Source organism: Plectropomus leopardus, chromosome 10, assembly GCF_026936395.1.
Source record: "Plectropomus leopardus strain MGB_pleo_1.0 chromosome 10, ASM2693639v1, whole genome shotgun sequence".
In the NCBI taxonomy this organism is placed as follows: Eukaryota; Metazoa; Chordata; class Actinopteri; order Perciformes; family Serranidae; genus Plectropomus; species Plectropomus leopardus.
Window position 1 is genome coordinate 36655597 of NC_142185.1, and position 68574 is coordinate 36724170.

Genomic DNA, 68574 nt, shown 5'->3' on the forward strand with positions numbered 1-68574 from the left:
GTACACAGAGAGGAAAATTCAAAATAAGATCTCTTGTTTATCCATCGTTTTTGTCATAACTTCATTAAACACCAACATGAGATTTTTACCTTTTTTTTCTTAATTTCAGCTCCTGAGAAACAGCTCTTCTATCGTCTCAGTCAAATCCTGATTCAACACAACAAAATGCTCGTTTTCCTCTCAACTAAAGTTTATTTGTACAGCAGCTTTCATACAAACATGCAGCCAGAAAGGGCTTCACACAGAAAAAAAAAGAGTTGACAACTGATGACATTTTGCAAGACTAGAATATAACACCAAAAAACAAAATATTTAAAAGCAAGTACAATAAAAACATAAGTGAATAGAATAAAATGAGAATGAATAAATATGAACAACAGGGATAAAAACAAATGACCAAAGAGATAAAAGTGTACAGAGTAACATGGGTTTGGAAGGCATGTTTTCTTTAAGAAAATAAAAAAAAAGAAAGAAAAATCAACAAAAACTTTTCAATACAAAAAAAACACTACAATTAGTACAAAAGAAAAAGGCCAACATTTTTGAAAAGAATATGCCTTCTGAAGGAGTTTTCTTTAAAAATTGGCAATGAAATCATTTCAAAATATAATTCACAAGTGTTTTTTTCTGTGTATGTGCTTGTGGATGCATTTTTTACATTTTTTAGTCTTTTTTTAAAGCCTCTCGTGGACACGTGTTGCAAATAAGCATTTCACTGCAAACTTTTATCTCATGACATCTGGTTCTGGTGCATATATGCACATCTCTATTGTTACTGTGATGTCTTTATCAAATTGTGCGTCTGTGTAACCACAGATACGTTACACTGGATATGTTGACAGAAAAAAAAAGTTTAATAAATCAAAGAAACAAGAGAATGACCTGGAAAAGTGACACTGTCGTCCTCTGAAATGTGCAAATAAATTCCTTTAATCATGTTGGAAAACTACACGGACAATTTTCAGTTCAGAGCCTTAAAGTAATGCGTCTTCCTCCAGTGTCAAACTCCTCACTCAGTAACAGGAGCACTTCTGTCTCTTTACAGTAACACAGATGTCTTTGTCATACTTTATACTTCGTATCTGTATTTGTGAATGAGGCTACAGTGAGAAGAATTGTGTCTTCATTTGACAGCGTCTCCCTCCACGATGACTTCCTGTTGGCAGCTGACAGCATGTAGATCTGTCTTTAATCACAGATCGAGAAACATTACATGATCATTTTGAGGAAATGTCTGTAATAGTCTATATCTCTCTTTACAACCGAACGAATCGGCAAAATGATCAAATGTGTGATTTGTAACTCAGATTTTATGGTCGTATTTTAGGTGGTTGAAAAGAGATATTCATTCTGAATTAAGATATACTGAATATTCACACTTACAGTAATATCAGCCAGTTTTCAACCAGAAAGTTCGTTTTGTGAAAGTGAATGATTGAATGAATGAATGAATGAATGAATGAATGAATGAATGAATGAATGAATGAATGAGTGGACTTAATAAACTTTATGGTATTTAAAGCCTGCGCATTAACAAGCTCTGCAATCTTTTATCTCACCTTGTTTAGCTGCAGCTACCTTATTAGATGTTTGTTTGTTTGTTTGTTTGTTTGTTTGTTTGTTTGTTTGTTTGTTTGTTTGGTTAGCCATTTCCAGAGTGACCGACAGGAGGCGCTCTGCAGTCGGCTGATGCTCCGGTGATGCACCGGGAGGAGGCGCTGCGCTAAACTCACTCCTGCACAACACCGGAACCGACGTTTCCCAAATGTTTACGTTCAGTGGCGTCAGTGCGAGGACCGAGGACGTGCACCCAGGCCCGAGCGGGAAAACACAACATGAAATTACGCATCACGTCACTACAAGTTATTTTTGGCACTGATGCACGCTGATAAAGTACAAAAAAGTCGGGCTGATCAGTGCGTCAATTTGGGAATTTTTACCGTCAGTGAGGAGTGCTGGGAGTTTTCATGGCTGTGGAGCGCAGCGGGACAGAGAGGCCGCGTGGACTGGTTATACTGGGACCACAGAGACTTAGTGGACTGGTTATGCTGGGACCACAGAGACTTAGTGGACTGGTTATACTGGGACCACAGAGACTTAGTGGACTGGTTCTACTGGGACCAGAGAGCCTGTGTGGACTGGTGGAGTGGACTCTTGCAGTGGGAATAAACGAGCAGAGAAACTGGAGCGGACTTTTGAGGACCTCAAGATGCAGGAGACTCCCAGGATGACGTCAGACAGGTGAGTACAAACACGCGCTCGTTACCTGTTATAGTGTGTATAAAGTGTGCAGCTCTCTCTGTGTGATGTTTGAAGTGTGTTGTTGCTTTGTTGTGTTTTTATTCTGCTGTTGATTATGTAGTTTGTTTCATTTATGTGGCCTTGTGACACTTTTTGCATCCGGTCCTCCACAGACTTTTTATTTTAGGGGAGACCGGGATCAGCTGGCACATTTTTCACTTTACATCTCTGGCATAATTAATGTTAGAATATTGTAACCTGATGCACATGAAAGTTTAAAGTTTCATTTGGCTTATGGATTTAAAAAATATATTTTGATATACTTAAATGTTTTCTAAATTCAGGTGATTTGTAGTTAAAGTCATAATATACGTTTGTGCAAGCCAGGTCACCGGGTTAATGGGCACAATGTTAAGATTTTCTAATTACAAAAATTACAACAATTACAAACAATTTAGACATTTTATTCACACAAGAATTTGACAACAACAACATTTATTAAATTATCCGCCCGTTTTTTAAACCAAAAAAATGTCTAATTATTATTGTATAATATAATAATATAATATTGTCTTATTACTTTTGCCATTGACCATTAAAAATAATAATTATTAACTACTGATATAAACATAATCTGTCATAATACTTTTTAATTTCTTTGAATACAGTTACAACTGTTACCATAACAGCTGTTTGGCGCATGTCCCAACCAACCCTGCTCACATTTGACTAAACTTTGTGATGAAATATCAATATATATATATATATCTCACAATATATGTCAGATCACTATTTCTGTGGAGCTTAAAGGTCCCTTTGACTCCTCAGTGAGATATGAAGATATCATCAGGTTAACTTAGGTTAAATATTTATTTTCTGTCAGACATTGAACATGACAAATATACTGTAGAACAGCATCACCAGCTGGAGGACCTATTCTACTAAAACTCACAGAGGTCCAGGTACTAAAATGTCCTCCCAGCAAAGGTCCGAGCCTCAAACCTAAAATCAATATCACCATTAACTGAACATTTTACTCTGATTACGATTAAAGAACGATTATTTTGCTTTTTTCTCTTTTTTTTGTGGTTTGTTTTTTGCCCTCACAGTTCACTGACACAGTGTCATGTGACCATGGTGTGTTGGAGTGTAATAAACATATGATTTATTATTATTGATTAAACTTTCCAGCATTATATGAAAATGAAAAGCTCCATCTTAAACAAACTTCAGGTAAATTGAAGCACATTGTGCTGATAATAGTTCAACCTCTCCTGACTGCAGGACTCTGACTTCAGCTTCTGTCAAACTTCTGTTATTATCAACAAGCGGACCGCGGTCCGGATAGAACAAAGTTTTGGTCTGTATCCAGACCGTGGTCCGCCAGTTGATGATGCCTGGCTTACAGGTACATGTGATGAATCAGTCCTGTGGGCGCTAGAAGTAGCCACCTGCGTGCATATTGGGCGCGTGCAATGACAGGTGTTTTGTTGGAAAACCTGGCAGGAACGAGACAGTTTGTAAAACTGCTCCAGTCAGAGTGGGCTGTCGGACATGTCCACGCTGGAGCGGGCTGTCGGACCGCGCTGCCAGCCGCTGTGTCGGAGATCCGCACAGGGAGGGAAGATATTTCCAAGGAAAATGCTTGAACATTTCATGAAACCAGTCTAAATAACACTGGATGACCCACAGCGACATCCTGTCAGGGACTAAAACACATAATGTAACAGAAAGAAACTCATTATGAAAATTGAATACTGCAGCTGTTGTTCTGTTGGTTTATTTATGTGTAAACTAACATAAAATACATATAAAGAAACACTCAGCAGGTATATCAGGAGTCGTGTTCGACCAGCAGAGACTCAAAGCGTCAAAAACTGCAGGCTTGGTGTGCAGAGTCTGATAAGAGCCAGCGATGCATCTCTGCCCCCCAGACTCCTGCAAGCTCTTTCAAGAGGTCCTGCAAGCCTCGGGGCTGTCCTCCTCACTGCCTGTCACATTTCTAGGACGCCACACAAACATTCGCACACTGTTTTAAGTGCTTACGTAACAGTAGAGACACTCGGAGACTCTGAGCTCCTCTGAAAAGCTCACACATCTGCTGTTTTCTCGACTAAATGACTGAGGCACCTCTCTGCTGCTGCTGCTGCTGCTGGCAAAGCAAAACTTTATTTTCAAAGAGTGCATGAACAAGTGTGACTTTAAGGACTCTGAAACATGTACATGCTGTCTTTTTTATAGGTTCAATTGAACTTATCTTGGTGATTTTCCATGTTTTCCCTTTTTTCAACAAATTAAATCTAAGCAAAATTGGTGCAATTTTATTTTCCAAAAATATATGAAAATAAATAAATAAATTAAGAACTTGGTAAGACATTGCAAGAAATTTGTAGATTTAAAAAAAACTGTTTTTTTTAAATGGGTAAAGTGTCAAAGGTAAAAAGAAAAAAGCTAGGAAAAAATATATTTTTAATCCATATATATATATATATATATATATATATATATATATATATATATATATATATATATATATATATATATATTAGCTAACTATCATGATTATTTATTTAAAATATGTTACAGAGTTGTTCTAATTTTTATGCAGTCTTTACAGGTCATGTCAATTTCTTGCTAATTTTGGGGTCATTTCTTTTGTTGTTCATTGCCATAGCAAATAAAATATTTACATACAGCACCCAAATAATCTATGTAGAGCAACCAAAAAATGTGCATTCGGAACCAATAATGTAAATATATGGCATGCCATACACTTTTGTACCACAAATATTGTACCTAATGGAGCCCCAAATATTTGTGTTTGGCACGACAGATATTTACTAATTAGCTGCTGTAAACACAGCGATGCCACCCCACACAGTGTATGGCAGGCCAAATATTTATGTATAACAAATAGTGCTGCACAGCACCCATATATTTATGTATGGAATGCCAGTTCCTAATATTCAACACCCTAAGTTATATTAATATAAACTTCCCTGTGTATTTACGTACACGGCATCTCAAAATGTTCCACACAGCAATGCAAATATATTATAGCACAATAAATATGAATAAAACCTGTTAATATACAGAAACCAAAATGCAGCATCACAGATATTATTAACGACCATCAAACTACAGTCCTGTCAGTCATGGAATATTGAAACAAAATCTTTTTTAAAGTGGAAAAACAAAAACCTAGAGACTCTGTGTTCCCGCTGCAGTCTGTCAGCGCTGTGAAGCTCAGAGTGTATCGTCTCTGACAGCTGACTGTCCGGCTGATCGGGAGATGAAATATCTTTTCTGTCACACTGACATTTATTCTTGTCGCTTCAGTTTCCCTCTGCAGCACGTCAGGCTGCAGCCTCAGTGTTTCCAGACTGTTCATGCACAGTTTGGACTTACACAAACACAGTTCAGGCAACAAAATCCTGAAAGTTTGTTCCTGACAAGGTACCATCCTCTCTGAATAACAACACACACAGGAGGCAAAAATCCTCCTCTCTGATGAGCCGGCAGGGAGACATTTTGTTCCTGGAGAAACCGTCCCTGCTTAAATCTGGTCCTTTTTACCAGAGTTACTAACTTCTTTACAAGAATGGCTAACTTTTTACAACTATGAGTAAATTACCTCAACAGCCAATCACACTGAGACGGTGCATCAGGTGGCTTCCAACCATTTTCTAATCACCATAAAGTGATTGACACTGTGAATAGTTTTTGTCCTTTTAATCTTCATAAGGTGACAGAGACATAAAACAGCATCAAAATAGATCTTGTTGAACAAAAAAAGAGCCAGAGGAGGATCCCCCACACCCCCGACAGAGGTCCCAGATAAGACCCTAATGTCCTAAAATCATAGAAATGTCCTAAAATCCACAACACGTCCTGAACTCTGTCAAACATCCTAAAATCCCAGAAATGTCTTAAAATCCTTGAAATTTCTTGAAATCCTAGAAGTGTCCTAAAATCTGAGAAACGTGCTGAAATCTGAGAAATGTCCTTTGATTTGGGAAACAAACTAAAATCCTAGAAATGTCCTAGAATACAAGAAATGTCCTCAAATCCTGGAAACATCCTTAAAACTGAGAACCTTTCTAAGATTCCTACAAATGTCTTGAAATACTAAAAATGTCCCTAAAATTCTTGAGCCATCCTAAATTCAAGAAACGTCCTAAAATTGGAGAAATGTCTTAGATTCGAGAAACGTCCTAAAATCGGAGAAATGTCCTAAAATCCTAGAAACATGCACGGAGCTGCTGCGACTGGCCTCCAGTCTTTCTGCTTTACGGCGTCGTGTTTGTGCGTTTTCTGCTTCGTGACCTTGAGCGACCCGCCGCGCCTTCGTACAGAAAACATTATTGTTTTATTCTGATGGTCTTTACTTTGCGATGATGGTAATTCTCTCCTGCTGGCGTCGTTTATCTCCACCACCTGCCGCTTTGTTTTGGCCTCGGGCTGATTGAGCGGCGTCCACCTTCAGCAGCAGATCTCTGAGCCCGCTCTGTTATTATGGGATGTTTACATTGGAGGGGATGTAAAGACTGGAATAAGCTGCAGGCGTCGTGGAGCTTTGGACGTAACTCCCCGGGAGCCTGCGGCTCAGTGATGAGTCGCCGGTGAGTGTGCAGGCGGCTCAGGCGAACAGTTCACGCCGTTCAAGCCAAACATAATGAAATACCTCTTTATTCTCTCCTGCTGCTCCGACAGACGGAGCACGCTCACAGGAGCCGGAGAGCGAGCTGTCAATCAGCCAGTGTGTGTGTTACAGTGTGTGTACGGATACACTCGCTGGAGTGTGGAAGTCGTGATGTGGCGTTGGGCTGCCATGGTAACAGCTGCTGTCGCTCGGCTCCTGACTGACAGTGATTGGCTGTGATTGGCTGCCCGGCTGCTGTCAGACGGACAGGAAGCAGCTGTAATTGGCGGTGACACGATGAGAGCTGAGGCAGGCAGGTGGGGCTGCGCTGCCGGTGACCGACGCAAAGGTCAGCTGCTTATTGGACGTGTGTGTGTGTGTTCTGCCGTGTTTCCATCTCTGTGAGGACCGCCGCGAGCTTCAGACCGACAGCGAGGACGTTTCATGTGGTCCCGACTTCTTCTGAAGCCTGTCAGAGGGTTCGGACGAGCTTCTAGAGTTTCAGGAGTTCGGAGAGAACGAGCGGGAGTACATGTGTCCACGCAGAATTCAACATCAGGCGTGTTTCCAGCACAGATTACAGATTTTTACTTTCACTTCGTGAGGGAACTTCTTCAAATTTGGCTCAAACGTCAGAAGTCGAGGTCACTATGACTGCGTCCCATTCTCGTAATCACAATATCTCAAGAACACCTTGAAGGATTTTCTTCAACTTTGGCTTAAATGTTCACTTTCAGTCAACAAAAAAATGATTAAAATTAGTTGGTCAAAGGTCATGGTCTTTACAGGCGGGTTTCCTTTACAGATTTGTGCAAAACTTAAGCGATATATTTTTGAAATGTTGATGACTGCGTCTCCACTGAGTGATGTTCTGCAGCTTCTCCTCTGGTGATAACGTCCCAGTAACCATGGCGATGGATGTTCAAAACATTACCAGCTTTATTTCTATTGCAGCCACCGCACTAGCCGTCATTATTTCCAGTCCTGCATGACCTCCAATCCATGGAGGTCATGCAGGCTTAAGTCACTCATATGGGATGGGAGATTCTCCATGTAGTTGATAAAGAGTTGTCATATTTTATAGGAAAAAAAAGTATATTATTCTTCAGTGAGCATCGTCTTCAGAGGAATACGTCCAACAGCCGACGGGAGATCTGACTTCCGTCTTATTGCAGAGCATTTTTTGGCAATGGTCAGTGGGATTTCTGCTTTATTGAGTGGTTTTGCCTGATATTAAAGTGTGAGAGGTTGTCCTGAAGGCATATTTCGGGATCTGTGAGGAAAGTAATTCCATGGATTGAAGACAGAGTATCACAGATCCCCGGCCAAAAGCCTCGTGTTTTACTGCAATAACCAGGTGGTATGACAGGAAAAAAAAGGATCCTCAGTCAGGCTACATCTGAAACAAAAGACGGGGAAGATCGAGGTAAAAGGAGAATACTGACTGATTTACGTGAGAAAATCAAATAACAGACCAGAAAAAGAACAGAGAAGGTAGAAAGGGTGAAATAAACACAACACATAAAAGTAAAGCATTAAATAAAAGGGTGAAATTAATAAAAGAAAAGATCCCGCAGCTATGATTTGAGTCGTTGTTTGAATATCGGCTTTCATTTGGTAATTTGCTGTTAAAGCGAGAAACTCGTTTACTCACACATTCAGTCTCTGAGAGCGAAGGACAAAATAGAAATAATTAAAGATGATTTTTTTTAAGCAAAAATGAATTTTTCATGTTGTGATGTCATGTCAAAATCACAGCAAAAAATAAAAAAATAAAAAAAACTTTTTGAATTGTGTTTTTTTCCCTTTTTTCCTTTTTCTTTTCTCTTTCTTTTGTCTTTTTGTCTGTTACCTGCATTTACATTTGTATTTCATACTGATGGTCATTAATATGCTGTGTAAATAAATAAATAAGTAAAGTGGGAAAAAATAAATATAGTGGAAATAAAATAAATAAAGTGGAAAATAAATTAAAAGTGGAAATAAATAAATACGTAAAAGTGGGAAAAAATAAATAATGTGGAAATAAAATAAATAAAGTGGAAAATCAATTAAAAATGTAAATAAATAAATAAATAAAATGGAAATAAATAAATTGGAAATAAATAAAGAGGAATAGGGGAAAGAAGAGAGAGAAACAGAATAAGAAAGCGCAGAAAAAGAAGGACAGACAGACACACAGGAGGACATCAGTATATGAAGGAGGAAATAAAGAACAGGACATGAGTACGGAGAGAAAACCTTGAAAAGCAGTTTTTGATTGCAGCTTTCAGAGGCCTCTGAGTCAGCAGCAGCAGATTTGTGTCGAGGAGCGACTGATGAACTCAGTCTCTCTGAACTCCTGCAGCTGAAACTCGTCCGTCAGTCTTTTCCAGCCGTTTGTTGGAGGAACAGAGACGAGCGGATGTCAGAGGATGGAAACTTGAGTCTGATGAGAATTTAACAGACTTTTCTTCCCGTTTTCCCACCTTGAACGCTGAAGCGAGGCGCTGCCTGGAAGTTCGACTTCCCGCTCTGATTCCCTGGAATTCGCCGCCGTGCTGACACGTGGGACAGAGCGCCAGCTGTGGTGAAGAAGTGCTGCGTCTGTGTGCGCTGCTGACCACTGGAAATATTTAACCCTCAGCGCTCTGATCTTAACTCTGCTGACTCGTCTCTAATGAGAGAAAATAAGATTTGTCTCTATTGTCTCCCTTAGAAGAAAATTTGGACATACGAGAGACACAAGCAACACGGTCACAGTCCGACAAAGTGTCCTCCACGGATCCGCACACCGGGTTGAAAGAAACGCAGTCAACAAACACAACCTAAAGGACACATCTACAGGAACAGTGTGGCATTTTGGGAAACACGCTGGTTAATTTCTCTTTCCAGTCGTCAATTTTGCCGCTTTTACGGTGATTTCAGCTTAAGATTCTGACACCAAAAGACGCTTATTGCAGCTGTATGATACGCCACTGGATGGCGTCAGCTCAGGACACAGCCGGACAAAACCTGTCGCGTCCTAAACACGTGCCTCTTTCCTCTGATGCTAACCATCCAGCCCGTTTTAATGCCAAACGTGGTTCTTTATGTTTGTATTTTTACCCAGAAAAACTCTGATTTCTGCCTCAGCTGTCACATCGTTCTCTAAACGTCTCCATGAAATTCTTCCTAATGATGCAGCAGCAGCCATTCATCACCGCGGCGGACGGAAAAGACTCGTACAGCAGCTGGATGTATAGCGTAATGACTCGAGCAGAGTTTGTTTGAATTTAACAAGTCCCTTTGGGCCGGAGTCCGTGTTGTCTTCCTCTTCATTAGGACGCTGTTTGTTTCTTTAAGACGGGCCGAAGTGAGTCAGAAAGTAGAGAAACGAGGTGAAAATAGACTTCTTTATTTAACTGTTCTCCTCCGAAACTTCCGCACTTCCCAGAAGCTGCTCACACACGGCGTGGCCGGCGGTCACGAGCGTCTTCACACCTCATAAACCTCCGAGTCGATCCGTCACACCGAGCGGCAGAGAGGAATTTTCACCGAGCCGATGTTCAGAAATAAATGAAGACTGGAAGCTTTTTATTTCACATGTGGGGAAACTGACCCTGAACTCTGAAGCCTCCGACAGTTCAGTCATCGCGCGGGCAGCCGAAAGCAGAGGCCCCTTAATGAGCCCCGACTCTGCATCTCTGCTGCAGTAACAATACATCACCACCGGCCTCCTCAGCTCGGAGAAATTAAACACATGTTGATATCGCTCTCGTTATCTCTGATGTCCCTCCAGAATAAATAAATCGACCAATCAGAGAAAACAGAGGCTGCAGAACTTACCGGAGAGTCTTCATGTTTTTAACAAGATCCAGTGATAGACCTCACTGTCTGCAAAGACATCAGCTCTAAAAATAGAAAAAAGGAATAAAACAGGGAAAATATGGCTTAAAAATAGCAAAATTGTCTGCCAACAGAACAGGAAAATTCCTCGAGATTTTTTTTGGAAGAGGTAAAAATATCTCAGAGAACCACAGATATCTGAAAACTGGTGCAGCCAGACTAAAAAAAGCACATCTGTGCACAAGATTTAAGTTATTTTCTCAATATGTATGGCAAATGTTTGTCATTGTCTTGGAATAAGGCTACAGTATATGTTTGGGAAACGGAAAACCGGCACAGCTGCACTTCACACAAATGCTGTAAAACAGCTTTAAACAAGTCACAACATTGCCCCCAAAAAAGCACATATTGCCTTGATTTAAGATATGTCATCGTACTTGTGTATGTTCCCTCATGAGCACACTGCCAGCAGACGGACCGCCCGTTCTTCCGACAGCTCATCATCCCGACCCCGGACAGTCCATTAAGTGTCCTATTGGACTGAAAGCCTGTGTGACCCAAAGCCCATTTTCCACAAAACAAGGGAACATTGTTCTGACAGTTTAAGGCTACACACTCTCACAAACAGAGGCACCTGGCTGATTATTATCCAATCCAAATGTATTTTTAAAGCACATTTAAAGACACAGAGACCACAGAAACAACACAGTAGAAACACAAACACCAGTTTCGGCTGACGCAGAAGTTGGCGTCTCTCTGGTTCCCTCATCAAAAAGCCTGTTCTTTCGTTACATTTTGGATTATTGCAGAAGTTTGCTGAAGCATTTGTGTCCTGGAAGCAGCGTGCTGCAGGGACTGGGCTCCTGAGAACTTTCTGCAGCAACACTGATGGTTTCAAAAGCAGAAAAAAGACGACCAGAGTTCATTGTCACGTTGATGTTTTTTTTTTAACCATCTGTGACTTTGTTGCCGAATCCTGACTTTCGTGACAGTCCACGCTGGTCACCATGTGCTCGTGTTGTGTAAACATAAAGACGTGCTGCATCATCCATCATGTGCATTTGTTGGCATCACTGTAACGGCATCCCGGAGCATAAAAAGCAGACGCAGAAGGTCACTGTGTGACGAGTTGGGCTGAGAACATGTTGATTTTTTTTCTACCTACCATGTGACTCCTTTCCCTCATCCTAACATCCGTGCCAGCATGTGCGTTTGTTGACGTCAACCGCGTACAGCGTCATCCCACTGTGTGCTTGAGAGTGTTAACAGCAGACGCAGAAGGAAACCTAGAGTGTAATATGTAGATGCATAAGTCCACTGTGCAGCCACATGTGAAGACTTGGGTTGCGAATGTGTTGTAGGATTGAAAGCTGGAGAACATATATACACGGAGGGCCTGACAAGAAGAGTTAAAGTTAAACTAAAAGTTGATTTTAAAGCTTTTAGTACTGAGGCAAACTTGAACAAAAGCAAATCTGTGAAGTCTGAGTGTTTCTTCCAATCTTGGTTATCTAAATTGTATTATTATTTTCTTGCATTTTATTCAGATGTTCGAATGCCCATGTCTGTCGTCCTTCTCATCGAATAAAATGAAATAAAACTTTAAAAATTGCTTTCAACATTGGTATTCTCAGCAGTTTAATACCACACACATTTAATGTGGAGCACAGTGTTTCTTCTCTCCCAAATCAAATCAAAAACCCTCCCTGGGTGGAGAGCTCAGCAGGTTTTGTGTCGTGTCACCGTGAAGACAAAAAGCTCCAAACACAGATACGTCCCCGTCCTGTCGTCTGTCCACACGCTGTGATACAGTATGCATGGGCTCTGTTTTTAACTGCGCCTGCAGCGAGATGTGAAATTGGAAACTAGAATACAAATTAATTTTGGAAAGCACAGCGTCATGAAACAAAGCAGTGTTTGTAGTCGCTGCAGGGAAGCAGCTCGCGGCCGCAGAGCCCAGATGTGACGCTGATTTATTTATCAGACGCCAACAACCTGGGAGGTGAAGATGACGTGGTGTTAACTCGACATCACAGCGTCACGGCTTCCCTCTTTATCCTTTACCATGCTGCTATTAATGCACGCACGCACGCACGCACGCACGCACACACACACACACACACACACACACACACTGCTCTGCTCCTCCATTCAGTCCTGCTCATAATAATCATTCTGTTAATAACCAAAAATGGAGAATGAGATATTTATATCTACAAAGGGAGCAGGAGATCACCAGGAGATCACCATTTCACACCACCATGTTTCTACAGAAGCCCAAATTGGACTGTTTTCCCTCCAAACTTGTCAAATACCATCAGTTGGTCTCTAAGCGGGTTTCCATTAACCTTCAAATTGTGCAGATTGGAACTGCAAATATATAATGCACCTCATGGAAGCACTCTGAAAAAAGTTTTTAAATTGGCATGAGGTTGTATTCCAGGCGATTTGAAAAAGCCATATTTGTCAAAAATGCAACAGAAACCCTTTTTAGTCTTTTCATGGTCACATGACGCTGTGAGGTCACATGATGCTGTGTCTGTGTGCTTGTCAGTAGGAACTGGCTCCCTCATGATGCAGCAGGAGCTACAAGAGCTGTTACTGCATCTCATAACTTTGAGAAAGTTATTTCATATTATTAAACGAAGTTTGAAAAATCAAATTAAAGTTTGTCCTTGATGCTGCTGCATTTTTGGAGTTGAAGGATAAGTTGATTGAAATCAGCAGCTGCTGTGAAAATTCCACCTGGTTGCTGCTGATGGCGTCATACAGTTCCTGCAGTGCATTTTTGAATTTGCATCAGAGTCTTGTGTCCTGTCGGCTCTGAACAGTGCAACAGCTTGATCCGGGATGTAAGGGGTTAACCATGTCTCTGTGAAGATGTGTGCAGAACAGTCTCTGATTCGTTGCTGAGTGAGCCTCAATCACATCTCATCCACTTTATTGTCCGTTAGCCAGAAGAGGGCTTGGTAGAGGAACGACTCTCAGTCCAAGTCGGGTCAGCCTCGCCCTGATGCTGGCTCTCCTCCCTCTCTTCGTCTTTCGGTTTCATTTCTCTCCTCTGGTCTGACTGGCTGCTCAGCGGTTGGTGAAGATCCTCTCGCAGTCTGCTACATTCAGTCCAAACTCCACGCAACCTTTTCCCGATGTTAATAAGTGCTTCTCTGTCGTAGAAAAGTCGTGCTTCAGCAGAAGGGGCCATGGAGTTGAAAAAATAGAAAAATATAGCAAAAAAGTAGCAAGGATTTAAAGAGCTACAGGCCGCTTCATCTACATGCGTTGGCATGCTCACATCCACAATTCCTCTGTGAAATCGTGGACTACATCTCCCAGAAATCCCTCATACGTGGACGCTCCCACGTATGAGGGGCTCGCCTTTCCATCATGGCTCCATAACACGCCTACGTGAAATAATGACAGCTAGTGCGGTGGCTGCAATAGAAATAAAGCTGCTAATGTTTTGAACATCCATCACCATGGTTACTGGGATGTTATCACCAGAGGAGAAGTCGCATGACATCACTCAGTGGAAACATTATCGACATTTACGAAATATTGCTTAAGTTTTGCACAAATCTGTAACGGAAACTTGCCTTAAGTGACAAAAGTGTGCGTTTTGTTTACCTGGACACACTGATGCCAAGTGTGCATGAAGGATAATGTATATGTGTTTGCTGTGTTTGTATGGATGGGAATTATTTCAGAAATCTCACATATTGAGATTGTTTTGGGTTTAAATTTTAACAATGTGTGGATGAAGTCTAAGAGCTGGGTCGTCCTCCATCTCAAACTCTTCATTCACACTGATACAATATTACATATGTGTTAATATATAAGCGTGCTGATGACGCTCTGGGAAAATGTGTCAAGACGACCCACAGACCTGTCAGACGGGGTTTTTCAGGGTTTTACTGGGTCTGAATTCCAAATTAAATGTTGGTAAACAGAAACAGGAGCTCAGTGTGGTTCCTAATATTTTAATATTTCACCGCTTTTCTGTTAAACCTGGACGGTTTATCAGTCTGGAAGAGGAAAAGTGGATTTGTTGAGTGAGCTGTGTGACTGATGTAGAAAATTAGTTCCACTTTCACTAAGGCGTTTTCGCTGGTTGTGTATCTGCGTTAAATGTTTGGGACGTATTTTAGGAATAAACAGTTGACACAGATCCTTAAAGACTCTTTCCTCTGAGGATATTTTCCTGAACTATTCAGTCTGTCAGCGCTCTAAATGCATCCTCCTGGATGTGCTTTCTGAGTGATATAATTTTGGGTTTGACAGGAATCGTCTGGCCAAAGTAATGAAGCAGTTTGAGATGAGCGGTCGTGAAGTCACACTCATCAGGCGCTGACACAAAGTACATGTTGTGTGTGAGGCGGATAAATCCTCCAGAATTATTTATAAACTCATCCATATTCATGCTCTGCCTCGTAGCACATCCACCCGAGCTCCGCCGTCACCCCGGCTGATCCCAGCGTGTGTTTCTTTACTACAATCTGTGTACGGGAGTCAAAATAATCAACATGAAATGAAGAAACCGCACTGAGCCAGTGTGAAAAATCACAGCAGATTGGCTTGATTTTTTTTTTTCTTGAAGAAGGCAAAGAGCAACTTCAAAATCGCTCCAAAATTAGGGGAAAAAATAACAAGAAAATGAAGTAAATGACATTTTTTTACATGTAACCTGATTTTAAAAATATAATTAGAGAATTAAAGAATTATAAAGGCTTTTTTTGTAACTAATAATCCCTCCCATACAATTTTCAGGCCATGTCCTCGTCACCTTTTAGTAATTTTTTGAACACCGAAATGTTTGCACAAAGGTGTGCAACACAAAAATGACATCATCACATATTTTGCATTAAGTGCAAAAGCTGCAGGTATCAAAACTGTCCATCTGCTCAATCCTGAAGCCAAAATTTTTCAGTGGCCACCGGTGGTGTAAGAGCACAAAAGTCCCCTGCGGCCCAAAAAGCATTTTCCCCAGAAACCACCATTATAAAGAGACGCCTGTGAAAGTGTTATGACTCGCCGGCGTATAAAAACACCACAACCGATTCTGTCCATCCACGTCTAAGACAATGCCATCCAGAGACGTATGATGCAGACAGGACAGGTGTGTTTTGGTGTTGGAATCTTACGCTGAAAGCAAATTAACCTGCCTGCAAATAATTCAAACCGACAGAATCAACCAGAAAAACACAGATGATCACCTCAGTGACAGAAACGTCCTGCAGAGTTCACACATTCAGAGTGAAGGACGCAGCTATCTTCATCCTGTGGACAGTTCCTCCTCCTCCTCCTCCTCCTCCTCGTGTGTGTGGACGGTTCCTCCTCCTCTTCCTCCTCCTTCTCCTGCTCCTCGTGTGTGTGGACGGTTCCTCCTCCTCCTTCTCCTGCTCCTCGTGTGTGTGGACGGTTCCTCCTCCTCCTCCTCCTCCTCCTTCTCCTGCTCCTCGTGTGTGTGGACGGTTCCTCCTCCTCCTCCTCCTTCTCCTGCTCCTCATGTGTGTGGACGGTTCCTCCTCCTCTTCCTCCTCCTTCTCCTGCTCCTCGTGTGTGTGGACAGTTCCTCCTCCTCCTCCTCCTCCTCCTGCTCCTCGTGTGTGTGGACGGTTCCTCCTCCTCCTCCACCTCCTGACACTCAGTGCTCAGCGGCGGTTCTTTGATGGAGTCATGAAAGACTCGAAGACGCTTCCTTGCAGCATCACGAACTCTGAGAGCACGTCGTGCTGGAATCAGGACGTTTTATTAGACCGTCAGCTCGGCTGAAACATCAGTGACAAAGTTGAATCTCTGTAAAGCTCACGATCCTACAGTGAGGATGAAGAATATCCACACTCCTGTTAGTGATCTGCTCCACAGAGCCGGCGGTTCAACCAGACTGACAGCTGAAAGAGACGGAGTCAGTGTGCAGATTCAAACAAGAGCAGGATGCAATAATGTCTCTGACAAGCTGGAATTAAACTTCACAACAGAAGCAGACTTTTTTTTAAGCTTTGTTATCATACACATCAGTTTAAACCTCTACAATCTGACCGCTGAGTCGACCACAGACGACCCAAACCGCCCGGTCACCAGAATTGTACATTTCTGCTTCCTGGTGTCTCTGAGCTCGTGAAATACTGACGCCCGGTCAGTGTCCTCAAAGATGCACCGATCAGCAGCATTTTTAGCTAACGCTAAACAACTACTACAGAGCAAAGAGCAAGGAGGTGATTTGGTCAAACAAACTCTGGGCTTTCACCCAGGAGCCTGCTGTTAGTGCCCTGTACGAAACCACAGTGAAGTTATTTTAACTGCTAACTCAGTGTTTAGAGCGCAGCTGCATTGTTCAATAAGGATCGAGAGTCATTGATGCATTTCTAAAATTAAAGTTCTCACAGTATTGTCCACTTTCAGAAGACACTGTGGGGACATCCGCTCATTCTTCCTTGTTTTAAATGTAAATAAAGCATTTAGTTTCTGGATTTCACTGTTTTAATCTCTGTTACAGCAGTTATTACTGAGGGAAAGAGGACAGTCAGTGTAAATGAGCTTTCCACACAGTTCAAAAAGCAGCCGCGCGCTGCACTTATCTCCTCTTTATTCGCCTCCTAATTGAAAAATACTCAATGAAAGTGGAGAGCGGAGGGGGCGGGGTCAGTGAAGAGGCTGATAACGTGTGCGAGCGCTCAGGATGGTGAAGATGTCGGCCTCTGGCTCCGAGCTGATCGCATGTTATTAGATTAACATGCTGGAACATGTGATTATCAGGCTGAGCTCAGACAGGCCGCCATCCGTTAACCTTCACCGCCATCTGATTAACTCCACAGGCTTCATGATAAGACGCCGACGTCCTCGTCCACCTCCGTAACTCATGTCACCCTCACATGTCGATGGCCTTTTGTGCTGCTATCCCACCAGGAAACACAGTGACGTCTCTGTAATAAAATAATCCATTTTTGTGCCACTATTCTGCCAGAAAAAGCAGCAATGTCTCAATGTCTAACCCTTTGAAAGGTGGGAAAACTGATTTCTCTAAAAAAAACAAAAACATAGGGGAAAATGCTTCTAAGTGAACAACTTAGAAGAAATGTCCCACAAATTAGCAAGAAATAAGAAAAAATTAAGAAAATTACCTGAAAATTAGCAAAAACAAACAAACAAACAAGTAAATATAATGGGAAAGTTAAAATAAATAAATAAATCACAGAAAGAAATAAATAATAATAAATAATTTGGTTAAAAAAAAGAAGGAAATATAAATATATTTCTCTGGATTTTTTTTTGTAAAAGTTTAACAAAACTACATTTTTGTTGGTTTTTTTTGCAGTTTGTGGGACTTTCATGCCAAGTTCCTTATTGCCTTTTTCCATTTTTCCAAATCACTTTTTATGTCACTTTTCTGGCATGAAAAGCAGAAGTATTTAAATTAAAAACAGATACTTTTTGTGTCACTATCCCGACAGAAAAATAGTGATGTCTCAGTAAAATATATTCACTTTTTAAGCCACTTTACCAGCAGAAAAAGCAGTGATGTCTCGATAAAAAGTAAAATATATAAATATAAAAATAACCGCTTTTTATCACGTTAAAGGCTTTATCTTAATCTTAATGTTTCTTTTCTGTCTGTTGCGTTTTGTCCTCTCTCACGAGGACCCGTGAAGGACTCGGTCGTCAGTGGAACGATGTCGATGAAGGTTCAGGTGTGAAAAACACAACAGGGTCCAAATCCAAATGTTCAGCCTGTCAGTTCGGTTTGTGCAGACGTCCGTCACACAGCGTCGCCTCAGAGCTGCCGCACACGGTCTGCCTCTGTGATAATTATGGTGTTAATTAGAATCAATTAATAAATTGATCAATTGAAAAGAAAAAAAGCAATCATGAATTGAATAATTAGCTTTGCATTTAAATGAATGCATTAAAAATGTCAAATGTCAGATTATTAATTCTTATTATTATTTAAAGACAGAATAAGGACATTAGCAAACCGAATTTTTAATATGTCATTTATATGCAAACAATTTAAAAAATCTATAATTATTCGAATGGCATAATCCACACCTCACACTGAATGTAGAAGCCTTTCAGGAATTTTTCACAACACCAAACTCATTTCATCAGAGGTAATACAGTTAGTGTCGTTATTTTTTTGTTCTCAGTTGTTTCATATTTTGTATTTTTCGTGGTGCAGCAGCTTTCAGTGTCTCTTACTTTGGTCCACACTAAAATATCTCAACAACTATCGGATGGATTGTGATGAAGTTTTGTCCAGATCTTCGTGTTCCTCAGATGAAGTATCTGTGTGTCCACTTTTCATCAAGCCAATTATCAAGCGTCACCCTTTGAAACCTGGAGCAACATCACTTTTCTTTTGCAGCTTTCAGACATTTTACAAACTATCAAACCTTTGAACTCTGAGATAATTGGTGGGATTTATTTCAAAAACATGGGGGGAAAAAGGCAAAGAGCAACTTGGTTAAAAAATGTTCCAAAAACTGAGAGAAGTAGCACCATCCCAGAACGTCGGCAGCAGACACAAACGGATATTTCAGCCGAACTCCTCAAATAGTGCCGCGCTGTCAACGTATGAGGGTGACGCCAAAATTCACTTTAGACAAATATGGTTTTTCCTAATCACCTGACATACAGCCTCATGCTAGCATGAAAAATGTTTTGCAATAAATGGAAGTTTTTTTTTTATTGATGAGTTTCCATTAGCCGTATTTTATATTCACAATTTCAATTTGCACAATTTTAAGGGTGAATGGAAACCCGCCTCCTGCGGAGCGTCTCTGTCATCGCTTCAAAGTGTGTGAGCTGCTGAGTGAGTCTGTCGCTGTGCAGTTCAGGTGTGTTCATCACACACACACACACACACACACACACACACTGTTATCATACATGGCCCTCTCCCGGTCATTAGCAGCTTATTGGAATCAGCTTCGGTCTGATTAAACTCACAACATCCTGACATGGACTGACAGACTAATGACGACCCCTGCCATCCAAAGTGTGTGTGTGTGTGTGTGTGTGTGTGTGTGTGTGTGTGTGTGTGTGTGTGTGTGTGTGTGTGTGTGTGTGTGTGTGTGTGTGTGTGTGTGTGCGCGCGCGCGCGCGCTTGTCCAGCCCTCAGCCCAGATTTGTCTTTAGTGATTAGTTGAAGGTCCACACATCAGAGAAATGTCCACATATTCTGGTTTATTTGACAAATTGCAAATAACACAATGACGTAAAGTATGACAAGAATTAAGCGTAAAAACTTCAAAGCAGGGCGGTTTCCAGGGTTTGAGGACGCTCAGGAGCTGAGACCTCTGTAGGAAAAAAAACAAAAGAAAAACAAATGGCCAAAACTTTTTAAAGAAAACATCCCCCAAAAAACATTAAGAAGAAGAAATTGCAACTTTTCTTTTCTTTAAAAAAAATCACCTATCATTTATAAAGAAATAAAAAAATGTCAAACCTGCAGACATTTGGATTTTTTTTTCTTTTAAATTTGTTTGTGATTTCTTTTCCTTCAAAATTGTGTTTTTTAAATTGTTTTTCTTTTCTTTAAAAGTTTTGGGCATTTTTTTAAATTGTTTTTTTAATTAAATTTTTTTGGCTTTTTTTCCCACCAAAAACTTTTTGGTGATTTCTTAAAGAAAACATGCCTTCCAAACTGCAGGCCCCCCAAAATAACAATTGCCAAATGACACCATCTATCACAGCCAGAAACTGTAAAAACTGAAATTATCATTTGATTTTTTTTACATTTCTGACGGTCCTTGAACACATCATGTGGAAAAAAAACACACATGCATTTTCCTCGAGACTCTCAGGGCGGCTCAATGAAAAATATTTGGTGAAAATTAAGACCAGCCTGTTTTTCACAAACATGGCACGGTCACCAGTCATTTGTGGTCCACTCAGAATGAACCCACGACCCACATTTGGGCTGTGACCCACCAGTTGGGAACCACTGCTCTCATGTCTCTTCAGAAGATCAGAATTAACAGACTTTTCCGAGTAAATATATAAAATAATGATGATGGCTGCGGGGGTTAAACGTCTTGATTGAATATTTGTGAATAATTAATCTGTGAGAAAGAGACGTGTTTTATGATTTCAGCTTTAATAATCGATGAGGAGCCGACATCATTCATTAGTCGCTGTGTGACATCACTTTTAATGTGTTTTATATGTAATTTCTGCTTTGATTCTGAATGAAGAGAAATATCCCAGAAGTTTTGCTTCCAATTAAACAGCCTGACTTTTCCTGCGGCGATTTTGTAAAAACTCACAGCTGATGAATTTTAAATCAATAAAGTGTAGTTTTATGTCTTTCTGTGATCGTCCGGAGAATCATCTGATACTTTCTGTCCGTCTGTGGACACAAAGCGTCTGACGAGAACATGAATGATAAATGGACATTTCCTGATGAACCTGCGGAGACTGGAGGGACAGGAAGACTTTGTCTCTACGCTGGACAGACAGCAAGACACACAGAGACACTGCACACTGTAATGTAAATACCACAGTAACTATGAATCACCGGGTACAGGTACTGCAGTTTGTCTTTATGAAGAAAGTATAAACATATGTCCTCTGCTAAGGTTTTTACTGCTGAAGTTTGTCCTGTTTATGGAAATTTTAAAGTTTTATCTTCTGATTTTTTTTTTCAAAATATTATTTTATAGTTACATTTTTATGACTTGTTCTTACAATTTTATAGAAATATTCTGACTTTATTTTCAAAATGTACTAACTTTAAATATTGTGATTTCAAACTCAAAGTATCATGACTTCATTTTGAAAATATGATTTGATTTTACTCAGATAATAATATTACTAAAATATTCTGACTTTGTGTTCAGAACATTGACTTTGTTCTCAAAATTGCATGATTTTACTCTCAAAAATATTCTGATTTTACTTTCAAATATTCAGATTTCTTCAAAAAAATCCATCTTTTTTTCTCAAAATATAATAAATATAACTTTCAAAAATACTCTGACTTAATTTTTAAAAAAAATTGTGATTTCACTCTCAAAAAATTAGACATTTATTCTCAAAATGTAATTTTACTCAAAACATTCTGACTTTATTATCAAAATATTCATATTTAATTCTCAAATAATGAAAGTTCTCTCAATATCCTCAAAATACTTTAACCATTTTCTCTCTTTTCATAATGTTTTAAAATAATTAGTCCAGGTCTTTCTCATGTGTCAGTGGCTGGGTCCCTGAGTGTGGGAGGTCAGAGGTCAGAGGTCAGAGGTCAGTTCACAGCAGTCTTGGAGCTGGTTTGGAGCCCCTCAGCCTTCAGACTGATCTCAGTCCACATGAGTCCAGTTAAAGGACCGGAGGTGTCCCTCTGCAGATAAATGACGAGCAGGAAAACAGAAACGTGTGACGGATCCGGTTAGAAATGGAACCTTGCCAGCACACACGGCTGCACGGCTGGGAGCGTATTTGGGGAGGCTGAGAGCATTTTATTTTATTTAAATGCCTTTTCTTTTTGTGGGGGAGGAGGGGGCGGAGGATGATTTGAAACGGTCTAATTTAGGAAGCGGCTGCAGAGACAGACAGGACACAAGTGCTGCTGTACCGTATTAATAAACATGTGCAGTCCACAGTCTGCTGTGAGGAGCCGGTGAGGGCGACGCAGACCGCTGATATGAGGAGGAGATGGAGAATGATGGAGGCTGACGGAGGGAGAGGACGGTCAGGTGGTATAAAAACAAAGAATAATACAATATAGACAGTAAAAAAAAAACAAAAAACAAGGTGCAATAGTAAAAAAAAATGCTGCAATAGTACAAAAAACAAGGTGTTTTGTTAAAAAGCAACAAGTTGCTATCGTAAATTAAAAAAAAACAAAAATAGGTGAAAAAACAAAAAAGTTGCAAAATTAAGAAAACAAGGTTTTTAATCTAAAAGCTCCTGGAAAAATTCTTTCAGGAGTAAAAATCCTGCGCTCAGACACATTATACTCAGGAAGTGATGCATGTCCACTGGGCCGGAGGACTTCTGAATCTTTGACATACATATGCATGTCGTCATTGGCATATATGAAAATGCTAAAACTGCACTCCTCTATAACTTTTTAAATCTGACTAAAGTTTACATCTACTTGTTTGTTTGGATGAACATGTGTGTATTTATTTTTACATAGTGATTTATTTTGCTGCTTGCTTATCAAAAAAGTCCAAAGTTATTAAGTTATTATTATTGCTATTACTATTATTAAATTGGCTATTCGGCATAATGAGTGCTTTTTGGCAATTTTTTGGTACTTGAATGCAGGACTTTTACTTAAAACAGAGTATTTCTAAACTGTGGTATCACTACTTTTGTTTCAGTAACAGATTTGAGTACCTCTTCCACCTTTGGTTACAAATTATAACATTACCCTGCAAAAATGAACACATTTTGAATAACAGAAATTGTGCCGTTTTTCGCTTTTTATTTTATTTTTATTTTTATTTTTATTTTTATTTTTATTTTTATTTTTATTTTTATTTTTATTTTTATTTTTATTTTTATTTTTTTTAACTGTATTTTTCTGCCATCTAGCGTCTGAACGTGCGCGATACGTCTCTGACGTACAGCGTGGAGGGGGCGGATCGGTGACGTCACCACGTTCACCCTGACGCTGTTGGACTCTGCACGCTCTGGACTCCACCGGCGGGGAAGTTAGCAAACCAGTTCAGCCCAACTTTCAACCAAAAACTGCGATTCAGTAAGGTCTGTACCTGATAATTATACTTTTAGTTTGTACATTTACTTTGTATCAACTTGTAAAGCGTTATAATTTCAAGCAGAAACTCTGAAATAACAACTAATGCACGAGCTAACGTGCTAATCTCTGCATGCACTCCCACCGACTCTACACCAAAGTCTATTCAAAATATGATGATTTTTATTTTTCTTTGCTTTAAAATTAAATATTAAAATAGTTAACGTTATGTTGATAGATTGTCTTTCATTCTGAAAGATGTTTTGGACAATTCGGCATATTAATGATGGACTTTGCAAAACGATGTTTGTTTGAATGAACAGACGTTTTTGTATTTGCTTGTCAGAGGTCGCTGCCAGCTGCTGATTTAAATAAACGGAAATATTGTCTGCAGGCTGTCACCTGCGGACTTTACTGGAGTCTATTTCGTTTTTGCATGGTGTTTTAAATATATGCAGAATTAGTTATTTTAATCACACTGGTGTTATAAAGTCACAGCAAATGTTATTACCTAAATCAAACGTTTAAATTTGCCTTAATAACTCACATAAAATATATATATTTTAAATTTATTTATTTATTTATCCAACTATTGAAGCGATAAGATCACCAATTTTACACAGTAAACTGTGATACTATATTTGTTTGCCTTTATTTGGTCTGGTTTAATAAGAGCAGTGTTTAATGTCAGTATTGTGTGTTGTTCCCACAGGACAGATGCACATCCATATGTGTGGTGCTTTTTGTTAAAATTTCTCTCTGCGTTGCTTCACCTTTGCTCCTGAGATAACACACATGTATGTCGCTGTCAGGTGACATTTATCTCAAAGTGGTTAAAACTGAGAGAGAGTTGTAAACGGACATTTTCAAAGTATAAATACTGTCTCAGAGAATACCACAGTTTTACAGTGTAAGGTATTACACAGTTAGGGTTTTTATTATACGATGTAAAAAGTCTTAAAGGAATGAAGAGGGAGACTTTTTGGTTTAACACTTAACCCCTTATTGCCCGCTTTAATGATACTCACACTCATATCACTCTCACACAAAATGTGCTTTTCAAAATCAAGCTTTAAAAATTATATATTAATATGATAAATATTCATTAATTTTCAGAATTTGAACCCTTTTAATGCCATTTTTTCATGATGCCACTGTGGTTTTAGATGGGAAAAATAGATTATTTTCAATGTACTATATGCAAAGTCAGATTTTTTAATTATTATCGCAGCCCAGGATATGTCATTGTTTAGCAGCAACATTGATTTTTATTTATTATTAATTTTTTGCGCTGTGTCAAATGCTCAAAATCAGGCCATAAAAATATTATACATTAATATGATTTTCATTTTATTTAGTTTTTTGTTTTTAACCAACATCAGTCCTAAACAAAAATATCAAATATTCATTAGCTTTCAGAATTTTAACCCTTTAAATGTTAAAGGAACCTTGCCAGCACAAGCTTTAAATATTTGTATTTATTTTAGTTTAGTTTTTTATTATCACAGCCTGGGGTAATGCAGTGATTTGCAACAATTGTAACAATGTAACTATTTAATTTCCACAGTGTATTTTAGACTTATTGTAGGAGCTGAGCTGGAAATTCACTGATTACACTCAGATACACAATCCTGCTAAAATGTATGCCATATGCATGAACACACACACAATTACCACAAAAAAATTAAGAATGAAAAGCGCGTAAAATGCACCAAACAGTCCTTAAGGGATAAAATTTTGAAGCTTCTTTGCAAGAAATGGGTTAAAATATTCTGGAAAGGTTTTTTAATTCATTGGTAAAAATGTGTGGGAACCCTGATGAGACAAAGAATCTATAAATCTCATTACATTTCTAAGTTATTGATGATTTTCCAGCTAACGACGGACGCTCTGTGTTAATCCCTCCGCTCCGTCTGCAGGTCGGAGATGGCTCTCACACAAGTGTCCTCCAACAAGTGCGCAGGCGGCTTCCAGAAGGTTTTCGAACACGAGAGGTGAGATCTGAGCTGAGCCTTCAAACAGTCAGAGATACTGAATTATTGATCCATATCGATTCTGAACACACACAAAACATCAGTGAAGTTATGGATTTGTGTGCGTGCGTGTGTGTGCGCGTGTGTGTGTGTGTGTGTGTGTGTGTTTCCTCCGTGCAGCACCGAGCTCAAGTGTAAGATGAAGTTTGCCGTCTACCTGCCTCCCAAAGCCGACACCGACAAGTGTCCCGTCATGTACTGGCTGTCTGGTGAGTGACGGCACGACTGACTGCTGATCAATGAGGGAATTATTTTATTTTATTTTACTTTATTTTATTTTATTTAAAGAGATGAAGCTCTACTGGTGCGGTGACTCTCAGCACACAAGCTTAGATTTCACCCTCAAAGGCTGATTTTAGGCTTTTTCTGCTGTTGTTGTGAACAAATTCCACGGACAAAGAAGAAACGATCAGAACTCATTTATTCTGTATTTTATATTTTTAACAAATGCTACTCATGAAAAAGAAAAAATCATAATGTTTATCTCCCAATACTTTCATTACTTACTTTTTTTTTATAAACATCTGTAATTTCCCCAAACAGCTGCTCTCTGTAGTTTTTATCAAAGAAACAGAAGGAAAATAGAGACTTTATTGGGACTATTTTCAGCATCAGATTTATTGGCATTTCCCAGATGAACGTTGTTTTCAGTTATTGTTATTTGTTCATTTTGTTAGTAAGTGTTTGGAGGATTTTGTGTAAGGTGCCACAAATTTCATTCAGGTGTGATTAATTATATCCACAAATGCAAGCACCAGTACAGCCCAGCAGGGGGAGCCAAACAGCAGCGGCAAAGAGACAGTAGAACATAACAGTGACAATGATCATACTAGTAATAATGAGAATGATAATGATATAATAATAATAATGATAGATCATTAAATAAAATAAAGCAAAACTTAAAAAAAAGATTTAAAAAATTAAATTAAATTTAAAAAAAAGATAATTTCTGCTCAATTTTGACTGTTTTCTGTGCTTTTTGAAATCATTTCTCTGCAGGTCTGACGTGCACAGAGCAAAACTTCATCACCAAAGCCGGCAGTCAGATCCCTGCTGCGGAGCATGGCATCATCATCGTCGCTCCGGACACCAGCCCACGTATGAAAAAACACACACACACACACACACACACACACACACACACACCTTTAACATGAGCTCTGTTTATTTTGGCTCAAATGTCACATTTTGAACGCTGATTCTCCTCACTGACCTCTTTGTAGAATCAGTTGACACAGATCTCCTGTAACACGTGTTGTATGTTTAACAAAAGGTAAGGTTGAAATTGATGCTGCAGAATTAGCAGTGTGAGTTTTTTTTATTCTACACATGCTTCCTGGTCATTACTTACAATGCAACTCATGCTGCAGACAACAAAGAAAGAAAAACAAAAATAAACAACAATTAACATTTTGCAAGACTAAAAATTACATTGATAAATGAATAAAATACTAAAAATCAGTAAATTAAAATCAATTGAATGAAAAACTAAATAAATTTCAGGAATTTAAACATAAACACAACAATTATTTAAACAAAAAAAAACAAAGGCTATGACATTTATCCAAATTTGAAGCCAAATTAAAAACATTTGTCATAAATTTCCTTTTAAAAATATAAATACTTCTTACTGACCAACATGGAGCGGGTTCTGTTTTAGCAGCGTGAACCTCATAAAGTCGGGATGAGTCGGTGCTGGACAAAGCCAAGACAGATTCCAAAAATACATAAAGTCTGCACACGAGAGGATGATCCCATGAACGGTTATTAAATTACCTCCACGTGTGACGTCTTCAATAAATGTCATTTAATAAAAGTTCATGGGAGCATTTTCTGGTGTTATTTATTTTTTGAATTCATGTCAAAACGAACAAATATCTGAGGACATGTCAGTCACAGCGTGAGAGCGCGGTTTGAAACGCTCTCGGCTCCAGTGCCGGCGGAAAATAAAGAGCTCAAAGTACGAAGAGGTCAGAGGTCATAACAGCAGGAGTGGAAACAGCCGCGTTTCGAGCAAAGGTTAGGGGGGTGCAAACGCAGATATCAAATTTGGGTCTCTTTTAAGGGTAGATCAGAAAAAAATCAGCTGCTAATCAGCAGGCAACAAATCTGGATCAAGACTTGCGGTATAAATCCACGGTGACCGTGTCCCGTCCTGCATCAGGCGGCTGCAACATCGAGGGGGAGGATGAGAACTGGGATTTCGGCACCGGAGCTGGTTTCTACGTCGACGCCACGCAGGATCCCTGGAAGACCAACTACCGCATGTACTCGTACATCACCGAGGAGGTGCGTTGGATTTATATCACACAAAAAAACAATTGCAGTTTTTAGCTGAAATCATAGAACAGCTACAAAGATTTCCATCTGTGCAAAAACTTCCCTTTTTAATCAGACTCAGAGCTAATGATGCTCTGTGTGATCTCCGTCTCTCTCAGCTCCCCAAACTGGTCGACGCTAACTTCCCCACCGACCCGGACCGCGTGTCCATCAGCGGTCACTCCATGGGCGGACACGGGGCGCTCATCTGTGCCCTGAAGAACCCTGGGAAATACAAGGTACTGCACATCAGTGAAGTAGAGTGGGGCAGAGTGTAGTATACAGTGTGTACAGGGTTCCCGCGGTCATGGAAAACCTGGAAAACTTTCACAGTTTTATTTTCCAGGCCTGGAAAAGACATGAAACTTGTAAAAAATCATTGAAAGGTTTGAAAAATCATGGAAATGTGTTTTGTGTAATAAATTAAATTAGATTAATATGACATAACGGAGAATTTATTTTCTGTAGCTGGTGACGAAACGTAGCTTTATTTTTGTTTTGATGTCTGACGTTTTGGTTGTTTTTTAATAATTACTTATCACGAATTTTCCTTCAGTTTCTTTCCACGTTTCGTCTCTCTCTTCATGTCTGACCACGAAGGCACGTCACATCATTTTTAAAGCACTTTTGGCAACTTTAAATGCTTAGAATTTGTATTTATTTTACAGCTGATTTGTAAAGAACACGTGCCCGCGGCTTTGAAGGCATTTTTTCTAAATAAAACCAAAAAAAGTTTGACTTGTCTTTTATTTATTTATTTGGCTGCTTTTATTATAGATTTTTTTGTTTTCTTCATTTTATTTATGTGTGTTTCAAAGTAAACAAGTTTGGGAGGCATATTTTCTTTAAAGGGTTTTGTGTGATTTCTTTCTTTCGTTTTCTTTTTTTTTTTGGCAATTTTTATAGAACTTTTTTTTTAAATTGCCAAAATGACACCATTTATAACAGACAGAACCTGTATGACATAAGTTACTGTTGGATTTTTCAAATTGGTGCTCGTGTACATCAGGTGGAAAGTTGAAATTATATTTGAAAAGAGTTTGAATTGTATATGTTTAAAAAATCCCGGCTAAGAAAAAAAAATCGGGGTCCTTGAAAAGTCGTTTTGAGATTGTGTCCATGACAGTGAGTGGACACCCTGTATGTACGACCTCAGAGAGGACGAAGACATCGCCACTTTCTGTCTTTCTGTAAAGTGTTCTGTGTGTCTGTACAAACCGGAGTCAGACTCTTTGTATGTGAACCGACAATTCTGGATCTGATTCTGGATCTGGTTTCTCGTCCTGCAGGCTGTTTCTGCGTTCGCTCCCATCTGTAACCCGATGCAGTGTCCCTGGGGACAGAAGGCCTTCTCAGGATACCTGGGCTCCGACAGGTCCACCTGGGAGGTCAGAGCTCTGCACACCCTTCACACCCTGCACACCCTTCACACCCTTCACACTCTGCACACCCTTCACACCCTGCACACCCTTCACACTCTGCACAGCCTTCACACCCTTCACACTCTGCACAACCTTCACACCCTTCACACTCTGCACAGCCTTCACACCCTTCACACTCTGCACACCCTTCACACCCTTCACACTCTGCACACCCTTCACACTCTGCACAGCCTTCACACCCTTCACACTCTGCACACCCTTCACACCCTTCACACTCTGCACAACCTTCACACCCTTCACACTCTGCACACCCTTCACACTCTGCACACCCTTCACACCCTGCACAGCCTTCACACCCTGCACACCCTTCACACTCTGCACACCCTGCACACCCTTCACACTCTGCACACCCTTCACACCCTTCACACCCTTCACACTCTGCACACCCTTCACACCCTTCACACTCTGCACACCCTTCACACCCTTCACACTCTGCACACCCTTCACACCCTGCACACCCTTCACACCCTTCACACTCTGCACACCCTTCACACTCTGCACACCCTTCACACCCTTCACACTCTGCACACCCTTCACACCCTGCACACTCTGCACACTCTGCACACCCTTCACACCCTTCACACCCTTCACACTCTGCACACCCTTCACACCCTTCACACCCTGCACACCCTTCACACTCTGCACAGCCTTCACACCCTTCACACCCTGCACACCCTTCACACTCTGCACAGCCTTCACACCCTTCACACTCTGCACACCCTTCACACCCTGCACACCCTGCACACCCTTCACACTCTGCACACTCTGCACACCCTTCACACTCTGCACACCCTTCACACTCTGCACACTCTGCACACTGGATCATCTGGATCATTTCTTCTTTTTCTCTCATTGCCTTCCTCCTGTGTTTTTGAGAGGATCAGCCAGTTAGCCCGGGTTTCAAAGGGTTAAAGGTCAGCAGCTTCCTGTCCTCAGCACTCCTCTGTGTCTCTCTCAGGCGTACGATGCCACCGTGCTGGCGGCGGCGTACTCCGGCCCTCAGCTGGACATCCTGATCGATCAGGGCCGTGACGATCAGTTCCTGTCAGCCAGCCAGCTGCTGCCCGACAACCTGATCGCCGTCTGCTCCAAGAAGAAGATCCCCGTCGTCTTCAGACTGCAGCCGGTCAGTTCCTCCGCTCTCGCTCTGACACTCACGCAGCGCCGCTCACTGTCCACATCTGATCCCAAACCGGGACCTCAGACCCTCGCTGTGGTACCACAGGAGCCAGAGCGTGTTAAGATGAGGGCTTTAGGACCCCACGACTGTAGGACGTTTGTCGGGTTTTAGGACGTTACTGGAATTTTAGTATACATCTCCAATTTTAGGACCTTTCTTGGATATTAAGATATTTGTCGGATTTAAGGACATTTCTAGGATTTTCTCTGATTTTAGGACATTTTTAAGATTTTAGGTCGTTTCTCAGACTTTAAGGGTTTTAGGACATTTCTTGATTATTAGGACGTTTGTAGGATTTAAGGACATTACAAGGATTTTGAGGACATTTTGAGGATTTAAGGACGTTTCTCTGATTTTGAAATGTCTCTACCATTTTAGGATGTTTCTAGGACTTTAGGACATATTTGGGATTTTAGGACGTTTTTTAGGATTTGGGTGTTTCTCGGTTTTTAGGATGTTTCTACGACTGTCAATAATACAGTATGTTGTGCTTCACTAAACTAAAAAAAACAAAGAACCGGAGAACGCGTCGATTAATTTTCTAATAACTGACTTCATGTTTCAGATGTTGTAAAGATCCCATTAAAAAAATGTTTGATTCAGAGATCATTTAGGAACCAAAGATAAACACGCTGAAACTGCGACATGGGTCTGATTAATGTTGTGTTTGGTGCCGCAGGGCTACGACCACAGCTACTTCTTCATCTACTCCTTCATGAGCGACCACATCAAACACCACGCCAAGTTCCTCAACGCCTGAACCGCTGACACCACTGAAGAAGAGGACGGTGCAGCTCTGCCGCTCTCCTGACATTAATCACATCACTTCCTGCAGGATGAATTACAGTAACAGCACCTGTCAGCCGGGTGTCAAAGTCTCTAAGAAAATGAGTCTGAAGCTTTTGTGCCTTCAGTTTAAAAGCACTTACTATCGTAAAGTCTCCGATATTTAAAGATATTTTTGTGTAACTTCACAGGAAACGTTTCCTTTTTTCTTGACAGTGATCATGTGGATTTTCCAGCTTGTCAGGCGCATTTTTGAGCATTAAAAGTCTCATTTGAGTCATTTAGGTGTTTTTGTTCTTTGTTGACCTGCAGAGTGAAAGTGTCCACATCGTCTCCTCCATCACAGTAAAGTTTTTTTTCCAGTCTCCATTGACAAAAAAAGTTCAGTATATCCAAACATTGCAACATAATGGTTCAGAGAAGCAAAAATATGTAAAAGTTACTAAAACATAAAATTGTAAATAAGTGTATCATCCGTTCATTCAGTTATTCAGTTCCGCCTGGAAAACTAAAAAACGAGCGAGAATTTGTTTTTCCGTGTAAATCAAATATGGAAAGTAGACATGTTTTCTCATTATTTGCCTGAAAGGAAAAATCAAATAAACAAGGAAACGAAAACAAAATAACAAGTCAAATTTACGTTGTTCTTTATTATGTTTTTTATGCGGCTCCAATGCTTCGCGCAAGCGCAGCGAGAAGACTGAGGCTCAGAGTTCAGAGCGCCACACGCTGGAGGGCCGCCGCTGTTCTCGTTAAAAAAAAACTAAATAAAACAACATCACAATAATTAGCTTAGCGCCCTTTCTTCATGTTCTGCCTTGTGTCTCCGCGGCCACTGTGCGCTCGGCTCGGCTCTCGTTCTGTGCCAGTGTCGCCGCCGGTGTCTCCGTTGGTGTCTCCATGGGTGTCTCTGCCCATGTCTCCGCTGGTGTCCGCTCCGCTCTCATTGTCATGGTGTCTCAGCAGGTGTTTGTCCTCCACTGTCTGCCGCAGGTCCATGTCTTTGTCTGTGCAGTAATGGGTTAATGTCCTCTATAAGTGTCCAGATGTGGACACTTTAGCAGAAGCTCCAGCAGCTGCAGGAGAAGAAACTTCTGTTCTGCGTCTACACGTCTCTGTGAAGCGGGACGTGACACTGTTATTGGTGCTGTGAGGAACTGCTGCTGTTGTTGTTGTTGTTGTTGTTGTCTTTGTTGTTGTTGTTGTTGTTGTTGTTGTCTTTGTTGTTGTTGTTGTTGTTGTCGTCGTCGTTGTCGTCGTTGTCGTCGTCGTTGTTGTCGTCGTTGTTGTTGTTAAATCTTGTTACAAACTAAATGCAGGTCTCAGTCAAATGAAATAAAGTGAGTTGAGAGCTGCTTTACAGTGAAACATCAGATGTAACAGTCTGATTTCCTGCGTGTTTGAATCCAGCTGCAGGTCAGACAGACTGAATATAAAGAATCTTTACCTTCATTCATTTCATCTTTAATCTTTATTTACAGTCTGTGGTCAGACAGCAGACACCAGCAGCATCACCGGCGGCGGATGAAAAAATTAGTGCCAAAGGAAAAAGCTTCGCTAGGGCGCGATGAAGCGGTGAAAATACTCTAAATACAGCGTACTCTTAGAGATTGATATTGATTTTTTGGTGGGCCGCGCGCCCCGTGTGTTTCTGCAAACCGGGAGCGCGCCAACCAGCAGCTGTACAGACCGTCCATCAGTGTCTCACACAGCCCCACTTCAAAGACACACAGCTGTCCTTCAGTGGGTGTGTGGAGCCGCAGTAAAGTGAAACCACAGGAAATGAGAAACTATATGAATCTATGTCGTTACTTCATGAATCTATGTCGTTACTTCATGAATCTATGTCGTTACTATAAGAATCTCGCAGTTAGAGAAAGCTTCAGGTTAAAGCAGCTGCCAGAAACTACACGCTGCTTTTTTGTCATTATTGTAATTTAATTGTTATTTGCGACACGTATTGCGCGTCTGTCCGTCCTGGAGGAGGGATCCCTCCTCAGCCGCGCTTCCTGAGGTTTCTTCCATTTTTTGTGTGTGTGTGGGGGGGGGGGGGTCTTAGGCCCCGTGAGGGTGTAAGGTCAGAGGGATGCTGTCTGCTGTAAAGCCCTCTGAGGAAAACTGTGGTTTGTCAGTATGGGGCTTTAAAAATAAAATTGACTTGACTTGCTGTCATTGGTTGACTCCGCGGCGAGCTTTTGAAAACGTACAGCGGAGACCCCGCCTACCTCCCTTCGGACGATCCATTCTCGCGTTAACCGCGTCAATTCCGCAGCAGGAAGCCGGGACTTTACCGGAACCCCAGCGTGTTCCACTTCAAAATAAAAGCCCAAGAATTCGCGACTATTACATTGTCCCTCAGTTCCTCATTTGGAGCCATGAAAAACATGGGCCCATTAATAAATCTTTGCAGGAGTTACACTAATATTTTTTTCTTGGCAGTGCAGTCTAAACAACAAAAAAGTAGTAAACTATTCAAGTCTAGAGACAATCTACAAAAAAGAGAAACAATTTTGTGTTAAATAACTCTTGGAACTTTTTAAGAAAAATACTTTTTGAAAAAAAAAACGTTTAAAAACTGTTTTTTTTTAATCCAACAGTATTTAAAAGAAAGTGGCTCATTGTCTTTTTTTTCCCCATGTTTTTTAAATAAATCAAACCAATTTGCTTTTGCAGATTTCAAAGGTTGTAATACTTGTGAAAGGCCTCTGAATGCAGCACAAGAAAACTGATACCGATTCAGGTTTCAAAGGGTTAAATCACCTCATGGAGGGTTGGGTTAATGTTGGAAACATAGACATATATGTGGCAGGTCTGCACTGTAAACAAATACAAGCAGGTGTGAAAACTTTGGGTTTATTGAATATGAAGCACTAAAGTTTTATGTAACTGGTTTTGAGGAATTGTTTTTATATCCGCTGATTTTTAATTCATTGTAGTACTAATAATGGAAATCATTTAGATAAAAAAAAAAAAACAAAGTCTGCAAATCAAAAAAAAGCTGCAGCAGAAATAATTTATTCATCCTGTGAGGGAAATTGTTTTGTTACAGCAGCAAATAAGTGATATAAGTAACTGTATAAAATATTTGTTAAAAAGGCAAAATAATGCAAATATATATACAAAGGAAGGCACTTAACATAGAATAAAATAGAGTAGAATAAAATAAAATACAAACAATAACAACAACAAAGATATGTATGCTATGTACAGAGAACAAACGATTAACGAGAGCATTAAAAAAGAAAAAAATGTGTTGTGTATATATAAGTACTACATATAGTATCCAACTTGTTTTATACTATGAAATGTTATTATATAAAATAAAATCAGGATGTATAATTTTCTGTGGTGCAGTAAATCACTTTACTGCTCAAAGAAAAGAAAGCAGACTCGCTGCCGGCTGCAGACTCATTCTGATTTACAGACTTTTTGTTCATTTTTTGTCTTTGCATCGTCTCTGTTTGTTTGGAAACGTTGCCAGGTTTCAGCTGTTTAGTGCTTTTATGTTGAAAGCGGGCCGGATGTGGTGCCGCGGGGCTCTTCCTGTGCTTGACGCGGGCTCGTCGGATCAGTTTGGCCGGAGAGAAGTCAGCCGCTTCACTTCGGAGCGAATCGTCTCTGTTTTCAGTTTGGTTTCACCGCTTTTTGCTCGTTATTTTCTGCCGTCGCGGTTCCCGTCGTCTGTTCCAGGATGGTGAAAGTGTCTTTCAGCTCCGCTTTGGCGCAGAAAGATGTGAAAAAGGACGCAGAAACTCTGATCCCCGAGGAGGACAAAGTGAGTAGAAAATGGCTAACTGAGCTAACGACGAGTTAGCTTCCTGCTCGGAGTCAAACACGCATTTTATAAAAACACTAAATACTGCTGTTTATCCAAACACAACGCGTATTTACGCTGTTTCTGTAACTTTAACTCTTTACACTAAAGTTTCTGCCGTGTTTAAACTGTGTTTTATGCTCGTTACGTAGTTAGTGTTTGACCACTTCCTCATTTGGCAGCAGTGTTGTTATTTTGTCTCTAACACATTTATACATCTGAAGCTACTTTTTATTAACCTGTCTGATTTCTGTCACATAGATTTAAAGCTATAACAGCACTTCTGCGATTTTCCATCCATTTTTAAACGTGTCAAGAATTTTTAAAGAACTTTTTATTATTTTTTTGTGAATACAGCCTCGTTAATTAGACTTAAAAGTTACAAAAGTAACATTGGTAATATTTTTAGTGATTTTATTTCACACTATTTACAGCCAGAAAACGAATTCGACGTGACAAAAACACGGTGAAGTCTGTAACTTTCTGTAGCTCAAATCAGAAAGTGTTACTGTGTTATTATCCAAGTTTCGCTTGAATATCAAGTTTAAAGCTGATTAATTTCCCTTTTTGCTGTTAACCGTCTTTAAACGGGGTCTGACGCGTTTTAAGACAAATCTTTTGTACTTTCTGTTTCATCTCTTCTCGTGTGTTAGCTGCTTTGTCTCATTTTCTGTTTCACTGTGATCTTTAACAGTCCCACATTGTAAAGACAAGTCCACGTCTTGTGTAACCCTTAGGGACTGTTGGTGCATTTACGGTGTTTTCAGTCTTCATTCTTTGGTCAGTTTGGCTGTGTTCATGCATATATGGCATAATAATTTCTGCTGTTTCCAGTAGGTGCTCTGTCACAATCAACGTTGCTGCTAATCATTAACATAAACCAGACTGATCAGCAAAAAAACTACTTAGCATGTAGTATATTGGAAATAATTCATTTTTCATGCGTTTTAACTACACCTTAAAGTATCATCATAACATAACCCCGGCATTTACAGAGTTTAAATTCTGACAATTCATAAATATTTGAGATATATATATATATATATATCTGTGTGTGTGTGTATGTGTGTATTGAAAAGATAAATATAAAATTAAAATATGATTGTTATCAGAATAGGGAAATTGTGTTTTTATATATAGGAGGCAAAGATATATATATATCTGTATTCAGTGTATTCAATATTGAATACACTGAGATAAAACACATTTGTTTTATCACAGTGTATTCAGTATATTTACCCACAATAACATTTTACCAAAATGAACATTGTAAAAACAGCTCTTCATCTACGTGTAAAAACACTCGACGTGTTATTGGCCGTTTCTCGCTGTCTTGACAGACGGCATCATTCTGCTCCAGTGTGTGATTATACACTGATCATGAAATCATGTTTTAATAGAAACCCAAAATACAAGTGTGAACCTGAAAATGAGCAGAACATGGGACTTTAAAAACAGTTTTTTGTGAAAAGTGCCTCATTCTTACACAAGAGGAAGCAGATAAGATGAGGAAATGTCCATTTTGCAATAAGAACTTTGTCTAATCATCTGCACCAAAAACATCTTGACTCATTGGAAACTGAGTTTGAAATTCAAATTAGATCCAAAAAAGCTGCCGATCTTCTGAGTTTTTCATCCTCCGTGTGTTATTTTTCTGTCACCTCATTCATAAGAGTCCTGGAAAAGTTAAGAAATTGATTTTCAGGGATTCAAATGCTCAGGAAAATGTCTTTAAAAGTTAGACAGGAAACATAAAACGATAATTGTAGGTTTGTGATTTCTGAAAAATGTGGCACTAAATGTGAGAAAAACAGCTGCTTTGAAATCATTGTGTGATGTGCTGGTTTTGAAATATGGAAGTAACTGTGAGCACACGTTAATTCTGCAGCCTGATTGGATGAATAATGAGCTGCGGCTGTAAAGTCGAGCCGCAGCTCCTCCGTCAGTCTTCGCCCTGCTGAGTTTGAGGCGTTCACAGGAAGCTTCAGCTCGGTTTGAGAGATCTGCAGAGAAAATATGAGCAGGGTTCAAACAAGGTGCTGGAAGTTCTGGAATACATTGAAAATCAGACTTTTTAAACTTGAAAAGGACAACGATATAATTGTGAGGAGAACATAAGGATAAATGATTTTATGAAACGTGTTAAATAAATGTTTTAAACTAACTGCAGTTAGCAATTAAAAGTTTTCGAAAACCAAATATACCCTGAAAGTGTTGAAAAAGGCATGGAATTTTGTTCCACAAGCCTGTTTAATAACACGTGTCCAAGGACCGTCAGAAATGTAAAAATTCAATAATAATTCCTGTTTTTACAGTATACATGCCATCTTGGACGGCACATCTTCTTTAAAATTCACCCCCCAAAAAAGTAAAGAAAAAAATATGTAAAATTTAAAGAAAAAACATTTTTTTTCTTGACAAAAAAACCCACAAAATAGTTTTAAAGACAAAAAACAATTGCAAAAATTCCCATTTTTTCCTTAAAAAACACACAAAACTTTGAAAACAAACCAAAAAAATTAAAGGACAAAAAAGCCCTTTTCCTGTTACAAATCACCAAAATTTCTTTAGAAAAGAATAATCACTATCGTTTTTTTCCTCTAAAAAAGACCCAAAATTGCAGGCAATATCAAATTTAAAGTTGTATTCCCTTCCCCTAAGCCAAAATCAAAAACAAAAAAGTCCCTCCCCAGATCTTAAAAAAATATTTGACATGACTCCCCCCTTTTTGCACCCCACACCCCCCTCACCTCATAAATACTTACCACTAAGTTAGATTTAAACATTCAGTAGTAATCCTGTTCTGAATTCATTAGCTGTTGTCACATGCCTGAATTATAATAAATGTTTAAATCATAATCAGTCAATTTGAGGTCCTCATAGCATGTTTGCTCAATTGAGAAATTTGCGCAGTTCTTTTGCGACAGATGGTTTTGTGGAGAAAACAAGTTCATCCTTGAAAATAAGTGCTTGAAATGTCCTTGAATCAGGCTTTCCCCTGTCTGCCTGAGCCCCGTATGAGCTGTAGACTTGATAGTTTGTGGAGGTTGTGTTTCTGAGGAGAACAGATCAGCGTTGGGGAGGTTTCGGAGTGGAGTGCAGACTCGGAGTGACTGTGGGTACGCAGGTTTTTGCTGTGCGCTGGGTGTGATGTGATGCGTATCTGCTGCCTTCCTGTGTGGCTCCTGTGGCTGCAGACTGTACAGCAGTGCTGCGGGCTGATTTCAGTCTGGCTCTTATCTTGATAATCGCAGCTTAATGTTTTCCTTCTGGGGGATTGAAGTGGGTGCAAACGCAGCAGATTCTGTTTGTGCTGTTTGGGGGGATTTTCCTGCTCTTGGTGGAGTGTTTTCCATCTGCAGTGTCACATAATCGTTTGTCTCCTGAGTGGAGTCCAAAACTGTGACGGAGCGATCGTGATGACACACGCTCCATCATTTCTACGTCTTAAAAAGTCTTCGTGTTTTTTTTTTTAAAAAAAGCACAGAGGTTTGGAAAATACGCTTCACCCCCGATGCATCTGACAGCGTATATTTAATATAGTTACCGGCATACTTAAAACGTAAATGCCCTCAAATTGTCCAAATTGTGAATATAAAATATTGGAAACACGTCAACTTCGAAAATAAGTTGAGCGGATCGTCCAGAAGTTTTGAATCCACAATTCCTCTGTGAAATCGTGGACTACATCTCCCAGAAATCCCTCATACGTGGCCGCTCCCACGTATAAGGAGCTCGCCTTTCCATCATGGCTCCATAACACGCCTACGTGGCCTTGGATTGGAAATAATGACGACTAGTTTGGTGGCTGCAATAGAAATAAAGCTGCTGATGTTTTGAACATCCATCGTTATGGTTACTGGGATGTTATCAGCAGAGAAGTCGCACATCACTCAGTGAATAAAACACAGTCATCTCGTTTTATCCACATTTTGAAATTATCACCCAAAATTTGCCCAAAACTGCAACGGAAACTCGCCTACAATTGAATTCAGAATTGATGCTGGATTCGATAAAGTAATAAGAAAGGAAGCACTTTTCCAAACTGTTGAGGCGTGTTTTTAGTCCACTGAACAGCAAATGAAACATGTTTGTGTTTCACTGTTTGAGCAAATAGAAAAACAAGTGCATTTTAATTAAAATAATTCATTTAGAAGCATGTTTCAGTCTGCTGCCTGCGAGAGAATAATTCATTAAAAGCATCATTTACTGACCAACATCACTGACTGAATGTTGTAAAACAGAAGTTGGTCTTCATGTTTTGGAGTAAAGAAGAAAATCTCCAGCCGTGAAGACAAATCATTCAGTATTATGAATTTTACTATTTTCTACAACACTACAGTGCCAGCAAATCCATTGTTTTCCAGGAAGTTGTGCAGCTGCAGACTTGTTATTGAGTTGTTGGCTTCGTATCGTGGTGCTGGAGCTCACTGATTTGTTTACATTAATGCTTTGCTCTTGCACAGCTGATTAATAAGTTATGGAATCCAAAAATACATCCAAATGTTGCCCCTCTATGAGGATGAGCGTTACGCCTCCAGTGTGCTCGGCTGCCACTCTGCGCCTCTGAGGTCGGACTTTTTCTTTCTGTAAACATGACGTTTTTGAGGTCAGTCAGTTCAGACCTGAAGATGATAAGAATCACCTCTCTTGTGTGAATGGATTTCCCCCGCCCCGACACGTCTGGCACTGTGGGAGGTTATTAACCCTTTAGTGACTGTTTGTCTCATTTCAGTCTCTTTTCTTCTTCCTGTTGTGATAATTGTGTGTGTGTTGATGCATGTGTCCTAAATGTAGTCCAGATTGTGTATTTGAGTGTAATCAGTGAATTTGCAGCTCAGCTCCTACAATAAGTCTAAAATACACTGTGGAAACTAAATAGTTACATTCAGACTGTTCAGGTCCAAAAATGCTCCATTGAAACCCATTCAAACTGACATTTTTGATCCCACAGCCATCAGAGCAGAAAAACAGGACTTGTATTATTTCTGGGTGTCATTCTGGGCTTTTGACTCTGAATTTGTCATTTTGACTATTTTCCACCTGATGAGGTCATTTTGACCATATTTGGCATATGAAGGAAATACATGCTATTTCCACTAGGTGACCTGTCACAGTCAATGTAGCTAAATCTAAAAACATGGTGGCATCATGACAAAAACCTGGTATTTACATGGTTAAAAATCTTAAATTTAATGAATGTTTGATTTTGATGATTAGGAGTGATGCTGGTTAAAAAATAACTCAATGAAAGTAGAAAATTATATTAATGTATAATATTTTTATAGCCTGAATTTGAAAGGCGCCTGAGTGTGAGTATTTGACACTGCATAAAATAATAATAATGATTAAATATCAATGTTGCTGCTAATCATTGACACATCCCAGGCCGTCATAATCTTTTTTTCATAATTTATTTTGTGTGTGTGTTTTTTTGTTTTTTGTTTCATTTAAAACATAGTGGCATAAACAAAAACATGGCATTTCAAAGAATTTAAATTATGAAAATTAATGAATATCTTATATTTATGGACTAATGTCATTTATTCAGGACTGATGTTGGTCAAAAAAAGAGTAGGAAATCATGTTGATGTATAATGTGTTTAATAGCCTGATTTTGTGTGCAGAGCGATCAGAATGTGTCTAACATTTAACCGGCTTTTAAGGGTTAAACCGTAAATGCACCCAAAAGTTCACCTTTATTGACGATTGCTACAGCAAACATCATGGCTGCACCGTGTAGTTTACACAACACGAGCTTAAACACGGTGGTTTCAGTGTCTGAACCTCAGATGATTTTTAGTTTCTGTTTGGCGTCTCACTCACACTCTTCTCTTCCTGTTCTGCTTTTCTTTCTCTTTTTTTAGTTAAATTCCTGTTTTTAACATGCAGATCAAACATGCAGATAATAGTTTTATAATGTATGTACATATATACATTTGCTTGTTTTACAAACGAGCAAATGTCATTCTGTTTTGTTTTTTTTGTTTTCTGCTCTTTAAACATTAATTTGCATCGTGTGTTTCGTGAACTTCCTCAGTGGGTTCCTGTGCGGTTTGTGTTCGTCTGCCAGCTGTTTGTGTTCGTCCGTCTTTAACGAGTTAAACAGAGTTGAACAGAGTTGAACCGATCAGTTTAAGCTCGTCACCGCGTCATTTATAGCAACAAAAAAATAGACCGAGCTAAAAATTTCGGCTAAGCGTGTCGTCACGCTCTCTTTAGCTTTTCCCCGAGTAAGACGTGCCGAGTGTGTCCAAACAGGGACGCCGGTCTCTTCCTGTGGGACATTAAGATCCAGGTCACTTCATTGATGCAGAAAAAATACAGGCAGTGGTGGGAGAAATACTCAGATCTTTACTGCAGTAAAAGTAGTAATACCACAGTGCGGAAATACCCGGTTACAAGTAAAATTAGTAATAGCTATCTTTGTCACAATATGGAATTTCTAACATTTATATGAAATGTCCATATTTAATACATTTTTTTATACCAAGGGGGAAATTGACATAAAGGACTTTATTTATTATGGGTTAGGGTTATTGTTATTTTAATAACATTGTACAAAACACAAAGAAAAATGAAGAAAGGGGGATTAAAAGAAAGTACAAAAGAAAAATCAACATTGAACTTTGAATTATTATTAAAGATATAATAAGTAAAGATAACTAAACCAAAGCTATGACATTACAATGATGACTTTCTGTTATTTGGTTAGTAGCAGAAAATATCATAAAACTATTCAGAATCAATATGTATCATTAAATCAATATTTTTGACAACACTGTAAAAAACCACACAAATACTCAAAATATATGTAGTAAATAAAAGTAAACGTAATCTTTCTGCAAAAATGTAATTTAAAACTGGGGTGATTTCTCAAATAATTAAAGGGTCCAAACTTGAGCCTTTAAAAAGTTGTCCGTTTGTGTCGGCTCGTAATTAATTCAGAGATCATTGGAGTTAATCAGCATCTTATCTGCTTCCCGAAACTCAGTTTGACTTTGTGCAAATGAACATTAGTCCTCCTCTCCTGCTGTCAGTGTGCTGATTCTGTGAGTTTAAAGATCCGATCTTTAATCAACTCCGCTCAGATTTAGAAACAGTACGATTAGTCAGCTTTTGTTTCTGTGTTGAACTTTAAATCCTACATCAGAAAGTATTAAGACGTCTTAAAATCCTCATTTTGTTACACTGTAAAATGTGAGGCTTCATTTTAGCATTGTTGATTAATCTGTTGCTTAATATGTTAGTTATTTCTAGTTTATTTATCAGCTACTTGTTTCAACAGTATAAGAGATTTCAAGAAAATTTCCCAAATATAAGCCAAAAAAGTCAAAAACAAAAACAACAGAATGTGCTGAATTTTTAAAAAAAAAGTATTTATTTTGTATATTTTATCATTTGTTTCCTGTGTCACAATTTTAGATATAAAATTATTATAATTATAAATAAACTTTTCTGGATAATTTTCTAAAAATCCTCCCCTCTTTTTAGAGCAAATTTTTAGGTTAATTTTTTTAACCCCTTTACTGATTTTTCCACAATTTTCGTAAAATTTCTTGCCAAGTTTGTCATTGCCTGTTATCCCATGTTTTTTAAAATAAAAACAAACCAATCTGCTCAGATTTTAAAGCTTGCGAAAGGCGTCTGAAAACTGGATCGACATCATTTTTGTGCTACGTTTAAAGAGTTAAATTCCGATGATGCACAATGAAAAAAAAGGAAATGGTTTAACAATTTAATTGATAAGATAATTTAAATGATTGTTACATTGATAAATCTTCTTTGATAGACTTATTTATCAGTTAATCATTGAAGCAGTTTAAAAAATTAAAAGTTTATTACATAAACTCAGCAGGTGCCGTTATTTCTGCAGAGAAAACCCTGAAAATATCCTCCAGACGGCTCAGCTGAAGGTGAGCTTATGCTGCAGCACATTAACGCGTCACACCGCTGTCAGCTCCGTGTAGTAAAGATCACATCAGCGGCTCAGCCCAGGCTCCGTGAGCAGCGTGTGAATCCAGGTTAACGTTCACGCTTTGTTGGTACACGACAGGCAGATCTGTGTGTGTGTGTGTGTGTGTGTGTGTGTGTGTGTGTGTGTGTGTGTGTGTGTGTGTGTGTGTGTAGGCGGCGCTCATTAAAGGTAATTTTTCACGTCTGTTCTCATATGAACTTCAGCTCAGGCTGGGTGTGAAATATCACCGCTGATTGATCCGTTGTTGTTCAAAAAGACGGGAAGACGGCAAAGAGCAACTTGATAAGAAACAGCCCAAAAATGAGCAAGAAATTAGAAAAAAAAATTTAAAAAAAGAACAAACAAATAAATACACACAAATACAGATGAAAGTTTTTTTCTGTAACAATTTTAAGTCAAGTCAAGTCAGTTTTATTTATATAGCCCATTATCACAAAACAAGGTTTGCCTCAGAGGGCTTTACAGTGTACCACATCCCTCTGCCCTTAGACCCTCACATCACCCGAGGAAAAACTCCCCAAAAAGACCCCCTGTAACGGGGAAAAAAAGAGGAAGAAACCTCAGGAAGGAATTTGTAAGTTATATTTATCTGAACATTTTTATCTATATGTTGTATAGTAGGCTTTTGCCCAATGTTTATGAAAGAAAGATATATAAAAAAAATGAAATGAATGCATGAAAGAAATTTGCAGAAACTTAATTGTTTAATCGTAGACTTAACTTTATACTGGATAACTTCTTCTTTGTTTGTAAACAATAATACATTTTCAAATCTTTATTTTATATACTGTTCTTAGTTTTTAAAGTTTTTGGTAATTTTATAGTATATAGTATAAGGTACTATACCTATAGTACATATAAGGTTAAATGTATCAGGTGAGACAAACATCAGAATAATAATCAGTTAAAAAATAATTGTCAGTTATAACCGTGAAATATGCAGAAATTTAATTATTTAGTTGTAGACTTTCAATTTATACCGACCAAGTTCTCGTTTGTGTAAAACAACAGTTAACATTTATTGAAAAAAAATAATTTCTGTATGATAAAGAGGCTCGAATAATGTGTAAAACAATATCAAAACATTTCAAATAATTTATTGATTGATATAATTATTCATGTATTTTATGAAAACAGAAGTGCTCTCAGAATACTGGAGCCTGATTGGCCGACAGCAGCTGTTTGTTTGATCGAAATGAGATTAAAACCCGCAGAGTTACGTTGATTTTTGACTATAAATTAATGTTTGTAATGTTCTGTGAATTAATCAGTTGTTTCCCATCACAGAGTGCTTTTATCTCATGAGGAAAAAAATCATGTCTTTGTGAGGCTGTAATTTAAAAGTCTTACATGAGAACTTGCTTATTCCCCAAATGTGAGTTTATTAATTCATGAAGCCAGTTAGGTAAACGTTGGGTAAACGTGGTTGTTGGAGCAGTGAAATGGTTGTGAGTGAGTTGCTGATGGTGCGAGAGTCTGTTGAGGCGTCTGAACTATAAATGCAGTTTTATAGGAGCTGCCGGATATATTCAGAAACGCTGTGAACGCAGGAAGGAAGCTTTATTAAGACGTGCTGCTGACCTCCTGTTACTGTGCTGATAATGTGTTTGACTGACTTATATTTATATGTGCGGCATACGATACTTGTTTTTATTTTAAATTGTGTCTGGTGGAAAAACTGACGCAGGCAGACACATAAAAGTCATCATAAATTACTGTTAAATTTACGAGGCTTTGACAGTAAAAGTTTCATGTTTTAAACTTTAAACCATCAGTGTTTTTGTAAAATAAAACGATAAATACAGCAACAGTGTGTCAGCCATCAGAGCAGAAAAACAGGACTTGTATTATTTCTGGGTGTCATTCTGGGCTTTTGACTCTAAAGTTGTCATTTTGACTATTTTCCACCTGATGAGGTCATTTTGACCATATTTGGCATATGGAGGAAATACATGCTATTTCCACTAGGTGACCTGTCACAGTCAATGTAGCTGCTGATCACTGACATATCCCAGACTGTCAGCAGCTACACTCACACACTGACATATCCCAGACTGTCAGCAGCTACACTCACACACTGACAGATCCCAGACTGTCAGCAGCTACACTCACACACTGACAGATCCCAGACTGTCAGCAGCTACACTCACACACTGACATATCCCAGACTGTCAGCAGCTACACTCACACACTGACATATCCCAGACTGTCAGCAGCTAAATGATCTACTTAGCGTGCTGTATATTAAAAATAATTCATTTTTTGTGTTTTCTTCATCTAAAAACGTAGTGGCATCACAACAAAAACCTGGCATTTAAATGGTTAAAATTCAGAAAACTAACGAATATTTGATTTTTATGATTAGGACTAATGTTTGTTAAATCATAAACTCAATGAAAGTAGATAATCATATTAATGTTTGATATTTTTTAATGCTTGTTTTTAAAAAGCGTATTTGGTGTGCAGAGCGGTATGAGTGTGTTATTAAAGCGGGCCCTTAGGGTTAAATAATCGGTTCAGAGGGGGTTAATTGGCAAATATTTTGTAGGGCTGCCCCTTGAAAGTCAGATTTTGCAAATTATCAGTCAGCGATCCCTCAGTCGCTAAGACAGCTTCAAATGGAGCAGTCTTGGTTTGGTTTTTTTTTGCCTGTCAGTGTGCTATGCAGTGTACTTTTAGGGCCTTTTTGGTCCCCAGATTTTGCTGCAGAGTGAGCGATCTTGAATTTCCCAATAGTCTTTGGTGCAGGCTGCAGGAAGGAGGATGAGGAGAGACTTGTCACCAAAAGCCTTTTGATAACATTATCGTCTCTCTTCTGCTGAGAAGTGGTGAATTTACAGCTCACAGTAATTATTCTCCATCTCAGGTGTAAAATTTGGACTCGAAGACGTTGTGTTGGGCTTCAAGAAGTTGTGATTGAGTGATTTCTTTCCGACATTTCATAGACCAAATAATACGCGGTGAATGATCGTAATCATTACTCGAACAGGGTTCAGTGTCTGTCGCACTGAGTATTGCTGTTGTGCAGGCAGGTCAGAGCTTGTTTTACAGCAGGTGATTCATTCACAGATGGAAATAATATGTAAACTATTGCTAGAAACTTATTGCACGCAAATCTCACAGCTCCTCCTCTGCTGGCTGACTGTGCCTTTGGGACAAAAACACAACCAAACTGCAGCAGATGGATGTTTTATAGAGGTAAAGACAGCAGGTGTGAGTTGATGGTATACCTGTCCACATTTTGGGATTAGAGGCCAGATCTGTAGCTGCTGCTCTCCTCCTGTGTGTCCTCTGACTGTCGTCTGAGGCATGTGTACTGCTTGAAAAGGATTATGGTTTAATCAGGCAGATAGAGACTCAGCCGCAGAGACTTAGCAGCCTCCTGCAGCGGCGCCGACCACTAAAACTCAAGAGGAGGGAGATTAACCGACCAGGCAGATATACAACCTCCCCACCACCCCCACCACCCCCGCCCAGCAGCTCAGAGACCCAGACACCCTTCACCCACCGCAGACATGATCCGATGCTCATCTATATTATTAGTAGTAGTAGCAGTAATACATGTTTATCCATATATATTTATATATACATTTTTTATTTTACTTTCTAAATTTCAGGTAATCTTCCTGTAACTGGGAACTTAACACCAGTTTACTCAGGTTTCAAAGGGTTAAGCTTTAATAAAAATAATCAGTTGCAGCTCTACTTATAGCCATGTTTGTTTTAGTTTCACTTTGTGAAATCATATTTACTTTCCACAGTGATTATTATTATTATTATTATTATTATTAATGTTAATAATAGTAGTAGTAGTAGTTATATCATTAATAGTATTATTATTATTATTATTGTTATTACTGGGGTTTTTTTTCTTTTGTTTTGTGCTAAATTCAGGTAATTTCCTTAACATGTAACTTCTTCATGTGTTCTACTTTTGTGCACTCTCATTTTAGTTCCACTTTGTAAAATCATATTTAATGTCATCAATATTTTAGGACTTTTTTAAAAAAATCTTGAGTTGAGTTGAGTTTAGCTTTTAGATTTTGGTTTTTCCTGATTTTTTTTACTTTTTAAGCCATAAAACTCAAGTTGAAGCTCAAGTTTGTGAAAGAATTTCTCTAAACTGGTCATTTTATATTTGTGGTCAAACGGGTTTAAAGACACAGAAAGGGGAGTGGAGGACATTAAATATTTCCGTTGGTGTCGGAGTTCAGTTTCGCTTTAGTTTCCATTTTGCTGATTTCATGGATTATTATAATATCCGCTCTTGTATTTGTTTGGAATTTGCGTTTTATGGGCTGATGACGTGTTTGTCAGTTTTGTGTCCGTTTCCAGCGAGTCAGCAGAACCAGGCGTTGTTTTTGTTTGTGTTTTAGCGTCATGTTGCAGAGACCTGAATACGATGACAGAAGAATATATCGGTGTGGCCTCACCGTCGTTCATGGAAATGACTTTTAAAACTTTGTGTGTTTGCGGCAGAACTTGTAAGAGTTTGACGGATTGTGGAAAGTGATGATTTTCCTGGTTAAGTTTTGAACGCAGTGTGAGTCGGCTGTTTGCAGCTGAGAGCAGAGGATGGAGTTTCAGTGAAACCAAAGCTGCGTCCTGGACACTGATACTCACCTGTGTCCACAGAGACAGACACACAAGCTGCTCTCAGGTGGACAGACGCTCAGGATGCTGCAGGCTGGTCCAACATGAAGACATTTACTGCAAGACTGAAACATGTTGAGCATTTGTTCAGATTCTGAATAAGGATGTGCGATATGGCTTTAAAATAATGTGATATTTTAAGTGTCCTTAAATCTAATGTTAACTACAAAAATACAGTGTTATTATATAAACTGTAGTTACTATAAGTTAAATAAAGTAGCTACTCATATACTCATATTGATTTTTTTTCACATAAAAACATAGTGGCATCATGACAAAAACCTGATATTTAAAGGCTTAAAATTCAGAAAATGAATGAACATTGATATTTATGATAAGGAAAATAATTTTTTAAAAAAAACATGAAAGTAGAAAATAATATTGATAATATTTTATGAAGCTTGATTTCCAAAAGCATCTTTTTGTGTATTTTTTGCAGTTTTTCTCAGCTTCATTTCACTGTAAACTTGATTTGGACAACAGTCCAAAAAACAAAGATATATCATTTATATCAATCAACGTATTACTCAAATAAAAAAGATGATAGTCTTCGGTTGATGCCCTAAAAATCAGCAAATAATAACATTGAATTATCACCCAGCCGAAGTGTCCACTGCCTGGTGTTAGTGACTGTTTTAAACATACATTTTCACAACATATATATAACATATTATAGGAATATATATGAGAACGAGAAGAGACTCTTCCCCCAGAGTGTTTAAGGGAAAACTCCCATAAAACTTTTTGTTTTGATGCACTTAAACAAAGCTGATCTGATAATCCTGACTGTTATTTCAACACACACACACTCACACACTCAAACCCCTGTGAGAATCTACAAAAACTTAATTAATGTTTGTTGGTTGCGGCTGCTTTAAAGTGGTTTCTCACACACAAAGACGGTCATTGATCCCTGTAGCAGCGTGACTGTGTGATGTGAATGAACCAGCAGCCTCTGTCAACACACACACACACACACACACACACACACACACACACACACAGAGTTCTCAAAATGAGACCAAAACAGTTAACATAAAAGCCGAAACAAATGATCAAAACGGAGGGACAGGCAGTCTGAGCGCACAAGAGGAAGTGAATCAGTTTCAGGCTGTTGGATTTGACAGTTTCTTAAAAAAACAAAAGGCTGAACTCACAAGAATCATTTCCCATATTAAAAACAGCTGCACTTTTACTCATTTTTACTGTCGTTAAACCTCGAATATCTGCAGAAGAGCTGGAACAATTAGCCGATTATTTGATTTTCAACTGTTGTTTTTATGCAGGAAATATGAATAACCGACATTGGGCTCAATTATGACTTTAATTGAGAAAATAATTTGGAGATTGATAAGCGGCAGCCCTGATCTGCTGTTTTCACATTTACTGCTTGATTCGGGATCTCTGTGACAGTTAGAGTTTGGCATAATGTTTGTGTAAGAAAATGATTTTACCCGTCCCTCCAGGATTTGGTGGGCTGTGTTGTTGCAGACTTAAAAACCTGCTTTCATGGCAGCTTTTCGGAAAGATAATGATGCGAATGTCAATATTTCAAGAGGGTTTTTTTTATTTACTTATTATTGAAGAGTTTTTTATAAATACAGTTGCACAGGAGGGGGGGGGGGCTAAATTTACCTGAACTGTTGCAGTCTGCTTGGAGTGACTGATTCACTGCTCAAATCATAAAGTAACCCTGAAAAGAAATACTATTGGATGAATGGATGAGTAGATTGAAAGAAGATTAAACAACATTTAAACTATTTAATCCATTAAAAATAGAAAACCCTCACTGGTTTCTGCTTCCCAAATTTTGAGTATTTTTTGCTTTATATGAGTAAATATTAAATATCTTAATGTTTGGGACTGTTAGTCGGACAAAATGAGACTTTTAAAGGAAATTTTAATCTAAAACATGTTTTACATTTTTTTCTAGGAGTATTATGAGTAATTCTGAGTAATCTGCAGCGTCATCATTCAGTCAGTCGATTGGATAAAGCTGAACATCTTTTTGGTTGGTTGTGTGTTTCTGAGCGTACACATTGTTCCTGCTGTGTGTGACGTCCACATACTTTACTGTGTTGACACACGAGTGTGTTAACGAGGGTGTGTGTGAGGTGAAGGTATGAAATGTCGGTCTGAGGGCCTGTCGGGTCTTGTTGTTGTTGTTGGTGCTGAAGCTTCAGGAGACTGTTACGAAACACAAAGATTACTGCATCAAATGTAAAAGTCAAACTGTGGCGAGCTGTTTGATTCAGTGTTTACGTTCTCTCAGCTTAACGGGCAGTTTGAAGCAGTTTGACTCGTGGTCCACAGAGGACGCTCGACCTGATGAGCGATCAGTGGACTGGGCTCATAAATAAAAAGGACATCAGCATGCAAAGCTGTGCTGATCAGATCATAAAAATGTGATATCGAACATCCTAGTTTGAGTATCAGATCGGTGAGTTTGGAGACAGCAAACCTGCACAACAGTTAACCATGACACCGAGTTTCCTACTCACCATGGCTTTTTTTTATTCAGTGGTAGTGGGTTTTTTTTTTCTTTTTAAGGATTTTTATTTTTTCTTATGTTTAAAAAAAAGAAGATTTGGAGGGTTCTTAAATGTGGGGCTTTTTTTCTAAAAACATTTTTGGTGGTTTTTCTGGAAAACATAAAACTTGGACTGATTTTTTTTGACGATTTTTCTTCTCTGGATTTGATAGAAAACTTTTTTTTAAGGAGTTTTTTTGTTGTTTGTTTTTAAGAAAACAGGTTTGGAAGATGTGTTTTCGCTAAAAGATTTATGTTTTCGCAAAAAGATTTATGTTTTCGCTAAAAGATTTATGTTTTCGCTAAAAGATTTGGGGGTTTTTTCCTCAACTTTTTGGCAGTCTCTTTTCTTAAATAATTTTGCCTTTATTGCATAGACAGGTGAAGTGTGAAAGGGGGAGAGAGAGGAGACGACGTGCAGCAAAGGGCCGAGGCCGGAATCGAACTCGTGGCCGCTGCAGCGAGGACTTAGCCTCCATGCATGAGGCACCCGCTCTATCCACTGATCCATCGGGGCCCCCAATTTTGGGTGATTTTTATGGAAACCTAAAACTTGGGCGGATTTTTTTCTTCTTTATTTAAAGGTTTTTTATAGAAGATTTGGAAAGTGTTTCTTAAGGTATTGACAATTTTTTTTATAATATTTTTGGCTTTTTTTCAAGTGGGGGTGATTTTTCTAGAAAACTTTGTCAGAAAACTTGTCTGTTTTTGTTTTTTTAAGACATTTTTTCTTTCAGTGGTCCTTGAACACATCAGGTCAGATGCTGAAATTAAGTTTGATTCTTGTATGGTTGAAAAACTCTTGAGCAAATGGGGCAAGAAAAAAAATGGGTCCTTGAAAGTCATGGAAAAGCTTTGAAATTCTGTGTGTGGGAGCCCTGTTAAAATCTGACTTTCTTGCCTTAAACTACAAATGAAAGTTGTGATCAACACCTGCCTGACAGTTTCAGAGTCAGAGCCAGAGTCTCTAAACTGGGCTGCTTAATATTCTGTGTGTCTGCTGAAGATGTTAATTGAAAAACATCCTTTTCTGCTTTCCAAGTTATTCTGCTTTCACTTCCTGTTTTTCCTCTGCCCGTGAGTCAGCAGGAGAGCGAGCGACTGGGACAAACGTCCACTCGGCAGAGACGAGCCGAGGCTCACAGCCTCAGGAAATGTTCCTTTTAGTGTCTCTGTCAGCCGCTCGGCCTGTCGAACATCGTCTGACAGCGCCGCCGTTGGCCGCTCAGCACTTCTAAGCTCTCACTTCCTGTCCTCAAACAGCCGCTCTTTGGTTCCTCTTTCCTCAGCGCTCCTCCTCGCTCCGCCTCACGTGGCGTCTGACAGTAAAAAGAAACGTTACAGGGGGTTTTGTCTTTTTTGTGTTTTTTTTCTGTGAGCTGACGTGAAGGTCAGAAAGGGCTGACTGTCAGTTTTTCAGCGGCCACCCTGCAGTTTCCTCCTGTAGCCGAGGTGTTTTAGAAACACTGACTCATGCTTCACTTTTATCAAGTTATAACAGCTGTGTTTCCTCGGACGGCGAGGCTTCACTGGCCAAACGAAAATACGAATATTCACACTAAACCAGAGGTCGACTGTGTGCAAGAAATATGTTTCATGACGAGGAAAGAAAGACGTCTGTAAATAACAGAATAAATACCGACAGTTTTATATATCTGTTTTGAATACAATCGGAACAATACTAAACTCACACTTCTTAAAAAATAATTTACATTTTTTGTCCACTTTGATCAAGATTTTAGCGTTAGCTGATGAGAGGCTCAGGGTTTTTGTCTTATTTTGTAAAGAGATGCTCTGCGAACACGTTACATAAATGTAAATTTTATTGTAATCAGTTTGCAAAGCTGTTCCTTCAGGACATTTCTAGGTTTTCAGGACTTTAGGATGTTTCAAGGACTTCAGGACATTTCTAGACTTTTTGGTTGTTTCTAGGTTTTGAGGATGTTTCGAGGATTTTAGGACATTTCCAGGACTTTAGGACAGTTCTAGGATTTAAGGGCATTTTGAGGATTTCAGGAAATTTCTGGGATTGTAGGACATTTCCAGGACATCAGTGTCTCAGCTGTGTCCTCTGTGGGGGTGTGGGGGATCCTCCTCTGGCTCTTTTTTTGATCAACAAGCTCTGTTTTGATGTTGTTTTATGTCTCTGACACCTTATGGAGACTAAAAGGAAAAAAACTATTCAAAGTGTCAATCACTTGATTTATCTTGTGAATCAGAAAACGGTTGGGGGGCCGTCCGGCACTCAGGGGCCGGGGGCCAGATTTGGCCCTCAGTCTGTAGGTTGAGTCTGTTGGATCAAAACAAAAGCACCACAGGAGCAGACATTTTCTGCTCTGTGCAGCTCGTTTGCACAGGAACAACAGGAGGAAGTGTGTGTGTGTGTGTGTGTGTGTGTGTGTGTGTGTGTGTGTGTGTGTGTGTGTTTTGGTGTGTGTTTTGGTGTGTTACATTGTGAGGAAAGTAAATTCACTCTTACACAAACATAATGTCAGAAATCAGCTGACTACAGAACTGGAGAAGAAGAAGTTGATGAATCAGCTGTTGAAGCAGAAATTTTGCAGAAATGTCATAAATTGTTTTGTCAGCTTCTTTCCCTGTAAAATATCAGAATAAACTGAAGTAAGTTTTATAGTTTTATAAGTTTTGGTCTGAAAAAAACAGCAATTTTAAGGGTTTTGGGAGTTTGTGAGGAGTGTTTTTTATTATTTTTGACTTGATCTGAGCAAATTGGCTAGATTTCTTTCACAAACACCGGGACAAGTTAGAAAATTACCTGAAATTTAGCACAAAAAAGGAAAGTTTTTTAAAAATTTTTGACAATTAAAAGTAAAAAAATTTAAATAATAAATAAACATTTAACAATACATAGAAGAGATATAATTCTAGTTTTCTTGGACATTTTCCAATTTTATTATCATCTTCTAATAATCCTCCCTCTTTCTCTCCTTTTTAAAAAACTAATTTTCGGGTCTTTTTCTTTAACTGATTTCTTGGAATTTGTAGGACATCTCTTGCTCTTTGTCTTTTTAGCCAAATCTTCAGAAGAAATCAAACCAGTTTACTCACGGCTCAAAGCTCTGAATGCATGCGAAAGGCGTCTGAACGCAGCACAAGAAAACTGATGTCGATTCAGTTGTCAAAGGTTTAAACAATCAGTAAAGTTTTGGAAAAGTCATGAAATATTGTTGGTAATGAAAATGTTCCTGTTTTTGCCCCGGATAACCTTCCACATCACATAACGGCAAATGTCGTGTCCTGTAGCTCAGACGTACGTTGATGTGTGACGAGGTTTTGTTTCCGTACGTTTCTGCGTTCTTTTCTCATGTTTTCCTGTTAGCTGACAGAATATGTTTGAATAGAGTTTGATTCTGATGTTTAATAAAATGCCGGACACAAAGTGGGACACCAAAAAAATTAACATGGATCCTTGAAAAGTCATGAAGAAGTTTTTAAATTTTGTCCATGAATATGTGTGGGAACCCTGACCTTACCTTGAACTGTAGGAACCCTGATTTTGCAGGTGCAGCCAGTGGGGCACTTTGGGCCCCGGGGCCTGTGCACGGTCAGCCCGTTTGGTGATCCATCCGTGGTTGCGGCTCTGTTCTCTCACACTGACAGTGATTCATACACATTCTCACTAAAACTCCTTTGTGAATTCAGGAAAAGTGTGAGTTAAAAATAAAAGCTTTAGTCAGAGTTCCTGTCGGTGAAACCGCAGCTCGTGTTTTCAGTTAATGTGACGTGATGAAAGTCAAAGACGAGAAGACGAGAGCTTCACTTCAGTGACTTAAACTGGCTGTTTATCTTCAGACGAGTTTCTCTGAGTGAGAAAGAGTTTGTGTTTTCAGCAGCAGTCGGAGACGAGTCAGGAGACGAGTCAGGAGACGAGTCAGGAGACGAGTCAGGAGACGAGTCTCGACCCGCTCTGAGAAAAAGCTGCTTCTTTATCCTGCTGGACAGAGTCCAAACGCTCATGTTTGTCTGCTGTGTGTCTAGGATTTTAGGACGTTTCTATGATTTTAGGACATTTCTATGATTTTAGGACATTTTTACTATTTTAGGACATTTCTTGGGTTTTAGGACATTTCTAGGATTTGAGGATGTTTTTAGGATTTTAGGACGTATTGTGGAATATTATTGTTCATTTTTAGGATTAAGTGCAAAAACCAAAATATTTTGTTTTCATATTGAAACCATCAACTGATATGTTGTCGTCCTTATCAACCAGCTCTCACATGCAACATGATGTTTATTTCAAGATAAAAAAATGTAAAAAATATAAATATGTGTTTGTGTGATTCCGATATCCGACATTGTGAATGACTCTTGTTGCTCTTTTTTGGGAGAAAAATCAGTGAATCATTCTTTTGTAGCCGTCATTTTAATATGCTTACACAAGTGCACAGTGAAAGATGCGGAGTGATTTGCTTCTTTGGAGGATTTGGTAATTTTATTACGCGACTGATCGTCGGTTCAATAAACACGGCATACGCTTTTTCACATCTAATCACCCGTCATCTTCTTCTTCTGTGGTGCAGGATGCGGAGGCGGCTCTGCCGGTGCGTCACCAGTCCCGGGCCTGGTGCTGGTGCATGTGCCTGGGTCTCGCCCTCATGCTGTCTGGAGTCGTGGTCGGAGGAGCGTATCTGTACCGCTACTACATCCTGGAGGTGAGCTACCAGCCCCGACAAGGGCAGGAAGAAGAGGTAAATTTAACGACGGTCGAATATCAGAGGATCAGTGAACGCAGATTAGTCCTCAGGCAGGAAAACACGCAGCTTTAATATTTGCTTGTTGTTGGGCCAAGGCCCCGAGGGGGGACGCAGGCGGCACCAAAAAAGTCCTGTGGAGACACGACATCACAGGCTTCATAACAAACTGTGTACAGCATAAACAATAAATTCAGAAAATTAAAAATGAATATAATACAGGGTTCATATTCACATTTTCTAGGCCTGGAAAAGTCATGGAATTAGTAAAAAAAAAACATTGAAAGTTTTGAAAAAATCATGCAAATATGTTTTGTGTAATAAATTAAATTAAGGTAACATAACAGTGAATTTGAAGAGTTTGAAAGTAATATGTTTGGGAAAATGGTGGGCAAGTGGGGCAAGAAAAAAAACTGGGGTTGTGAAAAGTCATGGAAAAGTTCTGACATTTGTTCATGTATCCTGGTGATTAAAACACATCGGATGAAGTCAGTAAGAGGATTTCAGTTGTCGATTCAGTACAAAAACAACATCACTGCCATGAAATTTGAAGTTGTTACAAACTGGACGTGTTGGAGCAGGTAAACTGCTGTGAGCTGTTTTCATGTGCCCGAGCCGGTTTTAAAGAACACCAAACCACTCCAAACATGGAGATTAAAACTGAAGCAAAGTGGAATCACATGAAACAGAAAGCAGTAAAATTAAAAAACACAGCTGTGAACGTCTACACGAATATCTCTGTTCCCCGTCAACACTTGTTTGTAATTTAGCTGTATTTCTGCCCTGAATTAGTTTTATTATGTGATTTTTTATCATTTTTATTTCGTGATTTGAACTTCACTTTATTTGTTTCACATAATAATAAGCTCAACGAGGATAAAACGTATGAAAAGTATATGTGAGGGTGTGGTAGAAACCTATACTGGCTTATATACAAACCACACCCAGAAAATTGTTGCATTTAACAAGACAGGAAAGCCCCTTTCCCACTGCGCGCTGATCAGAGCCCCTTTGCTGCTGTGACGCAATGACAGGCGGCCACAAAATACCGTCTGTCTCCGTCTGAGCGGCTCAAATTTGTTCCAAATAAGTCTGCAGTGAGTTTGATTAAGAGATATAAAAAGAAATATTAACCGCAGCAACATTTCCACTGGCCTCCATGCTGCTTTCTACTGTTTACTAACCTGTTTCTGTGTTTCTGTGTCACCTGGTCTGCAGGAGGGTCAGGTGTTTGTGTGCGGGGTGAACTACCGCGAGGAAGACTTCATGGTCCCGGAGGAAGAGGAGGTAAGAAGCTCAACATCACATCATCACTTCAGTTTCAATGACGTTTGTGCTCACAACACGTGACAGGAAGTGATTTTTCTTCATTAATCATTACAGACAGATTGATTGATTAATTGATGAGCTCAGTGTCTGACTTCAGTCTGAACTCTTTGAAATCTGTTAACACGCAGAGACGCCACATGTTAGTTTGGACTTCAGATCATCTTCACTTTATGTTTTAGTTTATTATTTCCAAACTGCTGTACAGAGAGTTTTTTTGTGTACTTTTTTACGTTTTCCCCTTTTTTGTCTGTACTATATATATATTTTTTAATTTTCATCTCATTTGTTTGTTTAATTTTGTTTGATTTGTATTTTCTTAGTGTGTACCTTGAAGGGGCCTTTTTTTTAATCCAAGTTATTTTGATTGTATTTATTAGCAAATCATAACTCTGGTGGATTAAAAATGAAAGAAGTATAAATGAATAAATGTATAAACTAATACAGAAAGAAATAAAAAATACAGAAATAAATCTGAAGATAATTTTATAAATGCATGAATGAATAAATAGAAGTTGATATTTACATTTTGACATTTAAACTAAAGTTACTTATTTCTATATTTCTGTGGCTGCATCTTAACTAGGTAGGAGGTCCTAACATCTGCGTTTATTTCTTTATTTGCATATTCATTTATGTTCTTTGTAAGTTTTTTGGTGAGTAAACAGAAGCAATAACTGTCAGAGTAACCGTCTGTGTGACTGACTGGTTGGTTAACTGGCTGAACTGGTTTGCAGGTGGAGGTGGAGCTGCCTAACCACTTCCAGCTGCGGCAGCTGGAGGAGCGGATCCGGGTGCTGGAGAAGGAGCAGGTGGAGCTCATCAACGTCCCCGTGCCCGAGTTCGGAGACGGAGACCCGGCAGACATCGTCCACGACTTCCAGCGGGTGAGACGGATCCGCCGCTGCTCGCTGTCTGAGTCACACGGGACTGAAATGATTCATTACTAATCACACCTGCTGAATGATGAATTAATATTTAGAAGACCACACATATATTTAAATTATACTCAGGTGAATAAAACATTTTATAAAAGAGGAATAAATCAGGGTTCATACGGTCATGAAACACCTGGACAGACATAGAATTTGCTTATAGCTATTTCTGTTCCTGAAGAAGTTTTTGAAAAACTACATAAACCCTTTGGAGACGTAATTTTTGGTAGTTTTTAAAGAAAAATAATCGCCAAAAAATTGTCAAAAAAATATATTTTTAAGAACACATTCCTTCAAAGGCATGTTCTCTTTACGTATTGTCAGCGAAATAAATACAAAATACAGCCGTTTAAAGTCATATTCCCCTCCCCAGTTCTTAAAAAAAATATTTGGCATGCCTCCTCCTTTTAGCATCACCCCCCCCACCCCTCCCCCCATAAATAACAAACAGTCCCTAAGATATTTTATTTTCAAAAATAATGTATATTTCAAAAAGCTATTATATAAAAAGTACAATGAGTCGATGAGTACTATCAGTGGTTGTTTCAGGGAAAGTATGGCCATGGAAGAGTCATGAAAATGTATTGGCAAAAATGTGTTTTCACATTAAAAGCCCAACAATAGTAGATAGGCTGGTAGACTTTTAATGTGAAAAATCAGCTTTAAGTGTTCATGCATGCTGGATTTAAAAGCCATCAGCTAATAAACTGAAAGGACTAGAGTTAATTTGTCAGAACAGGTGAACATGGAGAGTTTCTCTTGTGGAAAAAAGCTTGATTTTTTTTCTTGCTGTTAAGGAAAATCGAGGCTTTCTATTCAAAAAATCCTGTTTATTTTTGTGTTGAAAAAAGAAAATACTGCAGCTTTGTAAATGTTAGTTTTGTTGGTGTGTAAATGTTTGTCTTGTGTCCTCAGAGGTTGACCGCCTACCTGGATCTGAGCCTGAACAAGTGCTACGTCATCCCGCTCAACACCTCCATCGTTATGCCTCCCAGAGACTTCCTGGAGCTGCTCGTCAACGTCAAGGTAACGGTTTGACCTTTGACCCCGACCTCACAGGCCTCCGCTGATCAACATGACTCCTTTTTCTGTGATTGAATAATGAAATTAATATTTGTCTCTGTTTTGATGTCTTTCAAAACTGGGAAAAGGCATACAGCACCATGGCACGAAATGTTCTGCAAATCCGAAAAAAAGAAAAAAAAAGTAGAAGAAATTCATTGAACAATTAGGGGAAAATATCAAGAAAAACTGCATTAATAATAGTCATAATTATATATTACAATTTGATATTTTAAATTAAATTTTATTTAATGGTCAGCTGGTATCAGTGGTGATTATGAATAACGTTTTGATTGTTATGTCCGTTTCTGTGCAGGCCGGCACCTACCTGCCTCAGTCGTACCTGCTCCATGAGGAGATGATCGTGACGGAGCGCCTGGAGCACGTCGACCAGCTCGGCTATTTCATCTACAACCTCTGCCGCGGCAAAGACACCTACAAGCTGCAGCGCAGAGACAGGATCCTGGGTAGGAACAGAAAGTCATGCAGGCCTTTATTTCTTTTCATCAAGATTAGGAGTTTTAGAGGGTCGATAGATTCCAGCCCTGTTCTGACAGACAACACGAGCAGCCAATGATAATAAGAATAGAGCTGCGGAGAACCAAACGCAGTGAAGGACTTTGACTGTCGAACAGCTGAGTGTTTGACAGCCACAGCGCTGAAACAGACACATCTGCAGAGGTGAAAGTGACTTCTTTAGACGTCAACAGACGACTTTGTGTTAGTTTCAGCTTTAATCAGACTTTGGATGAATTATTTAGAAACAGCAGGACGCATCGCTCCGTGTCTCATCCGGCCGCTCGCGCTGAGCTCTCATTATTATTACCAGGGGCAGATGTAATGTTTTGGGGGCCCGGGGCCACAAGCACATGAGCTTATTTTCAGCCTTTCTCTATCTGTGAATGTCGGCAGGCTGTCGGCAGCTATAGGAGAAGTAGGCCGACTGAAACGTTTTAAATTCCTGAGTAAAATGATTAACAGCACAGAAGTTTGACAGAAGCTGAAGTCAGAGTCCTGCAGTCAGGAGAGGTTGGCCTATTATCAGCACAATGTGCTTCAATTTACCTGAAGTTTGTTTCAGATGGAGCTTTTCATTTTTATATAATGCTGGAAAGTTTAATAAATAATAATAAATCATATGTTTATTACAGTGTAACACACCATGGTCACATGACACTGTGTCAGTGAACTATGAGGGCAAAAAACAAACCACAGAAAAAGCAAAATAATCGTTCATTGATCGTAATCAGAGTAAAATGTTCAGTTAATGGTGATATTGATTTTAGGTTTGAGGCTCGGACCTTTGCTGGGAGGACATTTTAGTACCTGGACCTCTGTGAGTTTTAGTAGAATAGGTCCTCCAGCTGGTGATGCTGTTCTACAGTATATTTGTCATGTTCAATGTCTGACAGAAAATAAATATTTAAACCAACATTAACCTGATGATATCTTCATATCTCACTGAGGAGTCAGAGGAACCTTTAAGCTCCACAGAAATGATGATTTGATGTATATCTTGATAAATATCAATATCGACTGACATGAAAAAAACTATCGTGATAAGACTTTATTCCTTATCGCCCAGCCCTAGGTATAGCACACAGGTACATGCGCATGTGCTGTCGAGGATCTTTCTGGCTGTGACTGCAGTTTTGATTTGTTTTTTGACCCTTTGTAACCCAGTTTGAAGCAGCTCCGTCTCACAGTTGAGTCTGAACACGCAGTCACTTGGCGCTGAGTTTTATCTCTGCCGTCTGCAGAGCTTTACAGGGAATCTGCCTGCTGTTTGCTCTGTGCATTAACCTCCTCTGCTCGTCTTACAGGTATGCAGAAGCGTGAAGCTCTGAACTGCCACAAGATTCGTCACTTCGAGAGCAACATTGTGATGGAAACTTTGATCTGTGAGCCTTAAGAGACCTCGTCGCCTCACGTTAACTGCTCTTAAAGTCACTGGCGTGCAGTGAGATCTGTGTTTTTAATCATCACCTGTCTTTTTCTTTACTTCAGGTAGTTTGAGTGAGTGAGAGGAGTGAAATGTGAAGCTGTTTGGTAAAATATTCATTTGATTGTGTTAAAAAAAAGGGTTGTGTATTTTTCCACTTATCTTTTCGGGGCATCTTCTTGGAATCTTTTCATAAAATAGTTAAAGTCAGCTGAGTATAAAATAGTAAATTATTTTAATCAAAAATAACTGCAATTATAGCACCAACATATATTTGAGTAGACCAAGGTAAATGTAGTTTACCTTTCTTTCAGTCCAAAAATATACAATGTGCAGAGAGACTTTTGTACCACTCATCCTGATCAGACCAGGGAGACGTTTTGTTTTTTGTATTTTGTCTGCTGTAGCTATTAATACACTGCACCTGTTTTTTCTTAACTGGAAAATGATCTTAAAATAAGAGTGTGGACTCATGCTCCTCCTGTGTAGCTTTAAAAATAAGTTTGTGTTCAGTAAGAAAAAAAAATTCCCAGCAGAGAGTCTAGACACACTCTCATGTTAAAATCTTTTTCTCAAGGGTTGTCTGTCTTTTTTTGAATGTGTAATTTTTGGATAACTCTTCTTGTTGTACTAATTTGTGTATATAATCTCTTTAAAGATATGAACAGACCAACACAATAAACAAAACAGAAAAAAAACACACTGCTGCTGTGTGTTTTCTTTTGGGCATTCGTTAGGCTGCCAGTGGGCTTCTTCATGGACTTTGTATCCGTTTCGTGAATGCGATATCTCGAGAAGGCCTTGATGAAATTTTCTTACATTTTGCACAAACGTCAATTTGGACTCAAAGAGGAACTGGTCAGAATTTGGTGGTCAAAGGTCAAGGTCATTGTGACTTTGTTTCCACCATATTCTTGTGAACACGATATCTCAAGAGGACCTTGACAGCATTTCTTCAAAATTTGGCACAAACGTCTTCTTGGACTCAAGGATGAAGTGATTAGATTTTTGTGGTCAAAGGTCACCGTGACCTTTATGACAGTGACTCAATTTTTGTGAGCGCAACTCAGGAACACCAAATGGAGACTGTCTTTGCGATATCCCAAGAAAGCCTTGAGGGAGCTTTCTCAAATTTTGCACAAATGTCTACTTGGACTCAAGAATGAAATGATTCGATGTCGGTGGTCAAAGGTCGCTGTGACTTTGCATCGACCTCATGCTTGTGGACTTGATACCTCACGAAGACCTTTGGAGAATTTCCTCATATCTGGCATTAATGCACACGTGGACTCAAGGTGAAACCGGTTAGAATTTGGTCTCTGTGACCTTTTCTGTCTCATTCTCATGAACAGGATATCTCAATGACGCCTTGGTGGAATTTCCTCAAATTTTCCCAAAGTCAAGTTGGACTCGAGGATGACATGATCCAGTTTTGGTGGTCAAAGGTAATTGTGACTTTGCGTCCCCCTCTTGCTTGAGGACATGATATGTCAAGAAGGCCTTGATGGAATTTCGCTATATTTGGCACAAACATTCACCTGGATTCATCGATAAAACAATTAGTTGTTGGTGATCAAGGGCATTGTGACCTTTTGTCCATCTTATTATCGTGACCATGATTCTCAAAAAGGTTACGAGCGAATTTCCTCACATTTGGCACGAACATCCATCTGGACTCAAAGAGGAACTGGTTCGAATTTGGTGGTCAGTGGCCAAAGTGACTATTGTCCTTGTCTGTCTCATTCTTGTGGACTCGATATCTCAGGAATGCCTCGACAGTATTTACCCAAATCTGGCACAAACGTGAACTTGGACTCACTAAGGAAATGATTAGATTTTGATCGTCATAAGTCAAGGTCAATGTGACTTTGTGTCCGTCTTATTCTCGTGAACGCTTTATCTCAAGAACACCTTGTGGGTATTTTTTCAAATCTGAGTACTTTCTCCTCCACTGTTTGGCACAGTGGTAACAGTATTACCATAAATGATATTACTGTCGTAGCTGTGTATTTGTACTCGGTGCTGTGTCATCATGTGACTGTGTGTCTGCAGCCGTCACCTCGGCGGACTGACCCCAGATCAGCTGTCACTGCGGGCGCTCAGCTTGCGTGTTATCTGATCACGGTGGAAATTTGTCCTTGATTAAAGCAGTAATCAGAGGGACCTTGCCCAGGGGGATGATGGGAAATGAGCCAGGTGGTTAGCGGCAGCGTGGTGTCACCTTGAAGGATCAGAGAGAGGGTTGTTTAAAGAAGTCAGATACTGAAAATACACAAGTTAATAACTGCTGCATAAGCAGGCCTTCAGTTCAAAAATAAAAAATAAAATTAACTGTAGTTTTTTACATTTTTTCAAAACAACAACAGAAGTACAGAGTATGACCAAGTACATTTACTCTTGTGCAGTATGTGAAAACTGTGTTTAGGTATTTTAATTACTTGAGTATTTGAATTTGATACTACTTTATACTTTTACTTCACTTTATTTATCTGACAGCTGCTGTTCATTGATTTTGCAGATTAAGATTTTAATCCAAATATCACCATTGTATGATATATGAAATATGAAACATGGTTCTGTCTCATATTTTTAAGACATGTCAAGGATTTAGACGATTAGAGGATTTTAGGGCATTGTGAGGAAAAATTGGGACATATTAGAGATTTTAGGATGTTCCTAAGAGTTTAGGAAATGTCTAGGATTGAGGACCCTTCTAGGATTTTAGGACATTAAGAGGATTTAATGATATTTTGAGAATTTTAAGACATTCCTTGGGTTTTTGGTTGGGGAATTAGGACATTTCTTGGGTTTTTGGACGTTTGTAGGACTCCTGGACATTTCGAGGATTTTAGCATTTTTGTAAGATTTTAGCATGTTTCTAGGATTTCAGGGCATTTTAATGATTTCATGTGTGATGTTTCTTGGATTTTGGATTCAGGTGGTTAGCAGTGGCGTGTTGTCACGTTAAGAGAGCGGGTTGTTTAAAGAGCTCATATACTGTAAATACACAAGTCAATAGCTGATTTGATTTTCATCCAAAATGCCCCCATCTTATAAAACAAGAAACACTGTAAATGTTACATTGTAAAGCATGTTTTGCGGTTAATACTTTTACTATAGAGGTGCCTAAAGCTGCAATACTTTTATGTATAAATATCTTGACAACTACGGGATGGATTGCCTTTACAATCAACAACTGTCAAGATGCCTAAGTTATATGTAAAGTGATCACCACTTTAAATCAGATTGGTTTAGTGATGAGTGTACGACCGTATTAATGAGCCGAATCATCAGCAGAAGGTGTTAGACCACATTTCCATCAGTCTGTCAGATATAGTAACACACACCATGAATAACTTCACACACACTCGTGGTGAATGTTCTGCATTTCATTCTGGGGTGTGATGTCTAAAATGTGACGACAGCAACTTGATCTAAAGCTCCAAACCTCTGCAGCCAAACTGAGCTTTTAGTCACAGCGAAGCCCCAGGCTCTGATTACAGAGAGGACAGGTGAGACACAACTGAAGACACCGTCCACTCCCACTGTGGACTGATGGACACGTCTGTGTCTTCACTGTACTCACCCTGTGTGTCTGTGTTTGGGTCAGTAGTCTTTGATAATTCTTCCATCCAAATAGCTTCAAATATTGTGCAGATAAAATGTGATAATGACCAAATTATTGTGTCATATGCAGCAACACCAAAATATACATATATATTGGTGTTGCTGCACTTATATATAGATAGAGAGAGAGATAGATAGATAGATATACAAAAAAATGGTATTACCACATTTATTTACAGTTCTTTGTAATATAAATAAGCAGATTAAGTTTTATTGTTAAATCAGTAATATTTAAAATGACACCAATTAAAAAAAAAAAAAACTCAAGAATTATTTGATGTGCTTAAAATCGGCTGCGAACCGATCCAGTGAGAGCTGAAGGTCACGGCCTGATGAAGCCAACAGGACCACATCATCTGCAACAAGCAGCGACCCAATCCTGAGGTCACCAAACCGGACCCCCTCAGCACCCTGGCTGCGCCTAGAAATTCTGTGCATAAAAGTTATGAACAGAATCGGTGACAAAGTACAGCCCTGGCGGAGTCCAACCCTCACTGGAAACGAGTCCGACTTACTGCCGGCAATGTGGACCAAGTTCTGGCACCGGTTGTACAGGGAACAGATGGCCCGTATCAGGGGGTCCGAAACCCCATACTCCCGGAGAACCTCCCACAGGACTCCCCGAGGGACACGGTCGAATGCCTTCTCCAAGTCCACAAAGCACATGTGGACTGGTTGGGCAAACTCCCATGCACCCTCAAGGATCCTGCCAAGGGTCCAGAGCTGGTCCACAGTTCCACGACCAGGACGAAAACCGCATTGCTCCTCCTGAATCCGAGGTTCAACTATCTGGCGGACCCTCTTCTCCAGTACCCGTGAGTAGACCTTACCTGGGAGGCGGAGCAGTGTGATCCCCCTATAGTTGGAACACACCCTCCGGTCCCTCTTCTTAAAAAGAGGGACCACCATTCCGGTCTGCCAGTCCAGAGGCACTGCCCACCACCGACCACCTTACAGCCACAGCACTGATCGGCTGCCTCAACAATGGAGGCACGGAACATGGCCCACTCGGACTCAATGTCCCCCGCCTCCTCCGGGACATGGTCGAAGCTCTCCCGGAGGTGGGAGTTGAAGCTCCTTCTGACGGGAGACTCTGCCAGACGTTGCCAGCAGACCCTCACAATGTGTTTGGGTCTGCCAGGTCTGACTGGCGGCCTCCCCCACCATTGAAACCAACTCACCACCAGGTGGTGATTGGTTGACAGCTCCGCCCCTCTCTTCACCTGAGTGTCCAAGACATGCGGCCGCAAGTCCGATGACACGACTGCAAGTCGATCATCGACCTGTGGCCTAGGGTGTCCTGGTGCCAAGTGCGCATATGGACACCTTTATGCCTGAACATGGTGTTTGTTATGGACAATCTGTGGCGAGCACAGAAGTCCAATAACAGCACTCGGGTTCAGATCCGGGGGGGCTATTCCTCCTGATCACGCCCCTCCAGGTCTCACTGTCGTTGCCAACGTGAGCGACAACTCCGTGGCAGCTCCAGAGTGGAAGAGAGTCCAATCCCTCTCGAGAAGACTGGTTCCAGAGCCCATGCAATGTGTCCAGGTGAGGCCGAGTATATCTAGTCGGAACTTCTCAACCTTGTGCACCTCCTCAGGCTCCTCCTCCTCAGGCTCCTCCTCCTCAGGCTCCTCCTCCACCACAGAGGTGATATTCCACGTCCCTAGAGCTAGTTTCTCCAGCCGAGGATCGGACCACCAAGGTCCCCGCCTTCGGCTGCCGCCCAACTCACAACGCACCTGACCTCTTTGGCCCCTCCTATGGGTGGTGAGCCCACGGGAAGGAGGTCCCATGTTACCTCTTTGGGCTGTGCCTGGCCGGGCCCCATGGGTAAAGGCCCAGTCACCAGGCGCTCGCCATCGAGCCCCACCCCGAGGCCTGGCTCCAGGGCGTGCCCTGGTGACCTGTGTCCAGGTGAGGGAAATATTAAATATTGATATACAAAGCCAAACCTATAAATATCAACCACATTCAGTGCATCCACCATTTTCAATTTTTAAAGAATCTGAATAATATAAAAAATAAATCTAATATCTGAGGAACAAAGTGAAATGTGGTTTAAAAAATCCCACTAAAAAAATCAGCCAATCAAGGTTTTTTTTTTTTAAATTTAGTCTCAAGTGTAACAAATAAGGCTGCAACTTAATTTAAAATCAGAATCTGAAAAAATAGAAGAATAAATGTGAACTTTGAGGAACAATGTGAAAAAAAAATCCCACAAAAAAGCAGGTAAGTGCACCTGGAATTATAATTAAATGATGTAAATATTTAATTTAACCATATATATATTTTCCATAAGGTAATGTACCATTTTTTCTCAAAGTAATAATTTGATCTATAAAATATCTAAAACTGAATCAATCAAATGACAGATTTATAAATTCAGGTCTTGAAATAACTTTAAAATAATATGAAAATAGTGCCATAAAGTAAACAAGCTGCCTTCCAGCTGAGTGTGAAACCTGCTATGACTACACTTCCCATCATGCCTTGTGCTTCCCCCCTCGCGCTTGCCGCCGTGTCGTATTTTATTTTCTGACAGTTTTGTGACACTTTGACGTCGCAGCGGTTTAAACTCGTTTCCGCCGCTTCTTGTTTCACTATGTGACTCCTGAGAGGAGGAAAACTCAGCAGAAGGTAAGAACAGACTTTATGTGACACTAAAAAGAGTTAAAAACAGGATTTTATGTGCTTAAAGTGAAGTTTCTGATAGCATGCTAACATGGGAGCTAGTGGCCCGTGTACCCGTCTCCATGGTAACCGGCTCCCTCCTCGCTGAGCTGCTCCTCTCTATGGAAACTGTCAGTGTTTTTTATGGTTTAAATTAACGTTTAATTAGCAAAAACTTGATGTTTTGTACCCAGAAATATCATCTGCGATGTTTAATTACTGTGTTTAATTACTACACTGCAGTAGTTAACCCTTTAACTTCAGCAAATTGGCTTTATTCTGCTAAAACATGGCACGAAGGAAATGAGCGATGAACAAATGACCCTAAAAAGAAAAAGAAATAAGAACAAACAAAAAACAAAAAAGAAAACGACAAACAAGTAAAACACAAACAAACAAAACACGAGGCAGAAAATTGTTTTAAAAATTATTATAATTCTGTAACATAATTTCAGATATGTAATTATGATTATAAATTATCATAAGATTTTTCCCTCACTTATAAACTTATATTTATATTAAAATGTCTATGGAAAAAAATTCCATAGACATTTTAATATAAATATAAGTTTCTGAATCTACTCATTTCTTGTGAAACATTTCTTATTTAGCAAGAAATTTAAAAAAAAACTTGAAAATCAGTTAAAAAAAACATAATAGCTCAGAAAAAGTGCTTGAAATTTAAAAGAATTCTGTAACATAGCCTAATTTTAAATATGTAATATGATAATTAGCAATATATTTTTTCCTGAGCTTTTTCCTAGATATTTTAACCTAGCTTTAAAAAAAAACAAGTTTCTAAATCTACCAATTTCTTGTGAAACATTTCTTATTTATCAAGAAATTATTTTTAAAAAAGAAAAGAAAAAATTATCTGGAAAAAGTGCGTGAAATTTACAATAATTCTCTAACATAGCTTAATTTGAAATAATTATGATAATTAGCAATATAGTTAGATTTTTTTCTAGACATTTTCACCTAGCTTTGTCTTTCTTAAAATGTCTAAATCTACTAATTTCTTGCAGTTTGTGGAACATTTCTTACTAAGGTGCCTATTGCCTTTCTGAAATGAATGATTTTTAAAGAAATTGCACCAATTTGTTCAGAGTTAAGGCTGAAAAACTAAGGCATCTGTATGTATGTTGTATTTGAATTATATTTCCTTGTTTTGTCGCAGGTGTTATGAACAGCTATGAGGTCATCTGTCAGATTGGGGAGGGTGCGTTTGGTAAAGCCTTCCTGGTTCAGGACAGAAAGGCGGGTGGAGACAAACAGTGTGTCGTCAAACAGATCGACCTCAGAAAGGTACGACAGACTCTCACCACACGCCTGCAGCTCACTCACGTTTTAGACCATAGGTGATACTGAACCACCCTCAGTTAATAAAACCATTTTCATAATGTGCAGTTAAAAAACATCACAGAAAATAGTGAGTTAATTAACTGATACTTTAAAGGGGCAACATTTGTACGGTCACAAAAAAACAGAAAAAAAAGCAAATAGCCATTTCCAGGCCTGGAAACGTTTTCAGAAACTATACTCACTATGACAGTTTTGGAAAAGTCATGGAATTTTCTTTCAAAAGCCTGTAAAATAACACATGATTCTGTCGGAAATTTGGAAAATCCAACAATAATTTCTGTTTTTCTAGTTTCTGGCTATGATCAATGTTGTCATTTTGTGGGCTTTTGAAAGGAAATATGTCATGCTCTCTTTAAAAATCCCCAAAAATGTTTATAGAAAAAATCACCAAAACTTTTCAAAGAAAAAAAAAATCACCATAATTATTAAAGAAAAAAGTTGCCAAAAGAATTCAAAGGAAAAAAATGCATCCCATCATTTTTTAAGGAAAGAAAAAAACACATCACCAAAGTCTTTCAAACAAAAGAAAAAAAATACCAATTTGTTTATTTAAATAAACAAATTGGTATTTTGCCATGAAAAAGAAAATTTCATGGCATGTAGTCTGCCATGAAAAAGAAAATTAATTAAACACCAATATAGTTATTGTTACAGATACAGATAATAGCAGAGAGGAGAAAGAGGAGAAGGAGGAGGAGGAGGAGGAGAAGGAGGCAGCACTGCTGCTCCTGCAGGAGCTTCAGAAGGACAGATTATAACTGTCTGAGAAAATATATCTATAGCATTAAAGTGACTCTGAGATTCATT

General features: G+C 39.3%; 3 protein-coding genes across 5 annotated transcripts in view; all 3 read left to right on the top strand.

The window, feature by feature from the left end:
- Positions 1-23244: 23244 nt before the first annotated feature.
- Positions 23245-31430, top strand: esd (esterase D/formylglutathione hydrolase). The gene is made up of 9 exons (XM_042482320.2): positions 23245-23398; positions 25310-25384; positions 25544-25632; positions 26423-26521; positions 27588-27712; positions 27862-27981; positions 29032-29130; positions 30143-30310; positions 31044-31430. Exons 2-9 carry the CDS (start codon positions 25317-25319, stop codon positions 31122-31124), a joined length of 849 nt encoding a protein of 282 aa, XP_042338254.1. The 5' UTR covers positions 23245-23398; positions 25310-25316; the 3' UTR covers positions 31125-31430.
- A 3274-nt stretch (positions 31431-34704) lies between these two features.
- itm2bb (integral membrane protein 2Bb) lies at positions 34705-60711 on the top strand. Of its 2 annotated transcripts, none has more exons than XM_042494374.2 (7): positions 34705-34925; positions 54667-54834; positions 56056-56124; positions 56901-57050; positions 58014-58124; positions 58477-58627; positions 59984-60711. In XM_042494374.2, the coding sequence occupies exons 1-7, from the start codon at positions 34842-34844 to the stop codon at positions 60070-60072; spliced, it is 822 nt and encodes a 273-aa protein (XP_042350308.2). In that variant the 5' UTR covers positions 34705-34841; the 3' UTR covers positions 60073-60711. The 2 variants fall into 2 exon arrangements, with proteins under 2 accessions (XP_042350308.2, XP_042350307.2); XM_042494373.2 differs by having other exon boundaries at positions 54667-54798.
- A 4644-nt stretch (positions 60712-65355) lies between these two features.
- nek5 (NIMA related kinase 5) overlaps positions 65356-68574 on the top strand; it is a 24602-nt gene continuing 21383 nt past the window's right edge. Inside the window, exons 1-2 of one of the 2 annotated variants that reach the window (XM_088083800.1) lie at positions 65356-66372; positions 67583-67710. In XM_088083800.1, coding sequence (XP_087939926.1) covers positions 67588-67710 — 123 coding nt within the window. In that variant the 5' untranslated portion in view covers positions 65356-66372; positions 67583-67587. The remainder of the gene's footprint in view (positions 66373-67582; positions 67711-68574) is intronic. The other variant, XM_088083799.1, reaches the window with a different exon arrangement.

What these genes read in the sequence shown, in the direction of transcription:
- esd (XM_042482320.2), top strand. Translation starts at nt 25,317, where the DNA reads ATGGCTCTCACACAAGTGTCCTCCAACAAGTGCGCAGGCGGCTTCCAG. An exon ending in CGCTCCGGACACCAGCCCAC is followed by an intron (nt 26,522 to 27,587) that starts GTATGAAAAAAC and finishes GTCCTGCATCAG; the next exon opens with GCGGCTGCAACATCGAGGGG. An exon ending in ACTCGTACATCACCGAGGAG is followed by an intron (nt 27,713 to 27,861) that starts GTGCGTTGGATT and finishes CGTCTCTCTCAG; the next exon opens with CTCCCCAAACTGGTCGACGC.
- itm2bb (XM_042494374.2), top strand. Translation starts at nt 34,842, where the DNA reads ATGGTGAAAGTGTCTTTCAGCTCCGCTTTGGCGCAGAAAGATGTGAAA. An exon ending in AGCTGCTCGTCAACGTCAAG is followed by an intron (nt 58,125 to 58,476) that starts GTAACGGTTTGA and finishes GTTTCTGTGCAG; the next exon opens with GCCGGCACCTACCTGCCTCA. An exon ending in GCGCAGAGACAGGATCCTGG is followed by an intron (nt 58,628 to 59,983) that starts GTAGGAACAGAA and finishes CTCGTCTTACAG; the next exon opens with GTATGCAGAAGCGTGAAGCT.